This window comes from Acipenser ruthenus, chromosome 18 (assembly GCF_902713425.1).
Source record: "Acipenser ruthenus chromosome 18, fAciRut3.2 maternal haplotype, whole genome shotgun sequence".
Taxonomy (NCBI): domain Eukaryota; kingdom Metazoa; phylum Chordata; class Actinopteri; order Acipenseriformes; family Acipenseridae; genus Acipenser; species Acipenser ruthenus.
The window spans coordinates 19706764-19770834 of NC_081206.1; the positions used below are offsets into that span (position 1 = coordinate 19706764).

Consider the following 64071-nt stretch of genomic DNA (forward strand, 5'->3'; position numbering starts at 1 on the left):
GGACACTGCTGTTGTACCCTTGAGCAAGGTACTTTACCTAGATTGCTCCAGTAAAAACCCAACTGTATAAATGGGTAATTGTATGTAAAACGAATGTGATATCTGTATAATGTGAAATAATGTATAATGTGATATCTTGTAACAACTGTAAGTCGCCCTGGATAAGGGCGTCTGCTAAGAAATAAATAATAATAATAAATATAAATGATGATGAATGCTTGCTTTTACTTATAATTGACATGTCACATTGAAGTTGAAGTATTACCTGAACATTATCCATTGCTAAACTTAATACACTGATTATTTTGACACTTAACTTTTTTTTACTTTAGTAGTACTGAACTAACTTTGATAACGTTTATAGACTATATAACTGTGTTGTGTTGTTATTGTTGCGCGGTATTATGACGTATAATATCACTTCGGAACTCTCCATTGGCCGAAAGTATTTTTTTGCTCGGGTCCAGGATGCTATGCGCGCAATCCCTACTGCGGCTTGCAGGACCACTTATTGGCTGATTTCGACACTCCTACATGACTTCACGTCCTTCATTGTACCGTAGTATATCATATGCTATCAAGAACACGGAATAACAGACGTAGCTGCACCACAAGGCAGAATTCGTGAGAACTAGTTCCATCTGCTGGGTAGATATCTGTGTTTTTGGTGAGTCCTGTCGGATTTTTTCCCCCCTTAGTAAAAATGCATAGCATTGGTAACTAAGTAACAGTAGATTGAGATGTGCTGTAAGGCAATGTAACATCAGTATTACATTGCTTTTTCCTTGTTCCTTGAAGTATAAATTTGCACCGATATTTTAGCAAGCATATGTTTGGTGTTTATAATCAAAATGAATACAACTGCAGTATATTTAAACATAATAATATGTTGACAGAAAACATACGGGATGAACTGTACATAAGAACATAAGAACATGAAAAAGTTTACAAACGAGAGGAGGCCATTCAGCCCTTATTGCTCGTTTGGTTGTTAGTAGCTTATTGATCCCATAATCTCATCAAGCAGCTTCTTGAAGGATCCCAGGGTGTCAGCTTCAACAACATTATCAGCTTCAACAACACTGTCAGCTTCAACAACATTATGAAAGGGTACATTTCATAATGTTGGGGCAGCAGTGTGGAGTAGTGGTTAGGGCTCTGGACTCTTGACCGGAGGGTTGTGGGTTCAATCCCCAGGTGGGGGACACTGCTGTTGTACCCTTGAGCAAGGTACTTTACCTAGATTGCTCCAGTAAAAACCCAACTGTATAAATGGGTAATTGTATGTAAAACGAATGTGATATCTTGTAACAATTGTAAGTCGCCCTGGATAAGGGCGTCTGCTAAGAAATAAATAATAATAATAATAATAATACATTACCGACTGTGTTACTCCTTTGAGTGCTGAAATGTGCCCTGTCTCTTTCAGTTCCTCCAGTGCTATTTCGTGTTGATACTTCCTCAGGTCATGGCGGATGAGAGGAATGATGTGCGTTCAGCTGCAGGTGCTGGAGTCTCCTCTCTCGGGAAGGCTCTGTCACACAAGTGCTTGGATGTGCTCGACGCTGATTTCTCTTCAATACCAGCTGCAGCTCACCGGTGCAGTTACTGTATTGCAAATACAGTATTCTACAGATCTAAGAAAGCCTTGTAGAAAGTTTCCTTTTACGCCAAGAGTTTTATCAGCTGCATTTTATTACTTGTACAAACAAGCTGAGGATGACAACCTGTGCTTTCTATACCTAGTACCTTTGTAAGCTGTATCAGTTTTTTTTAGAACACATTTGCATTTGAATCCACTAGAGGGCAGCACAATACCAATCATGACAAGGGTTACACTGGTTAGCGAATATGGCATTATATACAGGGTGATTAGAAAGTAAGTTTACAACATCAATGATGTGATAAACTTACTTTCTAATCGCAATATATATATATATATATATATATATATATATATATATATATATATATATATATATAATATATTAATTAGTCAATATTACCCTATAAGCTAATTATTACATGCCTTGCAAGGCTGCAGAACATTCTACTGCATGTACTTTTATTATTATTTATAACACTGATAATATTGCTGATGTTAATATTCTTTATGACGCATTATTAAAGTATAAATACAAACTATATGCTGTAAAATGATGTCAGTGACTGGTTCAATAATTCAACCCTATCTGTAACACAGTATATTGAGTGTGTTGGAATGTGTATATTTTAAAAAAAACTAAAACAAAACATAAGGTTGGAAGACCTGACAAAAGGAGCAATTGTGGACTATTATTTAAGATAACATTCAAAGCAACACAGCAGACGCCTCTAACTCGCTAGCTAGTGACATATTTGAGAGATTGAGTCTCAGTCCATGTTGTGTTCCTCGTGGTAGCGTTGGTCGTTGTTTTGAACCCTGCTGTTCTGTTTATCCTGTCTCCACAGTGCTCGCCCTGCAGGCAAATGCATTTGTAAAGGCTCTACGGAAACTGCCCACCCTACATGATGAACTGTACGCCCAGCAAACCAGACTAACCTGACTATTATGATGCCACAGAGAACACTCTGGTCCTGCCGTAAGTGAAGATACAATTTCAAAGGTTGAGTGCCACATTAATAAGCTGTGTTTCCATTTTGAGATCTTCCTTTTGAAAGTAGTGCAGGTTGGAGCAGAGAGATGACCAACCTTTTTGACAACTAGAAAGTTCTTAGAGCCATAAGAAATAACAATAATGTTACAAGAATTAACAGCTTAATTTTTTCCCTGCAGGTTTTATAACTTGGTACAGACATTGCACTGGTTTCAAAATGTAGCCCTTTGTTTTATATTTATATATTTAAAAAAAAAATATATATATAGTAAACCCTTTTTAGGGCAGTTGTGAATGGCAACACTGCCTAACCAATAACAATTGCATGACCAATCACAAACCTTCAGATGCAAGTCATGTGATCTGTTTTGAGGTACCCATCCTCAGTCATCCACAAGGGGGGAGCAGCAATGTCATTTTCCCAGACAAGGTTTGTTTAGTACATTTTTTTAAATTGATTTTATTTACTTGTATTCATTTATTTTACCAGGAAACAACAACATGAGGATCCCTCATTAGTAATACAGGGTCTTGTAATACCTTTAGTTTTTCCATTGCATGGCTGACAGTGTGAATTGGTGCTATATAAATCTGATAGCCTGGCCTGTTCCAACAGGCATGAACCATGAACTTAGCTTGTGTTTGAATGTTGGTTATAAACAATTCTGGAGTTCTCCAATAAGACTCGAAATATAGAGCTCTCTGTGCGCCTGGCAGGTAGGGTCTGCTGTAGACTAACTTGCAGGAGTGCCAAAGCCAATGCGATGCTCCCTCCTGAATCCCCAGCAAAGACTTCACACTGCCAGGGCGTGAACCTGCACTCCCCTGGCTGTATGAGTCACCCTGCACACCACACTGCTGTGCTTTTACTAGGCGAGCCACTCGGGGTTAATTTTTGTCTTTTAACAAATATAAGTCATCATTAAATTATGTTATTATTCATAGTTTATTTGGCAGATACCGTAATCCAAGGCATTATGCAAGCAGCCTATCAGGATCATCACAGGTGTCGTGATACATATTGTGTTGAGACTTGCATATTGTGGCTTGTATTGTGACGTTAATGTATTGTTATACTCCTATTGGGTGGACAGCCAGGGCAGAGCTGTGTTTAATTTGTTCTGGATGGATACGACCATTCCTCAATGAATACTGCCTCTAATTCCTTCAGGCCGGTTTAGGGTGGAAATCTGCGGCAAAGTCTATTATCCGGATTAGCTGACAGTGATCAATCTATGGACCTTTCAAAACAGCGTAAACTGTTCAATGTTTTTTTTCCCCTAGTATTAATAAATCCAACAAAACAAACCTTCAACACTAGTTTTGCTGATTTTAAGATCTGTTCTGTTTGGCATAGCTCCTGTGCGCTCATTATTCCATAGAGATTTCTGTGTGCGTTTGTTTACTTTTTGCTGTCTAAAACTTTTAAATAGAAGCAAAGAGCTGCTGTGTTGCCCCTGTTTTTTTTTTTTCACATCACGCGGCGCTCTTTTTCATTTGCCATTTTTTTGAAACTGTCGCGCAACTTCTGGTGAGGTGGTAAATAAGTGCAAGATATTTTTGTTGTTTCTAGCGAATACGAACATCTGATTTTTTGTATCTGAATACATGTCAAAAAATATTCGTTTGGCTATTTGTCCCTGTACTATTCTTCTTTTTTATTTTTTTATTTAATAATTTGGAATCGCCAATACATTTTCTCATTTTCTCCCCAATTATTGTTTATTTCAACCTGGCTCACCGCTGCCACCCCCGAGCTGACTCGGGAGAGACGAAGACGGACACACGCGTCCTTCTGAAGCGTGTGTCGTCAGCCGTCCGCTGCTTTTCACTCTGCAGGCCCGCCATGCAACCACCTCAGAGCTACAGCGTCGGAGGACCATGCAGCTCTGGGCAACTTGCAGGCAGGCCCGCAGGCACCTGGCCAGTCTACAGGGGAGTGGGGATACATGATACAAAACTAAATAAACATTTTTTCATGTGTTTCCATGACTAGAAGGTGTAGGGGGTATTTACCAGCCAGATGGCATCAGACCAGCAGTGGGGGCTACCTCCGTCTTCTCCATTTGGTCAGGCCTGGAGCTCTCAGCATGCCCTAACTGCCCAGGGCTTCTGCAAAACTGTGAAAAGAAGAACCGACACAGGGAGCAAAGATAAGGAGGCAAAAGAGCCCTTCACTAATTCAAAGGGGGCATCCTGTGGGACGGAATCATGTTCTAGCAACTGCACTTAACCCACTTTCAATACAACTCTGCTAAAAGGGGACGGGTGGCGGGGGGGGGGTGTTGTTTAGAGGTAACCATGTGTCACCCTGCTTGGGAAAGACTGCTGGTGAGTAATTGGAAATATGCAAACAATCTTACAGGTACAGTCCTGTTTAGGTAGCAGGGTTTATGGGCCGCGATACAAGTTTTTGTCTTATTTGTCTGCTTTATGTATGTATGTATGTATGTATGTATTGTAACATGTTTTAACAGTATGTTGCTTCAGTGAGCACTAATATGGAGAGTCGTGTTTTGCTTGATGTAATAAATGTCAGACAAACTTTTTCCCATCTCCTAAGTATATAAGCGTGATCTTGATGTGTTGTGATGCTGGATTTAATGTGATTTATTGATATTCGTGAAGAATAACAATTAATTAATTGATGGGGTATTTATATACAGTGTAGACGCTATGAGAATCACTGTTCTGATTATTACAGACTGATTTTGAAACTGGTTGTAACTCCTTTGTGCAAAGTGTATTATTGCAGTTATATACAGTATATCATTGAAGATGGGTAATTACATTTCTTCCTCCCTTCCTACATGCAACCTATAGTATGGAAGGAGAATACTTAGTGCTGTGTGTGGAGGACAATACAATGGAAAACATGCTCCAAACTATCATTTGGCATTAATGTGTAAACCATCTCTCAGCATAGCAAATAATTATCTCTCTGTGATCAGTAAGTCTTGATTTTGACCGCAACTACTCTCTGAGGTCTTATTTAGGAAACATAACAAAGGGGGGGGTGTTTTTTTGCAGACGCGCTGTTGGTAGTTAGTCCGCAACTATTCTATAGTTAATAGTCAAAAGTATCAGAAATCTGTGGAATGGGTTGCTGACACTCCGGCTTGAGACCTGAGTTGGGTAATTCTAGTATCAGCTATTGGCCACTGAGGTCAAGGATAGGGGTAAATAGTGGCGTTCCATGAGGTGATAAATCCTAGCCAATCCGAGCTTGCAGAAATAAAATACATATTTTTTGCTAATGCTTTTTTCAAAACGGTGCATATGAAATCTACATAGTGAATTGTAGTGCAGATCTGTGGAATTGTTTCTATAGCTGTAGCCTCTTTAACCACACTCGGAACACAATTCAGAATCTCCATAAATGTGCCCCCAGATAACCCAGCCAAGTATGCAAATATCCATCTCTTCCAATGAAACACCAGCGGCAGCACTAGAAGGTAAATAAATAATTGGTGATTTGAATATTATTTGCACCTCCTTCCCCCCCAAGCCCCTCCTCCCACTGCCCTGAGATTATGAACAACATATGCTGAAGGATCGCCTTGCAAGCAGAGGCTAATTAACGGTGTGTCGGCAGGCTTTGCTTGCTTTATATCTCCTGGGGGAGGCCCCCTGCTGCTCTATTGAAACCCTAAAAAGATGGTTTGTCTGTTTCCTTGTTTATGATCGAGTATGCTAATGAACTGTCGGCACTTTTGTTTTTTTACTGTAGAGATTAAGGAAAAAAAGCTTTTCACAGCTGCTTAACCATTATGATTAGCCCAGCACAACCAGAGAACACCATGCAGTCTTTTCATTTTCATTTAAAGTAGGAGGCTAGAAATCCCAAGTAGAAGGCAGGGGGGGTATGGGGGTCCTCCCCCAGCGCGGGTGCAAGTGCAACGCCCCCCACCGAAAATGAATTACAGGGTTTTGCAGGGGTCTAAGTCCTGCATATCCTGGGCCTAAATATGTACCTTAATAGGGACCCAAAATTTAAAATAAGTATATAACTTTTTTTTCTTATTTTTTATTTTTATTTTAGGCGATTTAAGGAGCAAGTAAAAGTTACTTGTGTCTTTGAAAAGTAATTACAAAATAGTGTATTTATATTAGAATTTTAAAACCACAAACTTGTTTTAGCACACAGTAAATCTCAAAGTAAGTAAAGTCCACATATTTAAGCAACTCCGTTTTGGTTTTGCAATAATTACACACAGAAAAAGTGGTGAAAGAAAGACAGAACCAGACAACAATGAAACACAGAAATTATATTTCAGGCACAAAAACAAACAATGTCACATTATATAGATGCTTTAATACCAAGTGAGACAGAAGAGAAAAATGTGAAGCAATTTCAAAATTAAAGATAAGAAGTAGTATTAATTGGTAGTAAATTTGAATACAGAAAAGGCAAGCCATAAGCTGTATTTTGTTTTCTGTTTTTCATGTATTCCATTTTTTCCTTTGCATTTTGTATTAATGCCTACATTTTTTTTACTGTATGTCTATGTTTGCACCATGCCTTTTAGCATCCTTAAAGGGTGTGAACACACCAGCGTTTCGCGTTGCATCGCTATTTATTTATTTATTTATTTTGACACGCAGTAGACAGTGCCACACCAACGCGTCTATACCCAAGCATCAGTTACCTTTCCTGGGTAAAAAAATAAGAAAAAACAAAAAATACCTCATCCCCATGTACTGAGGCTCCAATATTAAGATTTAATTCCCCAAACAAACTTCACTTTGGGGAAATTCACAAAGCTTTTTACTCCAAAGTCTCACTATCTCCAAAAACAGAGTAAAGAATAGTAAAAAACACCTGTTAATGTTACAAAACTAGAAATAAACACCTTTATTGCTAAGGGTCCTTGAATTTAATTGCTCAGTGGTTTATAGTTTTGTAACTTGAAAGTATTAATGCCATCCAGGAGTAAATTGCTTGAATTTAGCAAGTTGAGCTCTGTGTTTGAAGGAAAACCAGCAGACACAGTGTGCCGCCAGGAACAGGGTTGGGAAACACTGTGCTAATTTACCACCCCTGTAAAAACAGTTCAGCAAACATGTCATAATAGATCCCATAGATTTTCTTTTTTCAAGATTGAAGAGGATGTTGCACTATACAATTATTTTATTCTATTGAGCCTGAATTTGTTGTAATCTTATTTTATTTAGCGCTTTTTATGTACTAGAACCTCAAAGCACTTTGGTGCCGTGAATAAAGTACGGCATCTGATGCTGCAACCATTATGCCCTTAACAATAGTCCAACATACAGCTGTGAATGTGTTTTTGTTATTTGTGTGCAATGTATAACTTGCTTCATTTCAAATTGAGACGATAGTTTTGTACTGCAGGGCACTGACGACTCAGATCCATGTTAAAACCACTCGAACTCAACCAACTGGTCCCCTGGCAATATTAAAACCAGGGCTAAATTGCATTGACGTTTATACAGTACCATCGACCGGAATAATTGGAGGTTCTGTAGTGTCCTTTTATCCTGTACCACACACACAAAGCATAAAGATAAAGGGGCATTCAGAACAGAAAATAGGAGGCACTTTTTTTTACACAGAGACTTGTGGGAGTCTGGAACCAACTCCCCAGGAATGTTGTTGAAGTTGACACCTTCAGGAAGCTGCTTGATGAGATTCTGGGATCAATAAGCTACTAACAACCAAACAAGCAAGATGGGCCGAATGGCCTCCTCTCGTTTGTAAACTTTCTTATATTCATAAGAATTCAAAAACAAAGATTGGAACCCAGGATCTGGCTTAGCTTCTCTTGCAGTTGTGTGTGTCCTCCAGCATTCCAGAAAGTTAAAGGCTGAAAATTGCTTGGTTTTCTCTGCCTGTATGTGTCCCGCTTGTCTTTTGTTTTGCATGTTCATCCATCAGTGAATATTCACTTGCTTTTGTTTTTTTAATCTGCTGTAGGCTTTCAAACCTTAATAAGAGAATTATCTACACAGTGATCGAGTATTGTCCTCTTCTGGACTCCTGCAACATGACGACGGATGACTGGACAACGATCGCTAAGGATTTATATGTTAGTTCTGGTGATTGTTACCTCAGATCTGTGTGATTTGTTTTATCTACAAACTCTTTTGATATTGGGGTCTGTTAAGTTGATCTTAGTAATGCTGTTGGAATCATTAAATACACAACACTCCTTGGTGTTTTACATATTTTATTATTATTATTTATTATTATTATTATTTATTTCTTAGCAGACGCCCTTATCCAGGGCGACTTACAATTGTTACAAGATATCACATTATACATTATTTCACATTATACAGATATCACATTATTTTTACATACAATTACCCATTTATACAGTTGGTTTTTTTTGTTTTTTTTTACTGGAGCAATCTAGGTAAAGTACCTTGCTCAAGGGTACTTGATTTTATAGACAGAAATACACTCAAGAGACTCACATGCAGGGTTAGACGTTTGATTTTCATAATCTTGGCTTTACTTGAATGATCTGAACAGTGTAGGCATTTAGATCAGCCAGTGTTTTTATCAATAGACCCAGAGTGTACCAGGTTTCCAGTAAGCGCTCATCTTTTTAAGGCGTGTTAAAGCAATCGAAGTAGCAGGTTTTCTAAAATTCTGAATTAACATTAAAATATAAATTGAGTTAAAGGATGTATAAAGAAAGCAAGAATGCAAATCCTTGATGTGGTGTCTCCTTTTGGAGTAAACATACCTTGACTTCAAGGTGAGAGTTTTCCAACAAGATGCTGTGTTGTCTTCAGATCAGGAGGTCAAGGGATTGACATAGAATAAAATACAGTACAGTATCCTGTAAAATGAAATGCTAGCCATAATCTTTGAAAAACTCAGCAATGTTGACTGAAGTTCAGTCTGATTTCTTTTGAATCAGCGTACTGTAGTAGAAACATAGCTTTTGGGAACTTCATTAGCTTTTCATTTATACCACTAGGTGGCACACTAGCACTGTTTTTCGGCTCCAGTTTTTCTATGGCAGTAGTAGTGGATATCGGTTATTCCCTTTTGACAGTGATACAACACATGTATTGCTAAATAGTACTTAATAGAAAAATGTGCCCAACTAGTAGGACCACAGGGTGAAGGTCTGTAAGAAATGACAAGAGAAGTTGACCGATGGTGTAAGACAGTAGCTGCAGAGGATTGCGAGGACACTGGAGAAATGAGGCTGTCCAGGGAGTTTTATATTAAAGAAAAGTTTAATGCAGAGCAGTCCATAGCGAACACCAGGGAGTTTCTCAGGAGCCTGCCAGTCGGTCGGTGTATATGTACTTTGTGTAAGTATATACTGTATAAGCATGTATTATTATTATTTATTTCTTAGCAGACGCCCTTATCCAGGGCGACTTACAATCCTAAGCAAATACATTTCAAGTGTTACAATACCCAAACACATACCTATAAATAGTAAAACCAGAGAAACTGATAATTTTGCAGTGGTCTCTTAATTTTTTCCAGAGCTGTATATCTACTGATATATATATATATATAATATATATATAAAATATATATATATATATATATATATATATATATATATATATATATATATATATATATATATACATTTGTTATCAATTATTCAGCAGTTTTCTTTTTTTCAGATTTTATATATACAGATGAACCCACTTTATATCATGATTGCTGTGCAGGCATGATTCATGATATGATGCGGGTCATGATATAAACCAGGTTTCACGTTTCCCTATGACAGTACATTACGAGTGCGAGAAAGAAAACAAGCGGTGAATTAAAGAGCAGTGTGAGTGACGTTGGTGTTTTGTAACTGCACTGTATCCTGTTAAGACCGCCTGCGCAGCATTTTACAGGCTGCACAAAGTGTCCGATTATCAGCCGAGATAATTATTGGTTGTTAGTTGCGTTAGAAATCTTGTGGTTACTTAGTAAAGCCTGGCCACGTAGCATTTGATAGGCTGCACAAAACGTGACAATAAGCGGGTTTGTGAGATGATATTAAGAGAACTCATTTCTCAAAGAACCTGTGGTGCGTGGTGAGTGTTTTTGAAAAATCGTAATAATAAACGGCATGAGATTACAAAAATGACAACAAATTATTGTTTAACTAGACTACACATCACTTCAGTATTGTTGTGCTCATTAACCCTGTTCCAGGTTTAAACTTTTATACCATCATTTATAAATAAAATAATAATAATAATTACTCGCTTTTAACAAAAACTCCTGATTGTCCAGCCTTCAGCTCTAAATCATAGTGTGGTGTTCCGTGAGCCATCTGTTGACAGCACTGGTTTAATGCATTATTCCACAGTTAAACCTGCAGCGCACTATACATTATCAACTGCTGTCAGACAGTTTTAGTATTTTGGAACAAAAGTGTCTTCAGTACTGCACTCAGTCCACCGCGTGTGTTTATTTTAGGTGCCGATCTATGAGTTGAAGAATGATGGCCGTGACAACCCTGCTTAGGTGCCCTGCTTATTGCTGGCCAGTTTGTGATTCCAGAGGTGAGCGTCCTGTTGAAACCAGCATCAGAAGTGACACAGCAATCCCTTAAAAAAAGTTTTCATGACATTTTCTTATTACAACACCACTAAGTAATGTCTTTGCAATGTCTGTTTATTCTATATTCCTTTGTTGACCTGCTTGGTTTTAAATGCACGAAATGTCTCATTATTGGTTAGGTCTGTCTATATTTTCACCACAAACTATACAGAGGAAATCGGGTCACCAAGGTGGATGCTGGGAGTTTCAACGCTTTCTCCTCTCCTAACCTCCCTCCACTGGCAAATGCTGAAGTTGATATAAAGTGTAAGGCCAATCTGATTATTCCTTTTTATTGATAGCCCTGTGTTCCATTCCTATCCCAGTGACCAGAAGGTTGTGAGATCCATTACGGAGTTTGTGGTTCAAGCCATCTCAGGATTTTTTAGGCTCAATCAAAAATTAGCGACACCTCCTGGAATGTTTATTTTCCTATATCAACAATCTTGGGACTTTTTTGTTAATGAAACATACCTAATTAATAGATTAATGCCTGTTGATGTACTGTTGAATATAAAAAGGTTGTGAAATCATCTTTCACCAACAAGTGTTAATATTTAATGACATTTCAATATGATATTCTCTATGCTAAATGTAAAAGCCTTATGGGAATATAATTTGCATTATTCTCTGTGAAAATAAAATGAAAGTGTTACAGTTAACTGCTAACAATGTTATTTAGATTATGCAAAAAGAAGTACAAATATTCTTAAAGCGGCTTTTAAAAAGTACCAATTGAAAACTGATTCCTGTATGATGTTAACTGTTTACACTGCATAACATTTATCTTAATAATAATAATAATAATAATACTGTTTTTAGTTAGTAGTTGTACCGTAGATTACTAGGTTAAGCCGAGTAAACCAGTGTTTCAGCTAATACCTTCAACACTGATGTTAAACATTGTCTTATTGCTTACGCAACAGAACTATCACAAGAAAAACTTAACAATTCATTTCCCTACAATGGCTTGACCATCAACACTGAGCTCTGGTTGCCTTGCAGTCCTCTTCGTTATATATCTGTTAATTATTATTATTATTATTATTATTATTATTATTATTATTATTATTATTATTATTATTATTATTTATTTCTTAGCAGACGCCCTTATCCAGGGCGACTTACAATCGTAAGCATCTATGAGTTGAAAGCATCTATGAGTTAATAAAAGCTGTGCTTCTTGCTTGGATTCATAGCTTCACAGTTGAACTCATCACACCTTAGGAATGCATTCCTTATTCAATAGCTTACTTTTTATGACTAGCTTGCTTACCGGGGGCTTTCCAGTCTGTACTGCCTGATCGTGATGCAAAAAGGGTGCTGTTGAACTGGGAAACTGAGCTCCCTGCATCAGAAACACAGCTCTATGATCTAGTCTGTCCTTTTTGCGAAACTAGGATGGACTGGGGATGTACAGTATTGCAGCAATCAATTATTTATTCTGCTGAAATGAAGACAAAAAGCAGTACCATATACTTTTTAGTTTGTTCAATTCACATCTCTCACTGTCATTATTAAAACGGGTCTATGTATACCAAGATTATGCATTTGTCAATAAGAATACCTAGAAAGGGAGAGCATGTTTTTTATTTGAACAGTGGTATTTAGATCACTTGCATATGTAACAGGCAGTGTTGTGTGATGCACAGATTCTGACCCATATAGCTATAGTTAAAAGCTAACCACAAATGCAGAAGAGCCTGATTATAAAATCGTGTGCTAAAAAAGGAATTCCTATTGCAGTAATATATGAATAATGCTCTCTTCAGTTCTACTGCAAAGTTACTGTTTCCAAAATAAATTGGTGTTTCTCTCTCTTCTAGTTAACTGGGACACGGTTTGGAGAGCCAACACAACCAAAAAGTTTTTGGTTCAGACTAACATGAACAGGAATATCGGACTCTTGCGCATCTTCCCTGGAATTACCTCTGAGACTGTAAGTGCCAAATACTGCTTTCACACCTGTAGTGTAGGCCTGGCAATTGTGCCGAATTGTATAGTTGTTTTGTGGTATTGGTTAATACAGTATTAAATACATAAAAGGATAGTAATTAACCTGCTTCATCACTGAGCCCCTTTAATATTTCTCAATCATGGAAGTTTTTATTTGTTTTCTGCATGTTTTTCTTTTCATTAAGTAAAAAAAAAACATGGCTCTCCCAACCAGCAGGCATGACTTTAAATACTTACATTTAAAAACCCAGATGGGGAACAGTGTGAGTGGAAGTTTTATTGAATGTATCTTTCAGAGTGATCTGCCAGCCGGCTAACCAGCTCACTATAGACAAGTGCCAGGAAATGGCAGCAACAAAATTGCAAAAGGTTTTTCTGTTTTACTGATTTGTATCGCCGTAAAACCGGCGTTTAATTTCCTGATTTTATTGCATCAAACAGGATTGGTTACACGTCTTAATTGTGCTCATGAATGATCTTGTCAAACAGATGGAAGACCAGTGGGTGGCAGATTTGTATTAAAACTCAACTGATAACGTTCCTCCGAGGGGCCATATCACTGGCTCACGTGCGTGCAGAATCATAGCTTTTTGTAACAAAAAAAACCAAGAATGAAATGCAAGAGGTATGAAAATACTTCAATCTTATACAGTATAAGTTAATGTTCTATACTAGGTCTGTGTCTAAATGATAACACTGATGAAGATTAACTGAATTGTCTTAAGATTTATGATTATGTTGGTTAGCTGCTTTTTTTCCATTCACAATCTTGAAAAGAAATACGATGTGCAAACCAGCAATAAGAATTATGTGATTTAACTTGCCATTGCTATTACACTAAAATGAATTCTTATCTGCTGTGCACCTCCATTTGTAGTAGAGGTCTCAAATGTTTTGGAAAAAACAAGATAAAGAATGTTTTGTCATTTAAAAAAAAAATTTTGGTACTATAGAATACTTGAGAAAGCTCCCAGTTTGCTTGCTTTATCTGGGGTAATCTGCTGCTGTATTAGTTTTCTCGGTAGTGTCTTCAGAGTCAAATGTTACTGGCTGCAAAGTAATCAATAGGGAAAGCAGTTGGTTGGTTACTGATAGGGAAGAAGAGGCCATTTCTCCATCTAGCTGAAGTGATGTGCAAGACTACCATAAGTAAGTGATTGAATGCTAGTCCGATGATCCACATTGACACCTTTCTTTTTCTTCCCCTAGGTCCGTGCTTTCCTGCAGTCCCCCATGGAAGCTATAGTTCTGGAGACGTACGGCAGTGGGAATGCACCTGACAACCGTTTTGATCTGCTGGAAGAGATTAAAAAGGCCACCGACAGAGGGGTCCTCATAATCAACTGCACCCAGTGCCTGCGGGGCTCAGTCACAGAGACCTACGCCACGGGAAAAGTAAGAGATGAAAATGCACTGGAAAGGGTTGTGGTGTTTTTTGTTTGTTCCAAATGAACACAACCAATAACCATTATAGATGATGATCTCACAGGGCCCATTGTGTTGTACAGAAAAACTACATTTTTGTAATGTTTTTAACTATATAACATTGCTGTTGCCCCACCCTGAGTATATTTAAAACTGACAGCCTTATTAATAAGCTCCTGGCAGCTAAAAGGAATATACATATACATATAAATTATACCAGTCAGCTTTAAAACTACAGGAAAGTCCACTTTTTGCTTCAGAACTGCATAAAGAAGGAAGGTTGAATGTAATGTATTTAGAGATAAGAGAAAAGATAACTGAATCATATTCTCTGACCCATAACTGACAACGTTTCTTTTCAGACCAAAAATCTGTTGTAGACTAAGATGGTAAAATGAGAAAAGTCACTAAATAGATTAATGCCATAGTTTACTGTCTAAGCATGTTGCAGATCTAACACTATCCTAGTGGAAGACATAGAAATGTATTTTAGATAACTCTCTGGATTTCATCAACTAGCATTGAATGAGAGAAAGAACATAGTAACTAACAAAATCATAGCTTTGAGCAGCAGTCCAGATAAGCTACGTACCTGCCATTTTTACGCATTAAAAAATCCGAAATACGCACTAAATTTATATTGACTGTGTAAAAAAAATGCATAGCAATTTTTCTGCACAGCTTGTGTGTCTCCCCTGAAACTTCCACTAACAACTACATCTCCCAGAATACAATGTCTTCAGTTACTAGGAAACTGTACAAAAGGAAAAACCAACCCAACAAATATTATCCAATCTTTGCAGCCAATCACAGTAAGAATAAGAAAAAATTGCCAGTAAACGACACAGGTTGAAGCATAAACACCCCAGTTCAGCTACAAATCCAACTGGAACCATCGTCAGAGGCAACTGCTAAAAAAATGGTGCCTATCATATTAAACAAACTGTTTTATTGAAGTTTTAACATGTTCACTAAGTTTAAGAATTTCATGTAAAAATATAAGTAACATAATTCATTTGCAGAGTCAATGTGATACCTCCGAAAAATGTGCTGAGCCGATAAGAACCTTGTAGAACACGTGTAGTTGTACAGTAGTTCAAAGTAACATTGCAGTTAAAATGGAGGGCTCTTTTTTTAATGCCTACCCATTACCATTAAAGGCAGTACAGTATTTATCAAGATTACTCATGACTTTAAGGTAACGTTGCATTTTACCCCCTGAAAATACATTTGACTCTCTGTGTTAAAATTAGGGTAAGTTACTCCCATACCCAAAACCTTATCTAGAGCGTTGGTTTTGAGCATTTCATTTTTTCACTCGTCCACCTAGTCTGCTGTCTGTACTTTTCTAATGAGAGAAATGCATCCCGAATGGTGTGTGAGGGGCTCTATGATGTTTATATCTAATTTGCTGTTCCTTGCAGGCCCTCAGCAAAGCAGGTGTGATAGCAGGGGGTGAGATGACACCAGAGGCAGCCCTCTCCAAGCTTTCGTACGTGCTGGGTAAAAGCAATCTGAGTATGGAAGAGAAACGAGAGGTACATTGACTGTGAATGATATACCGCCACAGAGCTCAAGAAGCACAATACAGCATAAGGAACAATACAAATTGTATGTTTACAGATCTTTAATGGTGTACAGTTACAGTAAGGCAGACTGTACTCAATCAAAATAAATGACAAGTTTGGTCTTCTTTTATTTAAGATCAATTAGGTGCTGTTTTGAGTCAGACATGACTGAATCAAAGGCTGTGCTGTGCTATGAATGGGAGCCTTTGTGACATTAAAGTGTATAGTGTCACGTTATGAGAGGATAACAGGATTTGGAATCACAATGAAATTATATGGCAAAAAGATTACACTTTATTAACAGTATTGTAATTAGTGTATTGTATATAAAGAAATTCTTTTTTTTGGTTATTGGTGAACTCATCATTTTTGCACAGTACCTTTTTGAAATTGTATTAAAATGATCTTATTGTATTTCAAGATGATATACATCAACAGTGTGAGTAGCAATCTTCCTGACTCTTCTTACTTGAGTTAACGCTGGCTTGGTTGTTTAAAATAAACAGTGAAAGTCCAAGTACTTTGTTAACTCTGACTAAGTGTTGCTTGTTAAATTATTCACTGTCTTTTGCTTTTCTAAGATCTGTTCCTCTCGTGTTTAGATGCTAAGTGAAAACTTAAGGGGACAGATGCTCGCACCACTTAAAGGAGCCACGTTCTCGCTAAGAGACAGCAGATTCATTCAGGTCATAGCTAAGTCTGTTAGTGTCAGCTGTAAAGAGGTAAGCAATGCCTTTTTTGCGGTCTCTGAAGTAGCCTGCCCAGTGCCAATGGCAGTGTTGCAATTCTGACTAAAAATGTTGCTTCCCTTTTAGCACTTACAGTGGTAGTTGTCAAGTATGTGTTAATTAAACCGACAGTAATTTTCAACCAAGGGTTATGTCTGTTTTATTTTGTTTTATATTTTAAAAATACACTTTTTTATATGGTCATCTTATAATTAAAGAAAGATGACCATATAAAAAGAAGTTTCTGATGATTGTGTGCTACCAAACCTCTGTGGCTATTTGACAAGAAATAATGATACCAAAAAACATTGTCGTAGCAGAGACACCTCAGAGAAAATGTCTGTCCACTTAATTGGGGGAATTGCAGTGCAAACACTGGGGAGGGTGGTTTTCTTATTTTAGGAAATCTCTAAATTAAAGTGAGGTGATGCAAAATTGTCACACTAATTCTGTTTTGAAAGCTATACTAAAAGCCATTGAAAAACATTAGCTTTGGTATCACTGTCAACATTAACAATCATTATGTATAACAACCTCCCTCTGTACTACCAGCACAGATAAGAGCACAGGGTCTATAAAAATAATAATTATGGTGGTCCAACCTTTACATATTTTTAAAATAGAGGACATTCTTATGAATGAGATGTGATATAATCTCATTTTTTTCACAAATTTCTGTTGAACAAAACCATTTGAATGAATTTGATTAGCTTACACATATTGAATTCATGTTTCTCCATCTTCAGGAGCTGGAGGCAGTCCGTGATGCTTTAACACCCGCCCTGGCTTGCGCAGCTGCTAAAATTGGAGATATCGACGCCCTGGAAGCCATTCGGGATATGGTGAGATCTTTTATCATGTTCTCAGCAGGAATGCATAGGTTGATCCAATGAATACCAGTATCTTACTTCAAACTAGGTATGCAACAGATTTACCCAAATCTAAACCAACATTTTCATAAAATTCCAAACTAAACGATAACGATCAAACCAAACCGAACCTTGTACCGGCATTTTTATACAAAGAAAAGCGCTGGGAGTCACACCAGTGGCATTTTTGGGAGCTCATTGTGAATTTATATGAATACTCTTACTGTATCTTATTTCACTGGTATGTGAGTACCAATTTTCTTTGTCCTCAAGAGACTGTGTACTGTAACCACCATGGGGGGGATAATACAAGCCACTAGTTAGTATTCAAGTTGTGCCACAGATTATGTTCTGCATGGCCCCAGATCAGTAATTAATCCTTGCAGTTCTTGAGATTTTAAACCCCTCAAACATTGTCTGTCTGAAGACTGCCAGGTTTTACAGGAGTCTCCAACACCAACAGGGCAAACTCAGCACAAAGGTTTTAAACACAGCTTTCAAACCTTTCAACTGGAGTGAACACCTGAAAAAGGGGTCTTTGGACAGAAATTGCAGAACTTGAGATAAAATAAATAACTAAACATTTAGTTTCATACCTACTATAAAACAGCACTAAGGATGCTTTTCCCTAAATAAACTAATTGGTGCCAATGAAATAGTCTGGCTAGCTGTTTATGAGGCAAGTTTCAGGTATGCAAGTATGTGGCCAAGAGAAGGGAATAGACTTCAGCAAAAATGTTAGTTAGTAAAACTTAATACAAAAGGCTGCAGCTTTTGTTTGATTTATAAACAATTGAAACTAGCTGTAAAACTATCTACACAAACTGAGGAAACTGCTCAGAGACGAACCAAGAATACAGTTCAGGCTCAACAGAAAGGAATATGGCCTGGAGGGACAGCCCTCTCTTGTTTCGTGACAGGAGAGGCAGCAGAAAGAATACTCACATTGTGATTCAGTGCATCTCCTAGCTTTGTTGCTACACCCTGTCATTACTGTGAAGCAGGTTGCTCATGATAAACCGGTTCGTCTCTCCTCTAGAGCTCAGCCCTGGCCTCTTAGGGGGACCGCTGAGAATGTGTGTCTTGGCCTCCGTTTGGTTTTGTTGAATTTTTGGCTGGTATTAAAATTTTGTTGGAACTTTATGTATAGAGCAGGGCTTCCCAAACCTCACCCTCGGGACCACAGTGTCTTTTTTATTAGCTCTCAGTTACTTAACTAAACCCTAATTAAGCAAATTATTAGTTCAATTAGTTAGTAGGGCAGCAGTGTGGAGTAGTGGTTAGGGCTCTGGACTCTTGACCGGAGGGTTGTGGGTTCAATCCCCAGTGGGGGACACTGCTGTTGTACCCTTGAGCAAGGTACTTTACCTAGATTGCTCCAGTAAAAACCCAACTGTATAAATGGGTAATTGTATGTAAAAATAATGTGATACCTATATAATGTGAAATAATGTATAATGTGATATCTGTATAATGTGAAATAATGTATAATGTGAGATCTTGTAACAATTGTAAGTCGCCCTGGATAAGGGCGTCTGCTAAGAAATAAATAATAATAATAATAATAGTAACTGAGATAACTAAACCAGAAGATACTGGGGTCCCAGGGCCGCGTTTGTGAAGCCCTGCTATAGAGTCAACTCCACACATCAGGATGGACTGATATGCAGAGGATCAGTTAACTAATTTGCATCCTTGGGTATCTTTTATTTGTTAGCTGTAAAACACTGCTTTCTGTTATCTGCTTTATAAAATTGTCAATTCGAAAAACTTGATCTGCCACCATAAAATACGAATCTGTGTATGCTGAAAGTGTATTTAAAATTAATAATGTCAAATGTGTAAAAGCAGGCAAATGACCACAGTAGGGGTAGCACTGAAAAAGTCAACTGGTCAAAAAGAAAAGTGACAATTGACCTCAACGTTGTTATTCCAAGCAGTTTTATACAGCACAAACAGCAATAAAATAACTCGCTGACTACTCTGCTTTGAATTCCTTGTAAATGACTACATTGATTTCTCATAGAAAGTAATGGACCATGAAGTAAGACGAGCACTGCAGTTACTGTAGGATTAGTGCTGCAGGATGTATGGTTGCTGAGATCTCACGGTTACATCCTTCTCTATAAAACAGTCAATGATGGTATGTGCAGTAATGCTGAACAAAACTATGATAAACGTTTCAACTACAGGTGTTTTTCTACGCTACTGTATACTGTAATCACTGATGTTTCTTTTAGTATTACTGCTGAGGTCTAGAGGTGCTGTTTTATGTAAATGCCTGCTGATTTTCCTATCCTTTCAGGGCAGTAACCTGAGCAGTGAAGATTATGACGGACGGACTCCATTTCATGTCGCTGCATGCGAGGGCCACCTGAAGGTAGTTCAGTACCTGCTTGATCACGGAGCCACTGTCCATGCCAAGGATCGCTATAGTGACACACCACTCAGCAAAGCTGTCAAGTTCAGGGTGTGACAACCATTTTACGGCACTAAAATCAAAATAAAATCTCTCTATATATTTTCGTTTCACTTCTGTTTTTTCCCCCTCTCTCCAGCAACTTTCACCTAGTCTTTGAGGAGAAAGAAAAGTGTTTATACTGTGTGTCTTACCCCCAGAATTAGACAACTGTATTACTGCTCTTCAGTTCTACCTGCCATCGATATGTGTAACATATACTAGCTCAGTGTCTTTAGTAAAAGCGAGAGCCACTTTGGATTAAGCTTCATTCTGTTTTGACGGCAATACACTGCAGTGCACTAGATGGTGCTAGCACTTATTCATATAAAGACCCTTTTGGCTGAACAAGCCTATCTAATACATGTCTCTGGCAGGCAACCAGAACTGGAGAGCAGCTCCTGAACCCATTAATGCTGGCAAAAGCACCTCAACACAGATAGCATCAAAAAGATTAAAAAACACACAATATTTGATTATTGAAATAAGAACCACTCAAACATAATATAAAGGCAAAGAAAAAGTAAAAAAAAAAAAAAAATGCAACGAAAATGTTATTTGAGTTTATCATTCCCCAATGATTTTATTCTTGGATACGGAATCGCCTGTCAGAACCTGTTCATTCAGTACTTGAGTTTTGTTCTTGGCCAGCCTACTTGCCATATCCGTAAAGGAGGTTTAAGGCAGCAAAATATTTTTTCTTAAATTTTTTACTTGTTTTGAATTAATTTACATTGATTTTTGTTGCTGATTTATATATACATACATATATATATATATATATATATATATATATATATATATATATATATATATATATTGTAACACATCAGGGAGGGGGTTAGTATCCTCCCTGAAGAAAACATGTGCGAATGCACATTTTGTTTAATTGTTTTATTAATTTGGTTAATTGATTTATTGTTTAATTATCACCCGCAACTGAGTTTTATTGTAAATTAATGCCAGGTGCGGGGTATTTAAGACTTGCAGCCTGTCTGTACGCGGCTGGTGAGTAGAAGGAAGCAGAAGAGAGGTGCTCTGCTTCCGAGCAGTCGGAATAGTAAGTGCTGTATTGAACTTGTGTGATTTCAGTGTTTTTATGACAGGAACGGCTTAGCCGTCCTGCGAGCTAGTCAGGGACCTGCATAAAACGTTTAGTTAGTGCTCAAAACGGAGCTAGGTGTTTTGTTTCGTTTTGTTTATTTATTGTTGTGTGTATTAAAATTAGCGCAGAAGCGCTTAAAAATCCATTTCTTGTGTCCTGGGTCCTGCTTTTAAAGGGGCAACGAACGACCGTGAGTGCCGGCCGGTTACAATATATATATATATATATATATATATATATATATATATATATATATATATATATATATATAGTAGGGCTATCAAGCAATTAAAAATGAATTGTGATTTAAAAAAATAATGCATCCATCCATCTCATTTGTTTGTTTTATTACTGATGCTATTATTATTTTTAATATTTTAAAGTTCTTATTACCTGCATGGGCTTGGACCTTATCTTCAAGATCTGCTGACCCCATATGTCAGTTTATTACTCACCTTAATGCATTTCAAATTATACTGCGTGTGTGTGTGTGTGTGTGTGTGTGTGTCATATATATATATATATATATATATATATATTTGTGTGTGTGTGTGTCGTTGTCCAGCCATCAACAGTCCAAAGCACCTTTTGACCATTGTTCCATAGTCCAATTTCTGTGTTCTTGTGCATATTTTACGCTTTTAGTCTTGTTCCCTTTTTAACAGAGGTATTCTTACTGCAACTCATCCTTTAAGTCCTGATTTCAAGAGTGACCTTTGTACTGTTGATTTTGATGGACAACGACACAAACGTGTACATTATTAAACATGACAATATTATTTATTTTAGTGATGCAGTATTGGTCGGGTTGAGATTAATTGATAAGTTTTCAGGTCCTGGTGTAGGACGCTGTGACAGAAATACAATGAGTTCTGGTGATAAATCTTCCTCCCGACCTGTGAGGGCGCTAAAGAACGGGAGGAGAAGTATCTGGAAGGGCTGGCCTGACAGTTTTCATTACAGATGGCCAACTAATGTACAAACACAAAGTACACAGAAAAAAAAACGATAAAGGTGAGCCACAATAAACTCGCTCTATCAGTATGTACAAGTTATGCTTTTAGTATGTTAATAACAAGTACTGTAGTATTTGTTATAATATTAATGAAATATATTTATTTTTTTGTTCATTTAAAAAAAAGTTTTATTAAATAAGATAACATATTCAAAACATGCTGTATAGTGAAAACATTTGTAATCCCTCGAGAATAATTGTTGTTTTTGGAGCAAAATAACTTAAACCAGTCTGCTTGAAAGAAGATAATCCGTTAGCCATAGATTCCAATTTACTGTATTCGTGTGTGTGTGCGCGTATGTTTCTGTATCTAGTACTGTGCTATTTTGCTTTGATATACAGTATGTTTGTACAGTTGCAGTTTCTATTAGTAAATTGTTATGTTGGTTAATTTGGTTAGCTTTAGCTGAAAAACGTTTGTGGAAATTGCATAAATATGTAAGCATGTATTTCAAAGAAAGTATCTGCAATCTGCACACACGTTCCCACTTTTTTTTTTTTTTTTAAGAACTTGAGTGAATACATTTTCTGATTCTTATTGATTATGAGAAAACCCACAACAGTTACCTTATTGGTAGAAACTAACTTTGTGTTCAAAAGAGTTGTGATGTTTGATGTTGCCCTCTAGGGAGAGTTGACAGAAATATATTTCACACCTTATTTTGCAGTGTTTTGTGGAATGGTTAAAAATAATTGTGTAAAACAGGAACTAGAATTTGAACCCACGTTTGCAGTTTCTGAAAAAAACTCCTTGCAGTCAGATGCCTGGACTAAACTTTGGGTTTAAGTTAAGATGAACATTGGTGCTTTTGTATTTCCATTGTCAAGAACAGGCGTTGACAGGCATTGACAGGCAGTCGCTAGGCCTACTCTCTAAACTGTTCCAGCACTGCCGCTCCCACTAGTTGTTGCTATGGTGAAAGGGGCAAAGTTTAAAAAAGTATGTGTATGATTAGCTGTGTCCCAGCTCTTGTGTAATAAAGAACCAATATTAATCATTGAGCCTTCCACTTCCACCTTCCTTATACAGGCGTGAACATGCCAGTTTACTTATTTGCCAAGAAGAAAACCTAGGTTGAAGCGCAGCAAGTTATTTCATAGGTAGTGAAGGTAATTTTTCTAGTTTGGCATCCTAACGAGGGGGGAGGGGCGGTGCTTGTATGGAATGTGGTTACTGTATATCCCTTGGAACTTTTTGTTGAACTAACTTATTGATGTAACTTACGCCCTTGGGGTATTTTGTTGGTTAACCTTGTCTTCCTATCCACTATGACTGCTCTTTGCTTGTGGTAAAATTTCTAATATTGTGAAGAAATGACTTAATGGATTTTGTCCCCTATTATATTTGTAGTATGACTGTGACAGAGTGTTCCCTGCATATCTGCTGGCTAAGTGGAGACTCTGTGTTATTGTAGACAGCCGTTGTTTGGGTCATGTGCGCCGTCAACCAGCGGCAGTTACTAAATGGCCTACCACTGATTAACACTCATGAGGCTCCACCACAGCTATAAAGGACAGGATCTGTAATACAGTACCTGGCTGTAATAAGTCAGTTTATTCACTGAAAAGGTCTGCATGCGTCTGTGCAGTAAAGAAGATAAAACTACTAAGGACTGTCGTGAGTCTATCCTTTTATTATTCCGGCCACTATAAAAAATGTATTTGTATCAAAGTAATGTGTTTAAGTATTTTTGTTTTACTTCTATTCTCTGTATACAAAATACAAATTCGCAGGGGTGCTGAAAATACTTTGGAGTTACTGCCTGCAGAGCATGTCAGTCAATAAGGGAAGCACTTGCTTAGTTAATTACAAGAAATAACGGGTTGAGAGGTGGAGACAATCCAGGTGAAATGACCATGGATGTGGAAACAGTGCTTTCTTTAACCTAGTAGTAAGATAACACGTAATTCAATGCCAGAGTGTCACGGATAACTCTGTGGTGACGTCAGGCCAGGAAGTAGACAGACAACAGTTTTGTGAGTGAATTGTGCTGTTGCGCTGGTTTATTATAAATAAAAGGTTTTAACAAACAAAACACTGAACAAAACAAAATGGCACTGTGGTCAAAACAGACAGACTAACAGACACGGAACAAACAAGTATCGTGCTGGTGTAGAACCAGTATGCATAGCAATTGTCATTAATTTTTCTCTTTCTCTCCTTAACTCACGACACGTCTCTCATTCCACCTCTGAACACATAACCTTGTATAGCCCGTGATCACCCTATTTATACACCTGTGGCTGGAGCCTTCATTAATCATTTAATCACTTATTTAATTCACGGCTCCAGCCACATTCCTACATGTTTTTGCAGGGAGGATTCTAACTTCGTCCCTGTGACCCATTATCACACACACACACACATATCCCCATGCTCACATACCAACATACCTTTTTAATCTGCATGTGAAGTGTGCAATCCCTGTGCCTAAATACAAATATACATTTTAAATCACCTGTGCTACATAACCCACACTTCGTGCACCACTACACACTGTGAAAGACTCACCCTCACTCGGGTTCGTTGCCCCTTTAAGAACTTGACCCAGAGACAGAAATTGATTTTTTTCCCAGCGCTCACGCGCTATATTTTTAATAAACACAAAATGAATACAAAACACACAAAATAAACACCTAGCTCTTTCGGAGCACTAACTACACACGCAGGAACCTAACTATCACAGGACGGCTAAACCGTTTCCCTGTTCCACACACTTAACCATACAGGTTTGCACCGTACCTTACTCTCGGGACTTCTAGGAAGCAGAGCACTCCTTTCTGCCTCCTTCTCTTTAGCCGCCCTGAGCAGACTGCCTGCTCTCTTTTTAAACCCCCGCACCTGGGCTTAATTTCCAATAACGCCCAGGTGCGGATGACAATTAACAATAAAACAATTAAACAATTTAACCAAAACAATAAAGCAACACAAATCAAAACAGTGCATTTTCTAGCAGGGAGGTTTTAACCCCCTCCCTGCTGTTTCTCATACCCTGCTATGTTACATATCCCCCCCCTTGTCTTTACAAGACACAGGCCACGAGACGGCCACCTCCTCCCCTAAAACATAACCACCCACCCTCAAGTCCACAAATGTCCTTTCTTGCCCTTTTCCACGGGCAGGCTTGAGGGTGGATCGGTCCACGTCCCGGCTCAGCCAGGTAGGGACCTCGCACCGGCGACAAGGGGACCCAACGGCTCAACAGGGGCGACCGGAGCGTAGACCGTGGCACTGGAGGATGCAGCAGTGGGCAGAGATCTTCCCCTGGGAACCGGCGCAGTGACGTCCGATCACCCAGGGGAAGCGAAGCAGCGAACAGGGGGAGCAAAAGCGACGTCTGGCAGCAGCCCAGCGACGTCTGGGTGCTCGGGAAGAGCGGAGCAGGGGACCAGGGGAAAAGCTGTGGCCAGTGCTGCACACTCCTGGGCTCAAGGTCCAGCGCAGGAAGGTCCGGGAAGACCGGCCGGGTGTCCTGGAGCAAAGGGTGAGGGACTGGACGCAGCGGTGCCGGACTGGACCGTAGGGGCGGTGGTCGGGGCTGTGGTGGAGGTAAACTTTTCACCTCCCCCCTGGGCTCCGGAAGCGGCGGCTCCTCCCCTCTGGGCTCCGGAAGCGGCGGCTCCTCCCCTCTGGGCTCCGGAAGCGGCGGCTCCTCCCCTCTGGGCTCCGGAAGCGGCGGCTCCTCCCCTCTGGGCTCCGGAAGCGGCGGCTCCTCCCCTCTGGGCTCCGGAAGCGGCGGCTCCTCCCCTCTGGGCTCCGGAAGCGGCGGCTCCTCCCCTCTGGGCTCCGGAAGCGGCGGCTCCTCCCCTCTGGGCTCCGGAAGCGGCGGCTCCTCCCCTCTGGGCTCCGGAAGCGGCGGCTCCTCCCCTCTGGGCTCCGGAAGCGGCAGCTCCTCCTCTCTGGGTTCTGGCAGCGGCAGCTCCTCCCCCTCTGGCTCGGGAGGCTGCGGAGCTCCGCTAGCCTGCTCCCATTCCAGGATTAACCGCTCCAATTCTGTTGGCTCCCTCCTTTTCACTGGAGCCAACCCCATCTCTCTCTCCCATCTCTCATTTTGCTCTCTTTGAGCGGCTGTATTTTTATTGATCTTCTCGATCAGTTCCCATAAATCCATATTTCTCTGGGTCGTAGGGGCGCCCACACTCTCTGCCACCATATGTGAAACGATTGACCCACTCGGGTTCGTTGCCCCTTTAAGAACTTGACCCAGAGACAGAAATGGATTTTTTTCCCAGCGCTCACGCGCTATATTTTTAATAAACACAAAATTAATACAAAACACACAAAATAAACACCTAGCTCTTTCGGAACACTAACTACACACGCAGGAACCTAACTATCACAGGACGGCTAAACCGTTTCCCTGTTCCACACACTTAACCATACAGGTTTGCACCGTACCTTACTCTCGGGACTGCTAGGAAGCAGAGCACTCCTTTCTGCCTCCTTCTCTTTAGCCGCCCTGAGCAGACTGCCTGCTCTCTTTTTAAACCCCCGCACCTGGGCTTAATTTCCAATAACGCCCAGGTGCGGATGACAATTAACAATAAAACAATTAAACAATTTAACCAAAACAATAAAGCAACACAAATCAAAACAGTGCATTTTCTAGCAGGGAGGTTTTAACCCCCTCCCTGCTGTTTCTCATACCCTGCTATGTTACAACACATACATACAAAACACACACAGGAGCGCGGTGTACCCCGTCACACAAAGTCAAAACCATTGCACAATTGCTCATCATTATACTGAGATTGATTACTCAACCAATAACAGGTGGAAACAAGATTATAACATTAAGGATGATTCAGAACCTAGGATATTAATATCAATAGGATCATTTAGCCAGTGTCTGCATGTTTGGTGAAAAGCAATTATTATGATGAGTCATTCTGATGTCCTTTTCCACCACAGCCACCTTCTTCATGTGTTAACATGCCATGTAACTTACAAACTCTTCATTTCAGACACTCAACCATGAATTCTATACCTCTGATTGATAAAAGTGTTTCCCGAATTTGTCTAATTTTCTTTGTTTTATAACATGGGCCGATATGTGGAATACACCCTTATACAATTGTATTATAGTATAGATGTGTCACAGCTATATATTTACATGGGTCTAGTTATTCATAGTTGTACTATATGTTAATGCATTTATAACTTCAAAACATTCAATCAGAATTCTAAGACGTTTGACTGCTTGTCTCAGTTGAGCCTTGCTATTTTAAAGCCATTCTTCAGTTTTTTTTATCTGTCATTTTAATCTTTGCCATTGAAAAAGCACCCCAAAGAAGACTGACAGATTGTTTTCTGTTCCTTAAGATAGAACACATACCTCTGCACAGCCTGGGGACGTTTTAGATTTCAGCTTGTTTTTATAGTTTTCCTTTTCTGGAATACACACTACCCCATTCACAAAGTCGGTATTCACAGGTTCTTTCACCATACACTTTGCGGAAGCGTTCTCAGGAACAGCATTCTACTCAAAACCAAGCTATCTGCTTTTAACAGATACTATACATTCTTTAAAAAGAGTATTCCCTGGGATTTGGGGTTTTGCACCAATTATTTACCCCCTTTCTAATCCTCTGTTTTTCTACCCATTCCTGGTTAATGTAAGCGCCAGAGAATGCACATCTCCCATTGGTCACGTAGCCTGCACAGCATTTTACATTAAAAAATACATTCTAGGCAGATCAGTTCTAGCAGGTCCCAGCTTGTCCAATACGATGAGTTACACATGACAAAAACATGACACAGAATGACAAAGCACACACCTTTTAAAGGTTTAGAGCAAATGCCAATTGCTTTTACCTAAATTCTCATTTTTAGTGCAGTTACAAGAAACACATAACAATAAGCTCCTCCCTAGAGACCAGATTGATATAAAAACCAGCTCAACAGGCTGTGCTGACACTAGATCCATTTAGAGGGTTTGGTCCGCACTCTGTACGGTTCAGTACGTTTGGTGTGAAGTGTGAACAACAAAGTCTGCTTAGGAAACAAACCGTTCCCAGCCCACCTAAAGAGGTGGTCTCGGTCCGTTTTGGCAAACGCACCGAATTTGGTTCGCTTGCTAAACCCCAATGAGACTCTGTCCTTTTGCACATAGGAAACAAACTATACAAGGTAACCTCACTCGGAAGTAAACACTTCATGCATAGTTTAGTTCATATTCTGAGGAAACACATACAGCAAAAACAAGAATGTCTCCTGGAACTCGCTTAGGGTTATCAGACTTCACCTTCATTTTTGTCCCGGTTGGAAACGGTAACATTGTTAAATTGTCCCGGTTTTGCTATTGTATTTATTTATTTTTTTACGTACGAAACTTTATCAGTGTGCTCGGCAAGTTAATAGCAGAGTAATCTATTAGGTTGGGTTAGCACCATTCACAAATTAACAAAAAACAATCTTATGGATTATTTGTTTAATCATTCTGATTATGTGTGTATCACATGTTTATACAGTAATGGCTGATCCATTTTTTTTCCTAATCTGGCTTTTTGTACATTTAACATTTTGAAAGAACATAATGAGTTGTTATGAAATAAATACATCAGATTTTAAATTAAACATCTGTCATTTGAACAGCTTGTGTTGCTACAGCATCAGTAAATTGAAGGAAAAAAGTCCCAGTTTTTCACTCTGGAAATCTGTTAAACTACACGGACAGTGCGAGAAACTAAAGCCCTGATAAAACATTGACACCACCAAAATCCAAGTCGAACTGGACAAAACTCAAAAACAGTCAAATATATTCAATATTTTCTCAAATGACTTTGTTTAATGCTGACAGTAGGAGAACAGCACAGAATTGCATAACTGCATACTGTACTATTCACCTACTGTCTGTAGGCATTCAAGAAATGTATTTATTAAATTTGTGCTCCCCCAGTTCTTTATTCCACAGCAATATGTAAGAATCTAAATCAGTAGCTGCTATCTTTTAATATGCCTTGCAGGATATTGTAAACATCCGGTTCACACACCATATAAACAAGCCGAGTGCACTTGCAAACTGCATTGTGAACACAAAAAAACTCGCTCCTGGAGAGAAATGGAAAAGAACCAAAAAAACAAACTTTAGCTCGCAACCAAATGATCTCGACCCCTTTGCTCGCAGATAAGTGTGAACAGCAAGCAAATTGATACGTTGTTTCAAACCAAACGAACCAGACAGAGGTCTAAGTGTGAATGCAGCCTTAAAGTCAATTTCACTTTGTTGATCTGTGCAGATCCTCCTGTGTTAAGAACATTCTACTTTGAGGTCATCACAGAGAGCCCACAGTGTTAGCAACAGTAGTCTGTCATGACAACGTTCTTTTGTATCATAAATCAGTGGCAGTTTTTATGAATAGAATGCAGCCGGTGTGTTTCTGGTGCTTAATGACTCGCCTATTGCTGGGCAGCTATAAATTTGATTGGAATGAAAACCACAGAGGATGCCTGTGATTGACTGAAACAAAGAGGTGTTCTGACATACCAAAACCTGGAATACACCTCCCTGCAGCCAAGACTGGAATGCTGTTGGTGGTTTGTTATTTGGCATGAAAACCCCCACATGTCAGAACACGTTTCTGGTTTGAAATGACTCATTCTGTCAAGCAGGTGTCTATTTTAAAAAGTATGACAAATGACTTGCAATTTGTTTAAATAGCTGTCACAAAGACGGCCGGAGTGGGTGGCGTCAGACCAGATGGAGGAAATAAATAAACAGAGAGATGGGGTTTTGGTAAAGCTGAGCGCGTGATTGCGCTCAGCATTTAATAACAGACAGAAAATAAAAGGTTTGAAACAACAAAACACAGGACACGGCACTTGTAGCCAAAATAAACAGACGAACAAAACGGACTAGACAGTGCACAGACAGACGAACAAAACACGGTGAGCAGATAACACTAATATTTACGTTCTTAACGATTTACTTTACTCCTTCTCTCTCTCCCGTTCTCCACTCACCGAACACCTAACCCTGAGTGCAAGAAATGTGCGTCTATATATACTATTGTGCTGGGATTCAATTACTAATTAATTATTCACTTGAATCCCAGCACGTGAATTAATTCTGTGCAACCCCGTGCTCACATATTACATTTAACCAGCACGTGAAGTGATTTGTGCTCTCCTCGTGCCTAAATACAAATCTACACTTTAAACACACGTGAAACACAGACCCGTTTATATCCCGTGTACCAATCTATACACCAACATTAACATACGCACGCATACACACAAATGCACACAGGGACGGGGCGCTTTGCCACAATAGCAAATAATGTTCTCTCATTCAATTGGAAGTCTGAAACTTTAGTTTGGGGAAAAGAGACAGCTTTGAACATACACCTAAATAAATGCTAATTAATTCCTCGTTGGCTATAATTATTTTTAGGACCTTAGTGAATTTCTATTTTTTGTGGTTGAAATGGTTAAATATTAATATGTATCATAGTGTTGTTGTTTTTTTTGTTAAACCATTACTGACTGTGGAGGCATTTTGTTGTACTACTTTCTCTAAATTAGATTCTGCAAGATTGTGAGATCATCTGAATGTCCTGATCATTTAAATTCTTGCCTGACAGCCAAGATTAAGAGAGTTACTATTAAAGAAATGGAAGATGAAATAAGAAAGTTTGGAAATGAATCTCTAATGATCACAGCAGGGGGATTTTCACTAGGCCTCTGCACCTCCTCACTACCCTTAAATAAGAAAGGCAGCAATGCAATTAGGTGGAACAGGCTACTATTAAAGATATAATTGAAAGGGTTGAAATGTATTAGTCTCTTGCTCATGTATCATTCATGTTAATTGGTTTCCAATTCATGTCTTGTTTCTGTTTTTTATCACATCACTGAGACTTGTATTTAAAAGGTGTGAACTCCGAGAGGTTTATAGCCACAAGTCTGGCTGCTGAAGACCATTTCAACTAGCCTTAGTTTACTACTTCTTCTTTATTTCTTAGCAGACGCCCTTACCCAGGGCGACTTACAGTCGTAAACAAAAAATACATTAATCCCACAAGGGCTTTTTGTGTCATCAATGTGAGACTAAAAGTAAAGAGTAAGAGACTAACTTGATTACACTATGTAACACAATTTTTGTTCCTGGGTAGTAAGTGTTATTTCCTAATTGCTTATGCCTCAGAAGTATAGAAAATGGCTATTATTCCCCACAAACTTTGCTTTTGTGACCAGGACAGTGATATTTTGAAATTTACCTATTTCCAATGAGAAAGCGGGCAAATTTGTGTCTTTTTGTTCACATAAAGTCAGAAAAAAACAACATATGAATCCAAATTAACATGTATTTATACTAAAGTAATACAAAAATGACTACAAAAGATTTAGAAGTGAGTAGTTTTTCGAGATTTACGATTAAACTGTAAATCACTTTCACGAATCAGCCCCCAAATGTAGTCTCCCATCATGTTCTCGTTATACTGTCCTTGGTAGCGGCGTTCAAAGTCCATTATATCCTGGTGGAAGCGCTCGCCTTGCTCCTCCGAGTACACTCCCATGTTCTCTTTGAATTTATCAAGATGAGCATCAAGGATATGGACTTTGAGGGACATCCTACAGCCCATTGTGCCGTAGTTCTTCACCAGAGTCTCAACTAGCTCCACATAGTTTTTGGCCTTGTGATTGCCCAGGAAGCCCCGAACCACTGCGACAAAGCTGTTCCAAGCTGCTTTCTCCTTACTAGTGAGCTTCTTGGGGAATTCATTGCACTCCAGGATCTTCTTTATCTGTGGTCTGACAAAGATACCGGCTTTGACCTTTGCTCAGACAGCTTAGGGAAGAAGTCTTGAAGGTACTTGAAGGCTGCTGACTCCTTATCTAGAGCTCTGACAAATTGTTTCATAAGGCCCAGTTTGATGTGCAGTGGTGGCATCAGCACCTTCCAGGGGTCCACCAGTGGCTCCCACTTGACGTTGTTCCTCCCCACAGAGAACTCGGTCCGCTGTGGCCAGTCCCGCCTGTGGTAGTGCGCCTTGGAGTCCCTGCTGTCCCAAAGGCAAAGATAGCAGGGAAACTTGATAAAACCGCCTTGGAGACCCATCAGGAATGCCACCTTTTTGTAGTCTCCTATGACCTTGATGCCATCTCAGAAAAATGCAGATATGTATCCACTTAGGCAGCTGGAACTAAACTGATCTGGTGGGCTTAAGGCCCCTGTATTTATACTACTATTTATATTACTGGAAAGTTCTAGAAAGTTCTAGAAGTTACTCCAAGTTTACTCAGCACTGAATCTATCTGGAATGTTCTGGAAAATAGGTAAATTTCAAAATATCACTGTCCTGGTCACAAAAGCAAAGTTTGTGGGGAATAATAGCCATTTTTTATACTTTTGAGGCATAAGCAATTAGGAAATAACAAAAAAAAAAAAAAAAAAAATTGTTACACGGTGTAGTCTGCCCTTCAACACTTGTGTCTGCTTCCCTGTAGATAATTGTGCTGTGATGAGCGATTTGCAGTTGAGTCAGTTGCTGCTGTTAAGATGGATTCAATGGAGTGTTTTTTTGTAATTGGGAGAAATGCTGTCATTTTACATTTATGTAGCACTGGATCTGAAACTCTCTTAGAAATTGGTTGGTTTGTATCGTCCCCTTTGTGTTTAAATATTTATATGGCTGCACCGCCATGTAAACAGTAGCAGGATTATTTTGATGGGTTACAGTTTTCATTTATTGTAATCCTAGAAGCATTTCAAAAGTGTAATCTGTTGTGGTAAGTCATTGAAGAATTACATTGCTGAAGGCATTGGTCAAAATATTTGACTAGTTTTATCTTATCTACACTAACCAAAACACTTGCTACAGAAGCCTACAGTGCACAACTCATGAAGATCCTTTTTGCTTTCACATGATTGTTGCTGAAAAGATGCACACAACTCTACAGCTTATATAGATCTACTGAATTACATCCGGTAGTGTGACATTTTAAGGGGGGCTGTGTCATGCTCGTCTATTTCTTCTTTTTCCAGGCACAAGGAGATTATCGGTCTGTTAAGGCAGACAGGGGCCCATCTTTCTCGTGAAGAGATGGAGGTAGCAGGGACAGAACTTTGCAAGTGAGTAGACAACATCTTGTCATATTGTGTTAGTGTTGTCATGTAAGAAACCATGATAGTTTAGTGCTATAGTTTGAGAACAATTAAAATGAGAAAATCGAATCAATTCCCCTACCACCTTATAAACTTTTCTTCATTACTATTATACAATAATTGACTGGTTTCACAAACCCCAATTAGCACTAATCTACCTTACTTAAAGTAACATTAGGTGATCCAAGATTATTGCAAATCGGGGTCTGTGAGAAACTAGCCAAATATGTACTATCCATTATCATTAGCCCCTTTCACAATCAGTGTTATGTCTTTTCAGTATGTTTCAGTTTAACAATTAAGATTTCATTAATTCAATGTTGTTTTTGTATCATTTCCAATCTACAATATAATTTCTGTTGGATTGTTGTGTACCAAAATGTTTTATGCTATGACTATGCTTTTCTTGCAATCCTGTTGCTAAAAGAGTCCTAATAGAAACAAATGGCTTTCAAATGAGTGCCACTGACAGATAAAGACTTGGCTTAGACTTAGCCCTGTCTCCCAAAGCACTTGCTAGTAGTGACCCCCTCCCTCCCACTTGCCCTCACTGTTGTAGAGTCCTGCTGAACCAGCTTGTCCAGAGCTGAAGTTATGCAAGCCATGGAATGTGGTCAAGCAACATGGCAGAAATGCAGTGTGGGTGTATTTTAAAAATGTGTTTTCAAATAAAAAATATATTAATTTACTGTACTATATTTAGTAATTGTACTGTGTAATTTATAGAGCTGGTAAGCCAGAGACAGTCGCTAGGTTTCCTAAATACACTGCTACTATGATTACAATCGAAATATGATTGAATGGGTTTAGGCATTCTGTATGTCCAGTTCATTACACCATACCCATATACACATTTTTACCAGAGCTTTCTCTTCTTACTGGTACAGTATTTTGTAATTGTTCCGTTTTAGGCAATAAAATAAATGAGGTAAGGAAATCACAAGTATGTCAAGAACGTAGGGTGATCAAATAGTCATGGTCCCCAGTGTAGAGTCAGAAGGTCAATAGTACAGTTAGGTGTTGTATACCTGTAAGTGAATAGTATGATGGGATTTATTTATGTACCCAGAATAAGGATACCATGGCAAATAATACTGCCAGATTGAAATTAATGTGCCCCTGGGAATCACTTGCTGCCCCACAACTTCTCGTTGTGGATCAGTCAGGATCACTGGTATTGCTTATAGCACAGATGTGCATATCAGGTGCAGGTTCTGGGTGAGGTAACATCATTTCCATAATACCCCTCATGTGTTTCTGTCAGCTTGGCAGCAAATGCTGACCTGGTAGGGCTTGAGATTTGGGAGCTTGCTGGCGCTCACATGGATGTGACCGGCTACGATGGGAAAACTCCTCTGGAAGTGGTAAGCTTGGGAATTCTGGGTTAGGTCTGAAAACAATTGTAATTGCTCTTTTTGTATTCCATGTGACATAACTCCAGAGTATGCCACTTTATTTGTTACTAGTTTTGTTAAATTAACAGTTTCCACAAATGGTACATCTTGCTCTTTTGGCATGAAGACCTCTATATGTTTTGCCCCTTTGGTTTTTTGTGCAACCATATTGTAGTTGATTTTTTAACATTGTTGTGTATGCGTGTGTTGTAGTTTAAATAACTACAGTCACAGGCAAAAGTATTTGGGCAGTAAAATAAAAAGAGAAAAACCACAAAGAAAGTGATTAGTAGAATTTCTAATTGTTCTATTTAAAGATATATATTAAAGTAGAGGTTCAGCTTTATAATAAAACAACAAATTATTACATAACATGCTTACAATGAAAAATAACATGCAAAAACTAATGTCATACTGAATGTCCACAAGCAAAAACCAAGATTAAAGCCTTTGTTAAAAACAATACACAAAAGCAAGCGATTGGAGTTTTCTATTGAATACTTGAAGAAGCCTGATGATTTCTTCAACCAAATTTTATGATAAGACGAATCCAAAATACAACTTTTTTTTCACCAAGAAAGCAACAATATGTTTGGAGGAAGAGAGGAGAAGAATTTAAAGAAAAGTTCATCATGCCCAGTGTTAAACATGGTGGAGGTTGTGTGATGGTATGGGCTTGTTTTTTCTTCCTCAGGCACTGGTGACCTTTATATTGTAGAAGGATCAATGAATGTTGCAAAATATCAAGACATTTTGCACTCTCATTTGTTACCCAGTGCTAGAAAGCTTATTGGAAGGAAGTTTGTATTCCAGCAGGGTAATGACCCTAAGCATTCTCTGAAGTCTATAAAGGAATTTCTGAAAAAAAAGATGATTACAGTTATGGATTGACCATCTCTGTCCCCAGACTTGAATCCCATCGAGATGTTGTGGATTGACTTGAAGGCTGCTGCTGCAAAAACAAAACCAAAGTCGATTGCAGAACTCAAAGCTGTATTTGTTGAAGAATGGGCAAAAATATCTCCGGCACGATGCCAGGAACTGGTTTCAAAATACAAAAAAAGGCTGCAAACTGTAAAGGAAGTGAGCACATAAAATACTAATGTAAGGGTGACCAAGTACTTTTGTCAAAGTATGAAATTAGTTTTTGCAGGTTATTTGTTCATTTTATGCATGTTATGTAATAATTTGTTGTTTTATTATACAGCTGAATCTCTAATTTATATCTTTCAATAGAACAATTAGAAATTATAGCAATCACTTTCTTTGTGGTTTTTCTCATTTTATTTAACTGCACAAATACTTTTGTCTGCGACTGTAGTTTTAGCATCTAATGTTAAAAAAAATGTTATCCTACTATATGGGCAGATCATTAACTGGTTTACTGTTCTACCGAGTTGGGTGAAGTTATCTTTCCTGGTGCATAACACCCTGACACATTGATAGAATACCTTTTAAAGCATTTTGTGTTTACAGTCTAGCTTCAAATGCCAACATTTTCATTTGCAATAGTGTCTGTTTACAGACTACCATTTTTTTTACAAGGTGCAAGGAATGGCATCTGGTTACAAATCCTAGCTTTTCTTTATCGAAAAAAAAACACACACAAAACTCGACTAAAATAGAAATAAATTGCCTGTTCTAGAGGGATTGCTCTTTTAAAATACATCTGTAATACATATTGGGTAGTTAAATGTATTCATAATTGAAAAGATCAGAAGTGTTTTAAAATACATTATTGATGCTGTAGAACGAGCTGTGAGTGCACTGATAATATCAGGCCAAGTTTTCTTGTGGGTGCAGCTTTGGTGACAGGAATACTTGTGTGTTTTGTTTTTTGCTCACAGGCACAAGCAACCGGGAATGAGGAGGTGATTGCATTTTTTCAACAAACATATCTGCGCAGAGGACAGGTAAGAGAAGCAGTGGGGGGATACAGAGGGGATCAAATAGAGACTTTGCATGCAGGATCAAATAAGCCCAAGTATTTATCACAAATAAGTGCTATGGCATTGCAAATGTCATACAAAAATTAAAGAAACTGAAGAAAGAGTTGACAAACAGCCAGGAACTATTGCAGATCTTGAACGAAACCTTAAATGCCCGTAGCATAAGAGTTTCTGTAACAATAGACAATTGGACAATATGTTTTTTTGTGGCTGCAAAGAGATTGCCCACCGTACGTTTCTAGACGTCTGCGTATTTATTTTCCCAGAGCTTGCACACATACAGGTATGGTGGAAAATGGTATATTTTACGTGCTTTAAGTCTGTGAGGTTTTCTAAAAGGGCATGGTAGATTTACACAAATTGTACATATGCAATCTTGGGACTATGACCAGCATACCTCATTTTACATCACGGCATCCTTAATCTTATTGGGCTTAGAATTTAATTTTTTTACAGTGAAACCACCAATCAGGTCCAACAGGTTAATCTGCACTGTACCAAGAAGGAACTTCAGATTGAAACACACTTGTTTTGTGCTTTCTTACAGCTACTGCCAGATAAAAATAACAAGGTAAAACAAACAATTGTTCTAAAATACTGCCCCTAAATACGAACATCTGTTAACACTTACTGTTTTTGCCTAAGAGGCTTGCCTTTTTTCAACTTTTGTAAAGCAGGTTATACAATGGAATCTAAATGAATCTGGAATGTAAGTTTTTGATACCCATGGCTTTGTTATACTTTGACGCAGCCGAAAAAGGCTATGTTTATTATACATGACTAAGTATATTTCCCCTTGTACACAGAAAATGGAAATTACAATACGATGCAAGATATGGACCAATACATAGATTTAACATAACATTTGATAGATTTATACAAAGTTGTTGTGTAATAACGTCTAAATGATTCTACACTACTTTTATTTATTTATTTATTTATTTATTTATTCCACAGTTTTCTCCCCAATTTGGAATGCCCAATTATTATTTTTTGTATCCCGGTTCACCGCTGTAACCCCCCGGGCGACTTGGGAAATGGAGGCTAAAACACGCGTCCTCCGAAACATGTTTCTGCCAATCCGTCATTTTTCGCACTGCAGATCCACGGTGAAGCCACAAGACCTATAGTGCTGGAGGACAACACAGATCTGAATTGCTCCACTGCAGACCCACAGGCGCCCTATCAGCCACAGGGGTCGCTAGTGCGCAGTGAATCGTGGATTGCCCTACCGACCTAAGCCCTCCCTACCCGGGCGGCGCTTGGCCAATTGTGCACCGCCCCCTAGGAATCCCCGGTCATGGTCGGCAATGACAATGCCTGGATTCGAACCTGCGATCTCCAGGCTATAGGGTGCATCCTGCACTCCACGCAGAGCACCTTTACTGGATGCGCCACTCGGGAGCCCCAACGCTACTTTTAATAGTATTATATATTTATTTATTTTTTTAAAGTAGCCTTGGTGTCCTCTACATGCTACAGTACTTATACTGGATATAGCTTGCTGTTATAAAAAGTTATCTTCAAGGTAATTTTGCAGTTTTCACAGGATTTCCCAATGGTTATACTATGCATTTGCCATAATTTACTATAGTTTGCCATGTTTATTAATATGGTTTACCATAACTCTCTGGGCTTTGCAATGCTTACCTCTGCTTTGCCATGTTTTCACTGTGCTTTATTAAACTTTCCTTTGCTGTTACTATGACAAATTTTTGTAAGGGCGGGCAAAAGATTTTTTTTCTCTGTACTTCAGTCACAGCTGGATAAAAGGTTTATGAAATACTTTAATTTACAGTTCTAGCAATCTATCTGTAGTTTGTAAGAACTTGTGATGTTTTCAGAAAGGTAAACATATACTGCAAACAACAATGAAGACGTAGCTATGCCAGTTACTCTTACTTTACATTTGCTATGAAGTGGACGATTGCCTGCAGGTTGCCGATAGTGGAAAATACAGGCCATGATGTAGTTACATTAGCAGCCTGTGGAACATTAACAACAACATTTCACTTGATAGCCCCTATCATGACCAAGGCCTTCCCAATGCACTTTAAATTAAATAAAAAAAATAATGAAGTCAGACAAAGTATTTTTAAAAACTCTGACAGTCTCAGAATCCCGAATAAGCTGGTTCGGAAACCCTCTAATATTTATCTACTGGGACATCATATGATACTGTAATGATCCCCCCTCCTAGTGGCTGATGGGTTTAAAACGCTACCATCAGTTAGAGCTTGCTCTTTAGTTGACTGGTAAGGCGTTCGTCTTTTAACCACGTGGTCACAGGTTCGCGTCCCGGTCTTGCCGTTCCATGCAGTTCAATGGAGTGTAAAATACCAAGCGTTACAATAGGTAATTTAAACATGTACGTGTACAGTATTTAAAATTTAAGCTTTAAAAAATGTAAAAGCATATAGATTTCTTCTATATGTTTAGGGAAGCTGACAGGATCATGGAAGTAAAGTAAGTGCAAGTTAAAAAATATATATATAATTTATACAATAATAATGTTATTTCTGCAGGTTAATAAAATGGTTTGGCAGTTGGTGGTGGATTTCGTGGTGGAATCTGGGTACAATCTGAGGGGGGGGGGATTAAATCATTGATCTCAGCATGATAATGTCTTTTTTTTGGTGAAACATGGGTTACATGGGTGAATTCTTGAAAACAAAATGGCAGTTTGACATTTTAAAGCGGATTCTCATTGCATCTAACTCCATTTCTATTGCCACCTCTAAATATTAGAACCTATAAGAATTAGAAACACCTGACCTATGTAGCACATACTTTTGTGTAAGTGAGCTCTGTCGCATAAATGTGCTTTATTTTGCTCTTATCTGCCCCCTATTTTACTGCATTTAATCCTGTACTTCAGAATACTGTAATCTGCCAAGTGTTTAACCTGTAGTACTTTGTATTTAATCATATCCTGATGTAACTATCACTATTTAATCATATCCTGATGTAACTATCACTATTATCTGCTGTATTATTGAATTGTGGTTTGTCACACTTGTACTTTGCTTGAACAAAAGTTATTGTATTTCTTGCTCTTATTGTATTACTTGTATTGTAACACTTGAAATGTATTTGCTTACGATTGTAAGTTGCCCTGGATAAAGGCGTCTGCTAAGAAATAAATAATAATAATAATAATATAACTAAATTATTGTGCTAATAGAATCTCTAATATATAAAAGAAAAAAAAAACACGTTTCAGACATTCTGTCAGCAGGGGCTTCTGTATTCAAAACTACTCAAATTACTGCTCAATAAAGAACAATTGAAACACCTTGCAGTTCCTCCAGGACAAAGTGCCATCCTGAGTGCTAAACATTTTCCCCCAACACATGTATGTGGTCCTCATTACAACCAGGATCAGACTCTGTGGAAACTAACAAATCTGTCTGCTTCATAATGACTTTATTTTCTTTTCATTTAGATATTTCAGAATGGAGAATGTATTGAGTTCACCAACCCTAGAAGAACCTGAACACATACTGTAGCAACATCACCTACAAGATAATAGAGTCTGCATGCTGCTGTTCATCTATAATCTTATAGGAGATCAGCTTCAAATAGACTCTACTGTAGATCGCTGTCAACACTATAGTGGAGTACTATAGTGGAAACACTATAGTGAATGTAATAGAAGTCTTGTGTATCCATTTGTGAAAAAAAAATAGAAGCTGAAAGGCTGCTTTCGTTTCTGTTATATACTCCATACAAAAGTGTGGAGTAGTGGTTAGGGCTCTGGACTCTTGACTGGAGGGTTGTGGGTTCAATCCCAGGTGGGGGACACTGCTGCTGTACCCTTGAGCAAGGTACTTTACCTAGATTGCTCCAGTAAAAACCCAACTGTATAAATGGGTAATTGTATGTAAATATAATGTGATATCTTGTAAAAATAATGTGATATCTTGTAACAATTGTAAGTCGTCCTGGATAAGGGCAACTGCTAAGAAATAAATAATACTATAACCTTAATGTCAACTAAACAGGGTGCAGCAGTATTTGCTGATTTGTTTAAAACAAGGTGTAGACAGGGAAGTCTTTAAAAAAGAACTTGGTTCATGTAAAACATTTGTACTTGTGTTTTTATTTTATTTTTTTAAATCCCGTTTGTTGTCAGGTGGAACTACTCAGAATGATCACAAACATGACATTGCAAGAGGAAAGCTATAATAAATAAATAAATAAATACATATATATTTGTAAAGTGAAGAAGGATTGTGCATGCAGTTCTGAGTGCTATAATTACAGTAAGTTGAAGCAGGTATTCTGTTTTAAGGCCAGTAGATAGAGCCAGGTGGAGTCTGCAGGGATTTATGGACAAGAAGATGATTTATTATAAAGGAATAACCCATTGGACCAGAAGAAATGAGGAACAAACCTGGTTTATTAATACCACATTTATATTTGCATTACGGTCAACTCTTATCCATTGGCGGATTATCCAGGTTGCGGATTAAGCATGCTTGCAAAAAAGGAATTAAAATACAGGCATGCTATACAGTACGCATTCTTTTACGCATATATGGGCTCCATTATTAGGTCAATGACTCAAACATGTTGGCAACTAAATGTAAACGTGTGGTTCAATTCAAGAAAACCTTGAAATATGGAATTGGTGAACAGATGGGTCATGATTTTATAAAAGGAACACTTGATTCCCCCCCCCCCCCGGGATTGAACCCACGACCCTCCAGTCAGAAGTCCAGAGGCCTAACCACTACTCCACACTGCTGCCGTTCAGGGATGCTCGGGTACAAAGATGTACAAATGCCTGAGGAACAACATAGGTGGAAGTTTAACTACAGAGAGCATGCAAGAAATGCTCGGAATGCTAATAGATCAAGTTCAGGTCAAAAAGCAAACCAAATTCAGCCCAAAAAATGTGGTAATAAAATACTGACAAATTAGTGTGACAAGACCCTGGGCAACTTTATGGGTGGTTGAATTGCATCCCAACTCGTTCTTACCTGGTAACACGAAAGGCAAATACAGTATCTGACAGACATGAAAACACAAAACAGCATACAAATGAAAAGTGAATAGCAAAACATTGGGATTGCACATTTTAACCCAAAATATATTTTGTTAAATTACTTGTAAAAGTAAAAGGACCCCATCTCCAATCAATTTTAAAGGGAAAGGACAAAGGTCTATAAGAGGAGAATTTAGCCCACAAGTGATGGACACAATTTCAATATGTTTCAACTCTTACTGAACTACCATAGGGTTCATTTCAGAAATGAACTTGTCTATTGCCACATTCTTATTTTTCCATCTGTGTTGAGTGCTCTGTAGGCCTGTAGCTTGTGCATATTTTTTTAAGGTCATCAGAATCCACAGACCAGCATTACACAGCATTGTTTTCAGTTTTATCAATTTTTAGAGCATGTGTATGTCTTATCATGTTAATGCTTTACAGCATTGATTGGTTTAAGGTATTATGGACCAGATTTATCAAGGTGTTATTACAAAACAAGTAACAAACCACGTGTACGCTGTGCCTACATTGTAATGTAACATAATCAGCTTTTCTGTCACATAAAATATCCTTTGTTGCATTTAGTACATATGGACCTATGCATCTATGTTTGGTCTTACTATTGTTCACATACTGTTCATCAGGCTGCAGCAATGGCTGTTAGGGTTGGTTATGTGTGTCTCCACTGTTTTGCTGGAGACACACATAACCAGGGGCCCCAGAGAGCTAGCACTGAACAAGAAACAGACAAAATGTGAATGCTCAGACAATGGATAAACAGGGGCTCTAATTAATTTAGTAGGGGGGAGCCCTCACTCCTCCGGAACTACAGTGAGGCTAAAATACAATTTAAAATGTAGCATAGTATTTGGGGGGGGGGAGGAGGAATTAAAAGATGAGAAGAGGGTGTAATACATGTTAAGGTTATCCGAGTTTAAAAACCTTTTCTTCTAATTTGTAGACACATTCTTTAAAATGTTACTATTAGTGGCAGAAAGAATTTTATATATCTGGCCTAATATAATCCTACTTTTAACTTTCTCCAGTCAGACTTGCAATGTTGCAGCCAAAAATAAAACACAGAATTGTTAGCAAGGGGCTGCCAGACCTGTTTGTGAGGCTGCGTGTGTGGGGGAGGGTATGTGTATATTTAAGCACTAGTACTTAAGTAAGACAATAGAAATAATACCCCATTTAAAACAATATTGGCAAAAAAAGAATCCTAGTCCTCTCTGTAACGTTAACCTAACATTAAGCTTAACCTGGACCTTAACCCCACACCATGGGCCCATAGTGTTCCATGGGTGAATGTTTTGAATATCCAATGTATTATATATGTACCTGTAAAAATGTAATTACTATGCATTGTCTCTTAGCTAATGCCACATATGTGGGTGAGGTTTCTCTCTCCCCCTCCTGGGAAGTACTGCACACTCCCAAACCTGTCTGACAGTTTTTCTGTCTTAGTTTGTTTTCACCTGGCAGGTGATGACTCCTGCCAATTCCATTGGAACCTTGAAAAACTGGTCACGTCAAGCAACAACTTCATTCCTTTGCTGATTATAAGGGCAAGGCATTCTGCCTACCATCAAGAGAACGTATAAAAAGAGGCAAGCCACAGATAAGAACAACAGTTGAGTGGTGAGCAGTATCTGAACGCAACAAGCTAATCTCTTGCAAGGTAAGTGGCCTACAACAAATATACAATGCAGGTGGGAAATAAATGACAGATATGGATTACAAACTAGGAAGCATTTACAGATACTTAAAATGTGTACTTATTTTTAATAACTGTTTTACATCACTGTAATGGTGATAATGCAACTATTTTTAAAGTTTAAAGGTCATCTTTGTAAAATTAAATCACAAATAATAAGATAAGATTTCTTAAACTAATGTACTTATACTTATTTTTTTATTTTTTTTAAATAGACATAACCAGAGTTTTGCTACTTGGATGTTGGATAAAGACTGCTGTCCACTTGCTCTGGAAATTGAGGATGGCTTTTCTGGTGCAGTGGTTCTAAATAGTTCAACAGTTCTTTAGCTTAATTGTGAAATGTTTAGGACCACTTGATCAGGGTGGCAGTAACGTCAATACAGAGGACACAGGCGGAGAATTGAGAGTGACAAGAAGGGGAGATGCAGCAGGTATAAACCAGCTTTAGCTGCTTAACATGCGGGATTAGGATTAGCATCATATTCCTTCAACTGTACCGTAGTTCTCTCAACTAATTTTTTTATTAAAAAGTCCCAACATGTAAGATTGTGGAATGATGCTCACTGGTATACAATGTTTAGTTGCTAAGCAGATTTGACTGAACCAAGATATGCCAGCAAACGTATACAGAAAAGTACTGGATCAATATAAACTCTGCATGGAAAAACATTACCTTCTTAAATGGATTCTTAAATTAAATAATGTACTACATATTTTAAACATTATGCAGTCCCGTCATATAGGCTGACATTAGCATTTTAATGTTGTCGTCCTAGTTTGTGTAATTTAGTCAAATAAAATCTAAACTGTAGCATAACTGTAAATTGCACCCAGAGTACTGGAAGCATTGATCCATAAATTATCCGTATTTTAATAATTGTGTTGATGGTGAATTTGTATGGGTTAAGCATGTTCATTTTTAATTTCACATTTACAGTATCTTCTGTAAATGTGAAATCAGATTCATGCTGATAAAAATCAGTACAGTAGAAGTAAATCTGATTGTGTTTTTATTTTTATTTATTTAATTTACAAACATGCGTTGTTATTTATTTATTGATTATATTTTATGTATATATACTTGTAATCAAAATAAAATCTACCCAACCAGGGATTAAAGATGTAGTCATTTTTTTATTGAAAGTTTATTTTTTATTTTTTTTTAGCATACCAAGAATAAGTGTATAATATATGTCTGCATAATAAATAAATATATTTTAAATTTGTCATTGCAATCACAGATATCAACTTCGATATCAATGACTTTATACAGGCGTACCATTGCTATAAGCTGTGGTTTATATAAGCAATCCATAATATTAAAAATATATATTTTTTTATCATCAGTTTCTAACTGGACCTATGTGTGTAAAAGTGATCTGATGACATATTTGGCCTTTTCTGAGATGAATTTGAATTACTCTAATCAGTTTGAAACCTGGTTTCTTGGGTTTTGCCTCTATGGAATGGTCTATTCAAGGTAACAAAGTGTCATCTGAAAGAGGTAATAAGCTGGAACAAATTCTAAATAAATGTATTATTTTGAAGATTCTTATTGATGATGAGAATAAGATTGGTCTTTTAATTAATTGTCCTGGATAAGGGCCACTGCTAATAAATAAATAATAATAATAATGGATCAAGTAAGTAAAGGACACAAATATTTGCTTATTTTAAATTTAAAGGAAGGACTATAGCCTATATATATATATATATATATATATATATATATATATATATATATATATACTGAAAGATATTACTCGGGTTCATTTTTTCCAGCTCCCTTCTTGGACTATATATTCTTTTTTTTAAAGAAAATGTTTTATCACCTTTGTAAGTAAATAGCTCGTTAAAGTAATTATACTTATTTTACATTTTTTAACTTAATCACTTTTCTTAGTAAGATAGGAAAAGTTTAAAAGGGGCTGTCATTCACAAAAACAACCCCATTAAGGGACATTTTACTTTACATTTGTTTTTCTTCCCTTTACAAGAAACACAGCAGGGCTAGGTTCTTCTGTATCCAAAACTGCCCACATGTATTTGTGATTCTGGAATCTTTTAGAAGAGACTTCTTGGGCATTCTATATAGAACCATAAAGTTCCTTTGGACTCTTGACCGGAGGGTTGTGGGTTCAATCCTAGGTGGGGGACACTGCTGCTGTACCCTTGAGCAAGGTATTTTACCTAGATTGCTCCAGTAAAAACCCAACTGTATAAATGGGTAATTGTACGTAAAAATAATGTGATATCTTGTAACAATTGTAAGTCACCCTGGATAAGGGCATCTGCTAAGAAATAAATAATAATAATGATAACACCAGGCCAATCAGGGCCATATAAAAAGTTATTGTAGCCAACTACACCCCCTGGGGGTGAGTTCAAACCCAGGAAAAATTACTTGTATGATACATAACCACAGATCCTTATTCAATCAGGTGGGGGTCACAAAACAGGTAAAACCCAGGTTTTATTTCAGTTCCAGTAAATGTGAATAAAACCCCAAAACACATAGAAATTGTCCTAAAAATAATAATAAAGAAAATCCACCCTTAATAAAAAAGCAAAAATAAATAAATAAATAAATAAAATAAAATAAAGTGCACCTGTGAAACTGACAGGGCTGCAGTACCAGCCAATACCTCTAGGGCGAACAAAAGCCAAGATGCCTGCTAACTATATAGCGTTTATTTAAGAAATACTGTATTTTAAAAGGAAATGTACATAGGTTATAACTAAGTTTTAATTTACATCCCAGGTCTGGGTCTTGATAAAAATATTAAACAAAACACAAACCACAGACACACACACACACACACACACACACACACACACAAAAGATTTAAAACAAGCTCACAATGGGGAGAAGCCTTCCCACATTGACAACAGAGACCGAGAGAGAGGAAGCGCAGATGACAGCAGCAGAGGACTTCAATAGAGCGCATCTAAAGCCTAAGGGACCACCCACAAGCAGGTCGGCCGCTCTACAGAAAATGGGTTCCCTTTCAAGTCGAAAATAACCATCAAGGTATGGGATATTGCCGTCAGGCAGTAAGGGTTGGCTGAGCTTTATGTCAAAGCTGCCGATAGGCCCCCGTGCAAGCTGCCGTGTAAGCCCGCCCCCTTGGGAGCTTACTATACGCAACGCGCGTAGGACTTAGAGCTGTTAACTAATTGTACTCAATAAGCTTAGGCTTGAGAAGCTGGTTTATCCCCTTCTCCGAGTTTATTTCAGTTATACTCTTCGGAGTAATTATTGTTTTAGGATTATATATTGTTTTTACATTATATATTTCCTTCACGCTTTGCTTCGGCATCGCTTTTCTTCGTGGTCTCCCGTCTTTCCTCTGTTTATTATTATTATTGTGTTTTTGGTTTTTGTAAAATATTATGTGTATATATATTGTTTATATATTGTATTTTTTATTTAGGACGCGTGTTGCGTTGGCCTTAGGCCACGCACATATCTGCATCCTCGGTGTCGCTTAGGCTAGACCGTGTGTGTGCGTGTAGTCTGCTCTGCAGTTCTACCCGCCACATGGTAACTGTATACTACAGTCCCCTCTCTTACTATATATATTTATTCTGTATATTGCTGCAGCGTCCAAACACACACAAAAAAAAAAATACCATTCACTATACAGAGGAAGATAACCACTAACGTGCAAAATCCCCAGCACCATCAGGTAAGTATTGCACAGCATCAGACACTGTACCAGCACTTAGCGTCTCCACTTACAGGTCAGCTGACGCGTAGGCGTCTGTGCTAGCGTTCCACGCTCGGTACTTGCGCTTCGGCGCTCGCGCTCCGGCGCTTTTGGTGTCAGCGCTTCTGCGCTTGGTGCAGCGCTTCGGCGCTTGGTGCAGCGCTTCGGCGCTTGGTGCTTAGTGCTTCTGTACTTGGGGCTCGGTGCTCGACGCTCTACGCTTCGGAGCTCGGTGCTCGACGCTCGGTGCACGTTCCATCGACGCTCGGTGCTCGACGCTCGGTGCTCGACGCTCGGTGCTCGACGCTCGGTGCTCGACGCTCAGTGCTCGACACTCGGCGCTCGGTGCTTGACGCTTCAGCGCTCGGTGCTCGATGCTTCGGCGCTCGACGCTCGGTGCTCGACGCTTCGGAGCTCGACGCTTGGTGCTCGACGCACGCACCCTAGACGCTCGACGCGTCGGTGCTTGACGCATTGACGCTCGACGCAGGAACTTTGGTGCTCGACGCTCGATGCACGCACTTCGGTGCTCGGCGCTCGACGCACGCACCTCGGCACTTGACACGGCGGCGCTCGACGCACATACTTCAGGTGCTCGACGCTCGGTGCCCGACGCTTCGGCGTTTGACGCACGCACTTTGGTGCTCTGCGCTTTGGCGTTCGACGCACGCACATCGGTGCTCCTCGCTTCGCTCTACTGCTCGTCAGTGCTTGCGAGTGCTAGGCACAATGTCTGGGTTTCACCGATGCGTGACCTGCCAGGCCAAGTTGCCTGCCAGCGATCCACACGAAGACTGTGTAGCATGTTTGGGGCCGGACCATGCCGCATCTGCCCGGGCAGATAGGGCATACTGCCATCTATGTGTGGGGTTCCAGACACGCACCCTTCGCCAGAGAGCATGGAAGGCGGTTTGGGGTCGTTCCCCATCCTTGGGGTCGTCCCATACCATCTCGGCCCCACCGTCATCTGTTTTGACGCCGCCGGTGACGTCACAGCTCCCCCGGAGCCCATCCTCCCAGCTTACAGCTGGTCAGAGGTCCCCAGCCAGGCGTGCTCGGGAACGTTCCCGCAGTCCCTCCTCTCGCGGGGCACTTCCCCGTCGGGAGTCTAGGTCGAGATCTCGATCGCCTCGCCGTAGAAGGCACTCTCGCTCCCCTCGAAGGGGCAGGTGACATCAGGACACATTTGGAGTGGCTAAGCTCACCTCCAAAATGTCACAGTTCATGGAGGTCATGATGGGACAGCAATCCCTCCTCATGACCCTAGCGAATGTGGAGCCTCGGGCTCCAGAGCTAATAACCGGGCCCATCGCTAGTCAGCCGGTGGTTCCTCCACCAGTGCCTCACGGCCAACCCCAGGAAGTGTGGGACGTCGATGCTGTCTCAAGGGACGCGTCCGACGCAGAGCCACTTTTTTAAGAGGGCACGGAGCCTGAGGTGGCATCCCAGCACTCTGGGCAGGATGACCCTGAAGTGCTGGATACTAATGACCCTATGTGGTCAGTGGTGGAGAGGGCAGCCCGTCACTTAGGTATGGACTGGCCTGCGTTAGAGCCAACACGACGCTCTCTATTTGAGTCGCCGTCAGCTCCGCCCCTTCAGTCCAGGATGCTACCGGCATTCCCTGATTTTATTAAGGAGGTGCAGTCCACCTGGGGGGCCCCGGCCTCCGCCCCTGCAACTTCTCGAAAGGCTTCGGCCTTCACCATGCACGGGGCGAGCGAAGCTGGGTTAGTGTCCTTCCCACCAGTGGGCGCTGCGTTCGCCGCGTTGGTAAAGGCGCCAACATTATCGGGGCTGGCTAAGGACCCCTCCTGCCCTAACAGGCAGTGTAGGATTACGGAGGCCCACCTAAAAAAGGGGTACGCCGCGGCTACAGAGGCAGTTAGGCTGTCTAACGTGGCCAGCCTCCTGACGGCCTACCAGGCGGCGCTCATCCGTGATCTGCCTGAGTGCCCATCTGTTACCCTTAGGACCGAGCTGGGTGCAATTGCGCAGCTATTGGTTAAGCTGGCTCAATTGAATGCGCGAGCACAGGGCAGGAGCATTGCTTCTCTTGTGGTGGCAAGAAGGCAGCTCTGGCTCTCGCAGGTGAGAGTACAGGAGCCTGATAAGGCCCCATTGCTAGATGCTCCGATATCACCGGGGCACACGTTTGGCCCAGCGGTTGAGGAGATGCTGCAACGCACTGTCAAGGCGCGTGAGGCGTCACAGCAGTTGGTAAAAATGTGGCCAAGCAAACCCTTCCAGCCAAGGCGGCCACAGGAGCGCCAGTGGCGCAGGGCACCGCCGCAGCAGCAGGCACAACCACAGGGCAGTAAAACCACCCCTTTGGGTGTATCAGCACGCAGCCAACCCGCGTTTGCAAGACCGCAGCTCGGAGGGTGGCGCCCTAGAGGAGGTGGCAGACCGCGTCCTCGTGGCTCTGGCCAGGCCCCTCGTGAGCGAGCGCAGCCTAAGCAGCCCTGAGAAACCCAGGCAGCCGTTAACCCACCCCTACACTGTTCCACAGCTCCTGTTCTGGTAACAATGCACCAACGACATCTGGGTGCACAAAAAAGCACACAGTGATGGTTACAGTCCATCTTCAGCGGCTAGGTCTGAAGGTCAATTCAGAAAAGAGCCGCCTCGTGCCGAGCCAACAGACTGAATTCTTGGGTCTGCATCTGGACTCTGTGTCCATGGAAGCGACCCTGTCGACACAAAGAGTTGCCTCGCTGGAGCGGTGTCTCTCCCTATTGAGGTTGAGAGAAACAGTCAGCATGGAGTTGTGTCAGCGCATGCTGGGGTTGATGGCTGCTGCCTCGCAAACCCTTCTTTTGGGCTTACTACACCAGAGACCTCTGCAGGCCTGGTTCAATGCCTTCGCGTTGCATCCGCAGAGAGACAAACACCGCAGGTTGAGGGTATCCCGAACCTGCTGGGAAGCACTGCGCTGGTGGAAAGTTCCGTCGAACATCAGCCAGGGTGTACGCTTGGGTCCCATCTTCCGAAGGGAGGTTATTATGACCGACGCTTCCAACCAGGGTTGGGGAGCAGTCTGGAACGGGTTGGGGACTCGCAGAGTGTGGTCAGGACCCTGGAGGTCGGCCCACATCAATGCTCTGGAACTCAGAACGGTGGACCTTGCCCTTCAGCACTTCTTGCCAGTGCTTCAAGCACGTGTTAGTGCGGTCAGACAACACCACGGTAGTGGCGTATATCAACCGCCAGGGCGGCTTGCGGTCCCCCGGTCTTCACCAGATGGTAACACGGCTGTTGCTTTGGGCACAACTGCGTTTAGCCTCTCTGCGTGCAGTTTACCTACCGGGCAGAGTCAATTACGCAGCGGATCTCCTGTCCAGAGGAGGTCCTCTTGCAGGCGAATGGCGTCTTCACCCTCGGGTGGTAGAGCGCATTTGGGAATGGTTCAGCACAGCGCAAGTCGATCTCTTTGCTTCGCGAGAGACCACGCACTGTCCCCTATGGTCCTCGGTGAAGGACCTCGACAGCCCCCTAGGAGTCGATGCACTGGCTCACGAATGGCCGCCAGGGCTCCTATATGCATTTCCACTGATTCCGATGCTCCCCGCCTTCTTGGAGAAGGTCAGGGTAGAGCAAGCGACAGTGATTCTGATCGCTCCTCGGTGGCCTCGGAGAATATGGTTCCCGAGTCTGGTGCAGTTGTTGCACGGTCGCCCGAGGGAGCTCCCTCTGCGAGCGGACCTGTTGTCCCAAGCCCAAGGAGGGCTATGGCACCCAAACCCCAAACTCATGCAGTTATGGGCTTGGCCCCTGAGCGGGAGCGCCTGTCAGCCTTAGGGCTTTCGACGGTGGTTATATCGACCATTCAGAGTGCGAGAGCGCCCTCTACTAGGTCGCAGTATGCGTATAAGTGGCAATTGTTTCAGAGTTGGTGTCTGGCTGAGGGCCATGACCCGGTCTCCTGCCCTATGGCAGTGATATTACAGTTTCTGCAGAAGCTGTTAGATGAGGGGAAATCTCCCTCTACACTTAAAGTGTATTTAGCCGCCATTTCGGCTTGCCATGTACGCATTGACGGGTTATCACCTGGTTGCCATTTTCTGGCATCTCAGTTCCTGATTGGCGCAAGACGCTTGCGGCCTCCAAGGACGACCAGTTTACCGTCATGGAGCCTTGATGTAGTGCTAGAAGCCCTTACCAAGGCACCGTTTGAGCCTCTCCACAGTGTGGATATGAAGCTCGTGTCTATGAAGACTGCATTCCCAATTTTTGATTTACAGCACACAAAGGTAAATCACAGCAAGAGAGTCCACTAACAAATAACCAAACTTCTATTTACGCAAAAGTAAAAGAATGACTATTTTCACTTTCTTAACACAGACGTCACAAACTCGACTTCAGCCCATCCTTGCTGTTCCCTCTCAACCAGATTGGAATCGCTCGAGTCGTCTTCTTCTTCTTCTTCGTCTTCTTCTTCTTCTTCTTCTTCTTCTTCTTCTTCTTCTTCTTCTTCTTCTTCTTCTTCTTCTTCTGCCATGCCATCTAAATGGAGATGATGACAGCCCTCTAAATTTATCTGTCTATCTATCTATCTATCTCTCTCTCTATCTATCTATCTCGACTTGTTTTGTCTGGCGGAGTGAGAGCGGTGTGGAGTGGTGGTGTGTGCATGAGCGCTGCTGGCAGGTTTGTTGGTCTTTTCCTCTTGTTTTGTTTTTATATTGTTTTGCATTTCTTGTTTAAAGTGTACTGGTGAACAGTTCTATGTGCTGAGCTGACGCTCTGTCAGCGACAGCGGGCAGGATGGCCGGCACAGGAGGGAGGCCGCCGCCAAACCTTTCGTTTGAAAGGTTAACCCGCCGGCATGGAGTTAAAGTTTCCGCCGAGGGGTTTATCCCTTTGGAGGAATGTGTGCTCGCTATTGGGGAGGTAGTCGGTTGTGAAAACGTAAAATCGGCTTCTCGCATGAGCGGATCGATTGTGGTTTTTTTAGGTACAGTGGAGCTAGTGTCTATGGTTGAAGAAAAGGGGATTGTTGTCAATAATACGTTTCTCCCTGTAATTCCTTTAGCTGTCCCTGCTAGGAAAATCACCCTTTCTAATGTTCCCCCGTTCCTGAAAAATGAAGTGATAGAGAGGGAACTGGCTAGATATGGGCAGCTCATGTCCGGGCTGAAGAGAATCCCTTTAGGCTGCAAGTCACCACATTTGAAACATGTTATGTCATTTAGAAGGTAGTTGTTTATGATTCTAAAAAACATCGATGAAGATCTTAAAATCACGCTTAAATTTAAGGTGGATGGCAGTGATTATGTCATTTATGCAACCTCTGACTCGATGAAGTGTTTCAGATGTGGGACTGAAGGTCACCTGGTGAAAAACTGTCCTGAGAAAGAGAGTAGGGAGCGGGATGGGAGTATGGGAGACGAGACTGCTGATAAGCAGAAGCCAGGACCAGCCGGTGCTGGGCTCGCCGGCGGATCAGTACCTGCGGGCAGCTCGGAGGGCGAGCAGGCTAGTGACGGGGGTGGCAGCTGAGCCCCAGGAGGCAGGCAGTGACGCTGTGTTGGAGGCGGAAAGCCAAACCAAAGTACAAGATACAGCAAAAGACAATGAGAGCGCAGAAAGTCACGGAACGGAGGGAGAGAGTGAGCAAATGGACACAGAGATGGTTGCTAGTGTGTGGGGTGATGTTCAGATACAGGTAGAAGGGGTAAAGTTCGCAGAGGATAGTGAGGTTTTTAGATTGCCGGGGAAAAAAGGGTGAGTAAAACAGAGGGCAGTGCTGTCACAAAAAAATGCAGCGTTTCTTCTGACGGCAGCAGTATTGGTATGGAGCCTGGGAGCTCTGCAGAGACGTGCAGCGCGCAGGCTGTCAGCACGGTGACAGACAATCCCGCTGTAGACAGTGAGGATGAAGGCAGTCTCACTGACTCCTCTCAAGCATCGCAATCGCTGGGCGAGTATAAACCCCGGGGAGGGTACAGTGTTCAAAGCATCAAAGATTTCCTGGAGCAGACGAAAGGGCGAAGGGGAATTGATGTTGAGGATTTTTTTCCCGATATTGATTTGTTTCTGAGCTCAGTGCGAGGTTTAAAACAAATCGTTTCTGCTTAGGAAACGTTTAGTACTCAGGAGCTCGTGCGCCTCAAATACATATCGAGCAAACTCCGTGGCAATGTTAAACACAGTCAGTCCTGATGGCCAGTACACTCCTAATACTCTTTCTCTTTACTGTCTGCTTGTTTTTCTTTTCTGAATATCAATGTGTTTCCTTTTCAAACTCTGCAATGGCTAGCTTTAATATCGGGTGCCTTAATATTAATGGCTGTAGAAATGCTTTTAAAAGAGCCACATTGTTTGAATTTATCTCCTGGAAAAATCTGCATGTTACGTTTTTGCAGGAGACTCACGTAGATGGGGGAAATCAGGTTGATTGGGAAAGGGATTGGAAAGGGGAGGTTTTTTTCAGTAATGGAACTAATGTGAGTGCTGGGGTTAGCATTTTGTTTTCTGAGGGGTTTAAACCGAGATCTGTAGTTGCCTGTGAAGTCATACAAGGACGGCTACTCAGAGTCCAAGCGGTTGTTGAAGGCAGAGTCTTTGTTTTTGTTAATGTGTATGCACCTACTGATGGTAGGGAGAGAGTAAACTTCCTCCAGAGGCTTGAAGGTATGTTTGTCGGATGTAAAACCGATGAGGTGTTAGTTTTAGGTGGGGATTTTAATTGCACAGCTGATAGTAGATTAGATCAGAATCACATTGAGCCACATCCCCAGTCTGCCAGGGAACTGGTTAGAATTGAAAACTATATGGAACTGGTTGATGTGTGGAGAAACATTAATGCAAAGGATAGGCAATATACATGGGTCAAAACACATGGCACTGATGTTTCCATGGCTAGATTAGACCGGTTTTATACTGTTAAACATAATTTAAACATTTTTAAATCTTGTTTTATCAGCCCCACAAGCCTGTCAGATCACAGTTTAGTTTCTGTCAGCTGGTTGCTCCCCTCTCTGAGAATACAAAGTGCATACTGGCATTTTAATACTGCTTTGATTAATGACGAGCATTTTAGGAAAGTTTTTAATTTTTTGGGGGAGAGATGGAGATGTAAAAAAGAGACTTCTCCTCATTGTGGCAATGGTGGGATGTAGGGAAGGTGCAGACTCGATCTTTTTGTCAGCAGTATACTAGAAACGTCACAAAGAGCTTAAATAAAACCATGAGAGAGCTGGAGGAGGACATCCTACAGCTCTAGAGAGCTCTGAAGTCCAGCCCAAACGAAAGGCTGATTGAGGGCCTAAAATGTAAAAAAAGGGGGTTAGCGGATCTGCTGGACGTAAAGGTGCAGGGGGCTCTGGTGTGATTGTGTTTCCAGAGCTTAGTGGAGATGGATGCACCCACTCACTATTTCTTTGGGCTGGAGAAAAAGAGTGCACAGAGCAAAGTGATTCATTGCCTGAGATCCAGAAGCTGGCTGTGGGTTTTTATAAGGACCTGTTTACAGCAGAGGTGGTGGAGGAAACTGGGGAATCACAGCGTTTCTTGCAGGACCTCCCTCAGCTGCCTGAGGAGGAAACCAAGGGGCTGGAAAGTCTTCTGACACTGACTGAACTCTCTGATGCCCTGTTGGGGCTGAACAATGGAAAGACACCTGGACTTGATGGCCTCCCAGTGGAGTTTTATAAAAAGTTCTGGTCTCTGCTGGGAGAGGACTTGTTGGATGTTTTCAGGGAGAGTGTGTAGGATAAAGTTCTGCCTCAGAGTTGCAGAAGAGCGGTCATCACTCTCCTCCCTAAAAAGGGAGATTTGTGTAATATTAAAAACTGGAGATCTGTGTCGTTGCTCTGTGCCGATTATAAAATCCTTTCCAGAGCCCTCGCAAACCGTCTCAGGACTGTGATAGGGTGGGTGGTGCAAGGAGACCAAACATACTGCGTTTCAGACAGATCTATTTTCGATAATATCTTTTTAGTCCGAGATATACTGGCAGCCTCCAAGCTTTTTGGTTTCAATGCAGGTGTAGTGTCGTTGGATCAGGAAAAGGCTTTTGACCGGGTAGATCACCTCTACCTGTGGAGGGCATTAAAAGCTTTTGGGTTTGGGACCGGTTTCTTAGAGAAGGTTCAACTGCTCTATGGTGACGTTTCCGGTCTATTGAAAATCAATGGTGGCTTAAGCGCCCCTTTCCCCGTTCAGAGAGGTATTAGACAGGGGTGTTCCATGTCTGGTATGCTCTACGCTTTAGCAATAGAGCCTCTTATAAATGAGCTGAGGAGGGTATTGACTGGACTGTCCATTCCTCAGTGTCCCGGTAAACCAGTGAAGGTAACAGCTTATGCAGATGACATTGCTGTATTTGTTAACAACCAAACTGATGTTGACAGTGTAGGCACCTGTCAAAGACTGTTTGAGAAGCTGTCATCTGCTAAAGTAAAATGGGATAAGAGTAGTGCAGTGCTTCTGGGTGACTGGAAGGGTTGTCGTCCTCCAATTTTACCTGCTGGATTGCAGTGAAGCAGGGGTGGGCTCTTTTATCTGGGTGTCCATCTTGGGGATGACAGCACAGTGCAGAGAAATTGGGAGGGGGTGGTGGAGAAGGTGAAAGGCAGGTTACAGCGGTGGAAATGGCTGCTTCCGCAGATCTCCTATAGAGGTAGGGTACTTATTATTAATAACTTGGTGGCCTGTAGCTTGTGACACAGGTTCATCTGCTTGGAGCCCCCACAGTCATTAGTGAAACAGGTTCAGGCTGTGATGCTGGAGTTTTTCTGGGATGGGGTGCATTGGATCAGACAGAGTGTGCTGTACCTGCCTCTGGCTGAGGGGGGGCAGGGACTCATAGACCTTTCTAGCAGGACAGAGGCTTTTAGGTTACAGGCCCTGCAGAGGCTGCTGTATTGCACTGAGGACCTCCTGTGGAGGCAGTTTGCCTGTGCCTTCCTGCAGCAGGTGGGGAGGCTGGGTCTGGATAGGAGTCTTTTTTTTGTTAGAAATGGGTAAACTAGAGATGGACCGACTGCCAGACTATTATAGGAGCCTGTTGAGGGCATGGCAGTGGGTGCGTATTGAGCAGAGGGGCACTGAAAACATTAGCCTTGATTGGCTCCTAGAAGAGCCGTTAATATATAATACTTTCTTGAAGTGTGATATTGTTCAGTCGGCTACTTTTATACATATGTTAGTGAAGGCAGGTGTTGTAAAGCTTAAAGCCCTTTTAGATTTCAACACCTACAGCTGGGTGACTCCTCAGTGGTTAGCGTCTGGGGATGCGGTCTGTCCGCACTGCTGAGCTTTTCCTTGCCCAGGTGCGTGCTGCTCTCCCCGGTGAGGGGCTGGAGCTCTTAAGCCAGCTGTTTAGGGAACAGAGAGTTCCGCACACGGATTCCCCCTTTCCATCACTGTTAGTGTCCCCAGCGATCAGTCAGGCTTCTGATGAGCAGGGTTATTTACTGACTGTAGAGGGTCTGAGAGATCTCCCTCTGTGTACAGTAGAGGGAAAATAGTTGTATAGGGTGTGTGTAAAGGGCCGTTACCAGCAGCAGCTCAGGGCAATACCAGACACACACTGGAGAGAGAAGCTGGGGGTGGCGGAACAGATAGTGCCAGCTTGGAGAACCCTGTATAAGCCACCACTGCCAAAAAGATCGGGGGATCTGCAGTGGAGGATCTTACATACCATCATTGCCGTTAACTCCTTTGTGAGCATCATAAACCCTGAGGTGAAAGATTCCTGTCCATTTTGCTCACAAAGGGAAACTGTTTACCATTGTTTTGTGTTCTGCACCAGATTAAAACCTTTGTTTGCTGCTCTGAAGGAACTGCTTGCTTGATTCGGTTTTGTGTTCTTTGAGGTGTCTTTTATTTTTGGTTTTAAGTATTGTAAAAAGAGTAAGTACTTAATCCAGCTGGTGAATTTTTTTATTGGACAGGCCAAATTAGCAATTTTAAAGAGCAGAAAAAACAAAATGAATGACGTTTTAAATACTGATCCTTTTGTCATTTTTAGAATGCTTGTATTAACACGGGTTAGACTGGATTTTAATTTCTATAAAGCAATGCATAATATAGCAATGTTTGAGGAAGTCTGGTGTATAGACAGTGTGTTGTGTGCTGTTAAGGATGGTGATCTGGAGGAGTATCTGTGATGTGAATTTTTATGTGTCCATAATATTTTATGTATTGTTTTGTTCACCTTGGGTGGATCTGGATTGATTTTGTGATAATATCTGTTTTATAAATATTGATTTTGTGTATTTTATTTAATTGTTAAATAAAGTTTTTTCAAAAAGTAAAAAAGTATCTATCTATCTATCTATCTATCTATCTATCTATCTATCTATCTCCCATTTCTCTATGCTTTTTATAAATTTGAATATACACTTCTCTTTCTCCATTACTGTTGCTACTTCAATTTCTATATCCCTTAACTTGCTATTTACTCTGTTTCTTTGCTGATCATATGTATTGTATTCCATGAATATATGTTCCGCTGTTTCTTGTTCCCCACAATTATTACATAACCCATCTTGTGCCACCCAATCTATACATGATGATTTAATGCTGTATTTCCTAACCTTAGTCTATTCATATTAGTTTCTTCCTCTCTGTTTTTCCTTTTCCCCATATGTTTATATTCCCCTACTTTTGAGTGATTTTTATAGAGTGATAAATTCTTCCCATTCTGCTGTTTTCCCATTTCTCTTGCCATACATCATTATCTTTGCTTTCGCCACAGCATTCACCTCTGAAGGACTCTGCGGTATTATGTCTATTTGTTTATTTAGAGTTCCCTTTTTTGCTTCAAAATACACAATTTAATTTCATAAGATTCCCAAGTGACTTGGAATCCAGGCTATCAGAACATTGTTACCATTTTAGATGTAATTTCTGAATAATTTCATATATGATATTCTATGTCCTGTTTCAGATTCTAATGCCTGTATCGAGCTTAGAGAATCTGTAAAAATCACAATACCCTTTTCTTTAAATTCCTATTTTGTCTATGGCCATAAGAATTGCCAGCAACTCTGCAGTAAATACTGATAAATGATTTAATATCCCAAGCCTCTCCTCAAACATCATTAAATAGAGGAGCGATAACAAGCAGATTAACTCCATGAATGATGATTAACAAGGGCAAACATGTACTTTCAATAAAGTAAAATGAACACAGCAGTGCCATGTAAGAATTCAATAAGAACAAACCAATACAGCAATTAACAAAAACAACGCACCTGGTTAAAATCAAGGAGAGCTCATCAAAGAGACAAACCCCTGTAGCCACTGATTACCCCCGTCAATTGCTTTGGACTTGATTTCAGATATACAATTAAAGTGCTTCACATAGTGCCATTCTAACAACCCAATATAAAGTGTCAATATAGCTTTTACTTAAGCTCCTGCAACAAATAAATAAATCTCACCTCTGTGTTATAGTATTGCTGCTAATAGTACCAACAAGTAGGGCCTAATTTAATAATCAAAAGGACAGCAGATTACAATATTGTTGCAATATGAAATATTCAACATTATTTTGGGGGACAAATACACTTAATAGACTCACATGTGCTGTCCTATATAACGAATTGCGTTAAATTGCTGCAGGTTGCTTGTGTTCTTTTTCGACTCATATTTATAGTAGTTTTTTAAACGATAGTAGATAGATAAACAAAACACATATCTGAATTAATTTTGTTCATTTTAAATCACTTCACAGACTAAGAGTGATATACATTAAGAAATGTAGGCACTAAATAGGTTATTTTGCTGAAAGGATCCACGGCAATGATTGGTGAATTTATGGCGCCACCTGCTGTATCTATCTATCTATCTATCTATCTATCTATCTATCTATCTATCTATCTATCTATCTATCTATCTATCTATCTATATAAACTGCTCTACTATTGTTCAAATATAAAGTAACAAAAGCTCAAGCAACCACTGGGTATACCAATGGAAATAATTTCCATCAGTTTTGAAATGTTGCAAATTGGTTATGTAAACCACACATCAATTAATGTTAACTTATAACGTTAACTTTATAACTTTAAACGTGTAACCCTGAGCAAGTCACTTAACCTCCTTGTGTTCCGTCTTTCGGGTGAGCCTTTGTTGTAAGTGACTCTGAAATGGAACGTGTTTGTGGAAAACTGCTTTGCAGTAATTGCTGGTCATCACACGTGGAAATCTAGGGATTGAAAGGAAATGAATTACGGCAGCAAAAGAGAAAGATCTTGACTGAATTTGAATCGGTAACGTGGAACCCCTACAGAGTTAAACAAGGACAGTGTCTTAGCCGGGTTACATGTGCTAGAGATGGTGTGTCAGTCAATCAATACCTAACCTTTCTCATATGCGTAGAATTAATCACATTATTAGGCGTTACCATTCTAAGTATTCACTGGCCATTACTAAAGGATGTTAAGAAACAGAATTTGCGGAAAAAAGTAGATCAACAACCCTGGAAATATACTTTACATCACAAAGCATACATCTACACCACACAACCACACTCGTAACTGACACAAAACAACCATATTTGCAGCTAGCGTTTGAAAGTAGTCAGTAGTATTATAAAGGCGTGTGCACCCTCTAGTGCTGGTTAGAGCCTGAAGCATATTGGCAGGGAAAGCTAGCACAGTACCACAGCGGCTTGTTATTGAGGGGCAGATCTTTTTGCAGAACACCATACTGTACATTGAAAATGAGGAACATATCGGTACTATATTATTGTATATGTTGAAAAAAAAACTGCTTCACCTTTTTACATTTATGTTTTCATTTATATTGTATTACCTTCAATTAAATGTATTTGCTTACGATTGTAAGTCGCCCTGGATAAGGGCGTCTGCTAAGAAATAAATAATAATAATAATAATAATAATAATAATAATAATAATAATAATAATAATAATAATGTATAGTTTATATATTTTAAAAATAACTTTTTTTAAGAGACATACAAAACAGATTTTAAACGCATGGACAGTTTTAATTCACAAACACATTATTCAAAAGGAAGTAATTAATCGCTTGTAATCACCCGGATACGGTTAGCTTCCTCTTGTCAAGCAGTCAATAAATATTGATGTAGTGTTTTATGGGCAGGGTTTCGTGGTATGGGCGACGTAATGAAAGCGGAAATGACTGCGCTGTCCATGGTGCTGAAATCCAGTCTCGTCCACTTCAGCCCTGCTGGCACGATCACAGTAGCATACAGTAGTTTGGCTTGTGTTAAGTAAAGAACCAAATGTTTTTAATATTTACAATGTAAAAGCTTAATACTGCAATGGAAATGTCAGCAACGTTAGGATCATAATCTTATGAGTAAGAGTTTGACACTATGGATGAATGTTAGGATAATGTCTTGTTTGAACTATAATGTTCGTGTTGCAACACATATTTGTTATATGAGAAAAACGTATGCTATTATAAATATATAATGTATACTACATGGATGGTATATACATAGGCTTATACTTAAACAACGTTATAACTAAACTAAGCAAACTAAGCATACACTTTACACATTGAGACGTACACAAACAGAGCAGAAAGTATGCCAAAGATATGTTCCTTTCCTGATACGGCCTTCTGCACAAAATCAATATGGTCAGAGGTTATTTAACTATTATTAAAGCTCAACAATCTAAATTAATAGAGCAATAAAATACTATAAAAATGTCGTTGTTGATAAGTGTATGATGTTTAAGGCGCTGTGTTTAAATGCCAGTTGCCAAAAAACACTGAGCGCAACCAAGCAAGCAACCAAGAGTCAAATGGAGGATCGAGGATTACAAACTGGCTTTCACTTCATGAATTGCAAATGGAAATGGAAATTGAAAAGCTTAAATGCAGAATTCCACACGCCTCTCGGACACGGGCAACTGAGCAAACTATTGCATGTAACTGTCTTTCATTAGTAAATGTCAGTCTCTGCCCCCCCTGACCTTCAGCGATTGTTTGTTTAACATTATATCGCCTTTCTGAAGCGGATCGTTGGTGAGAGCGATAACAGAAATAAAGACCTGTGGCTGTTTCTGAAACAAACAAAAAAAAAAGTCACCGCGGATCCTACCGCTTTATAAAATACAGGGCTTGGACAAACAACTGGGCAAACAACACCCGCGAAATGTAACGCGCATATGTGTGTGGATGGTCTGTCCCTACACGGTCTGTCCCAGCTTCGTTTACGATGGGCTTGCATATCTGAATTTGATTGGGCTCTGATAGAATGCGCTCGTTTGAGAGGAGGCTTCTTTGTCCAAGACTACAGCTGTTTTCACTAGAGACTTTGGGAATTCGAGGCAGAAATCACTGAGGAATGGTCAAGTGTCCTTCTGTCTAGAACAATACAAAAATCAAATTGATAACAACTGACGTTGAAGTCCAGGCTACCCATACTGGTATTACTTTAAAATGTAAAATCTCTAATATAATCACTTTACAATGAGTATGCATTGATTAATGTGAATATTTGTAAGCAGCCTCCTTAGAAATCGAACATAACTTATCAATGTGTGTGTGTGTGTGTGTGTGTGTGTGTGTGTGTGTGTCTATATATATACTGTGTATGTATATATATACATATATGTATATATGCACTTACATTGATAAGTGCTCTATTTACATCAATCGAATATGATTTGTATGCATTTATTTAACATTATTAATTTAAAAAAAAGACCCGAGATGAGCTTCTTTTTCTTCGATTTATCTTTTTCTTCTCGTTTGCATGGTATTATTTCTTTGCTTTTTTAAGCTTACCTCAACAACATTTTGCTTGAAAAGATGTGCATTTGATAACTATCTTTCTAACGTTCTGGTAGCAACATGCTAGGATTTGGCTGACAAAATATTGCAGTGCTAGTAATGAGATGCTCGCCCTGGGCAATTTCCTCCATCTCTGAGGGCAGCAGATGTGAGGAGTCCTCGGGGATAAGATCTTTGGAATTTCATCAGCATTCACGGGTGACCCAGCCTTTTCAAGCAGGATGATGGACAAGATGAATCATCTTTACAACGAATTCTAATTATCGTTTATGTGGCCTGGGTGCCTCGCGAAAAGAATGATACGTGTCCCATTGGTTCCATATTTTGTTTATTGGGGAAGACGTGAGGAGGGGTTCCCCCCCGTAGCCCTCGTGTACGAGGGAGTGGAATACGTCTAGATAGCCTTTACTTTAAATCAATGTTTATTTACTCCTTATAGAAACACGCGATTAAGTTACACAGTGACCGAGAGTAGGGCAAATCGAATTCACCTCCAATTAAACTATGCTCTGCAGTTTGTGATAGGATTAGGAATATAGCATTAAAGCAATTAATGCTTTAATGCTTCCATGATTAGTGTGTTGCATTGGATTTCATGGATTCTTGCGCTCAGTCGTCAAGATTTCCCCGGGGCCCTAGACAAACCAAACCTTTGTATTCTTTGTAAATTCAATGTAAAATGTTTCATAATGATAACACGATATTGCGATTTCAGAATCGCAACACCAGACTTCAGTGACCTCTTCATATCATTGTAAACAACCAATCTAGTACTACACTTTTGACGAGTTATATATTTATTTATTTTTGTCTAAGGCCATAATTATTATATCTCATATTTTCTTAAATCGCGTTAGTACTACCCTGTTATCAATGTTCAATGTATTGTGCAGTAGGCCTACAGGTGCGTCACTGTACCGATATAGGGAACTGATAGAAATACGCAAGCTTTCCAATTGGCTGGTAAATTAGTAATGCTGAGTAAATATTTGAGAGGTGAGTATAACACTGATTTCTAAGGGTTGTATTGTTGCATTTCCTTGTTCAGAAGCGACTGTTACTACGGTTACTGTCTCAACCACAGCTTCATGACAAAAAACAATGGTTATATCTTTAATTCCAATACAAAAAATATGTTATAAAATAAAGATAATTCAATGATGTGCGTCAATGTTCACGATTTGAAGTGTTTATTATTATTATTATTATTATTATTATTATTATTATTATTATTATTATTATTATTATTATTAATAAATAAGTCATCATCGGAGGCGAATGGTGCCACAAGCGCAGCAGGTTTAAAGTACTGTATAGGATAACAAATGAAGTGTATCACGTTTTGGATAAGCTTGGTAAACAGTTGTTTTGTATGTCTGAATGCGGTTAACTAATGACGCAAATGACTGAACCTTGATGTATTGCACCACAGTCAGCATCATACCTTAGGAACAAGGACGATTTCTTAATGGCACTTCTGAAATCTTGAAATAAACAGGGTATTCATTATGGGCATATTAGGAGAGCCAGCCTCCGGGACGCTACCAACAGACCCTACTTAGATAAATCATTACAATCTATACCGGAACACACACACGCACGCACGCACACACACACGCGGCAAACAATACAGATCAGATCAATATTCAAGTGGTTTAGATGTAGGCCTACAGACATGTCTAAATTGGATTAAAATACAATGCACATAAATACATTTTATAGTTGTTGTGCTTTAGTTATTTAACAGTTGTTACCCTGCCTGTGGTATAGGCCTACCACACACAATGAAACAAGTTGAGTCCTCTAGTCACATTTTTAGTACTGTATGACACCTTTATGACTCTCGTCTCCACTCCAGCGTAACTAGCACTGTTTAGTTTAGACGTCTGCCTGTGCATGGACGTAATTAAATGTCAGATTGGTCCAGGGCATATACTCGCTTCACATTTCAGCAGGGGATGACTTTTTACATCTGGAAACAAATGCCCTCTGTTAATACAGACTAAACATAACGACTATGAACGGAATATACAGCACGTTAGTCAAGTAGTATAGGGCCCAATTCACAATACATTTACATCAATGTTGTGTTATCATAGCACACTGCTTAGCGTCTTAATTAAATATGTCATTAATGTTGCCCCACGGGCCCAGTAGATCTCCAGCTCTGAATCCAACTGAGC

General features: G+C 40.0%; 1 long non-coding RNA gene and 1 pseudogene across 1 annotated transcript; both read left to right on the plus strand.

The window, feature by feature from the left end:
* The first annotated feature begins 2159 nt into the window (after positions 1–2159).
* Positions 2160–40883, plus strand: LOC117422101 (60 kDa lysophospholipase-like; annotated as a pseudogene).
* Positions 40884–43277: 2394 nt separating this feature from the next.
* On the plus strand, positions 43278–44541 carry LOC117397849 (uncharacterized). The gene is made up of 2 exons (XR_004543835.2): positions 43278–43391; positions 43643–44541. It is a non-coding gene; the product is annotated as an uncharacterized LOC117397849 (long non-coding RNA).
* The last annotated feature ends 19530 nt before the right edge of the window (positions 44542–64071 follow it).